The sequence below is a fragment of the Pseudonaja textilis genome, chromosome 4 (genome assembly GCF_049901715.1).
Source record: "Pseudonaja textilis isolate UNSWEBS1 chromosome 4, rPseTex1.2, whole genome shotgun sequence".
Taxonomy (NCBI): Eukaryota; Metazoa; Chordata; class Lepidosauria; order Squamata; family Elapidae; genus Pseudonaja; species Pseudonaja textilis.
The window spans coordinates 67840999-67901946 of NC_141993.1; the positions used below are offsets into that span (position 1 = coordinate 67840999).

The window sequence follows — 60948 nt, forward strand, 5'->3', positions numbered from 1 at the left end:
ATATCATTGAAATAACCAGAGATGGCCCAGGGTACAAATACAATGACGGCTCTGTGGCCCCAAAATTTTGTAGAGTTGCTTGCAAAAATGAGTCCAGCAAATGCATATTCATTCATACAATAAACGCCATTGCAAAAACCAATCCCAACCACAGAAAACTTCGCTCAAGACCAGACTTATCCATACTGCAAAGAATCTGCTCCTGTGAACTCCACAATGAACTCAAAAGGCATCTTGACAATGGAGAGAAGGATCTCTACATTGACTACTGTGCAGATTGTATCAAAAGTAAGTTACACAACCCACAACTCCACATCCAACCCTACCTCATCCAACCCACCATCACACAAAACTAGGTACTCACGCCCCTAACTACCTCAATTCCAACTACAACTGGCCTTAAATGCAAGCTACTCAATGCAAGAAGCCTTGTGAATAAAATACCTGAATTTCTCCACTTACTAAATATGGCTAAATTCGACATCATATTTGTCTGTGAAACATGGCTCAATGCATCTCTCCCTGACTCCATTACCACAGTAAGAGACTATCATGTTTACCGATCAATTAATGAAATCTGTAGAGGAGGTGGTGTTGCTATCTTCTATAAAAAGTCCTTACATCAAAAAAACATCCAAGTTACCCAAGAGCTTGCTCTTCCTGAGACCATCGTCTGTGAACTATCCTTAAATATCACATTTTGATTCTTACTATGTACAGAGCCCCTGATTATGACATCGAACATGTGAACAAGCTAAATTCACTACTAACATGGGCAACATCCTGCCCACACACTTTTATCTTTCTTGGTGACTTCAATCTACCTCACATTAATTGGACCCTAAACGAATGTAAAACTGAACCCATAGATGCAATGCTGTAACAAACCTGGGACTGGAACAACTAGTAACCAACAATACTAGACTTAACAACTGCCTCGACCTCATCTTCTGCAATAGTTTGAAGTCAATTTACGGAATAAAAATTAAAGAACCCTTTTCCAACAGTGACCACAACATGATTTACTTTTGTCTCAACATACATCCACACAAAAATCATCACAACGATGTGATCCCCAACTATAACTTCAAAAAAGGCAACTATGATCTTATAGATAATGATCTCTCATCCCTTGATTGGCAATTTCTATTCACTGAATGCAATACTGTTGAAGACCATTACAACATATTTTTACTTGAAGTCAAAAGAGTCATCAAACTATATGTACCAATAACAACTCCAAAAACCAGAAAAAACAAATTACCCAAAACAATAAGGAAGCTTCAATCCAAAAAGAAATCACTTTGGCAAAAAAACAAATCTGGTCATATTGCCAACTTCAAAAGCTGATACAAAAATTTATGCCACCAGATAAAAACTGAATGCACCAATTATCACATTAAACAAGAAGAAAACCTTCTACTCACCCGTGCTTTCTGCAATTTTGTAAACAACAAACTAAAAGAATCAAGGTCCATCCCACCCCTGAAAGGACCTATTGGTAAACAGTGCAATGATGACATCATTAAAGCCAACCTCTTTAACACATTCTTTGGCTCAGTATTTGTAAACAGCAATGGATCATGCCCAGTATTTCGTAGTCGAACCACAGACAACTACAATGATCTAATACATATCAATTTTACAGAATACAATGTTGAAAAAGCACTACGCAATCTAAAACCATCTCCATCGATTGGACCAGACGGAATATGTGCCTACTTCTTAAAAAAGCTATCCACTGCCATAGCTGAACCTCTAAGCATAATCTTTGAAAAATCTTTCAGGACCAGTTCCTTGCCAAAACTATGGTCACAAGCCACGGTCATCCCCATCTTCAAAAAGGGACACCCCAGCCTAGTTGAAAATTACAGACCAATCTCTTTATGCTGCGTCACCTGTAAAGTCATGGAATCAATTATTAACCAATCCATTATCCTTCACTTAGAGACAAACAACCTACTCTCTAATAAACAATTTGGATTAAAAAAAAACTATCCTGCAATCTGCAACTCTTACACTGCAAAAACATATGGACTACAAAACTCAATCAGGGCAAAGCAATAGACGCGATCTACATAGACTTCTGTAAAGCCTTTGATTCAGTGGTACACAACAAACTACTCCTAAAACTAAAATCTTACCAACCAACTCTTTTCATACTCTACATAAATGACCTCTGTGATCATATCAAGAGCAACTGCATTCTCTTCGCTGGTGATATAAAGCTATTCAACACCACAGACAATACTGCTACCCTTCAAAAAGACCTCAACTATGTATCAGAATGGTCCGACAAATGGCAACTTCAAATCTCAACAAACAAATGCTCTGTCTTACATATTGGCAAAAAAAAAAATTGGAAAATAAAATACAGGCTGAACAGTCAAGACCTTGTTGATGATCCAAACTCTGTCAAGGACCTTGGAGTACTCATCTCTAATGATCTAAGTGCTAGAGCCCACTGTAACTACATAGCCAAAAAGGCATTAAGAATTGTTAACCTAATCTTATGTAGCTTTTTCTCTGGTAATATTACACTAATAACTAGAGCATACAAAACATTTGCTAGACAAATACTCGAATACAGCTCATCAGTCTGGAACCCACATTATGTATCTGATATTAACAGAGTTGAGAAAGTTCAGAAATATTTCACAAGAAGAGTTCTTCACTCCTCTACTCGTTGCAGAATACCTTATGCCACCAGACTCGAAATTCTAGACCTAGAAAACCTAGAACTACACCGCCTTCAATCCGATCTAAGTATAGTATATAAAATCATACATTGCAATATCCTACCTGTCAATGAATACTTCAGCTTCAACCATAACAACACAAGAGCAAACAATAGATACAAACTCAAGGTTAATCGCACCAAATTTGATTGCAGGAAATACGACTTCAGCAACAGAGTGATCAATGTCTGGAATACTCTACCTGACTCTGTGGTTTCTTCCCCAAACCCCAAAAACTTTAGACTGTCTGCTATTGACCTCACCCCTTTCCTAAGAGGTCTGTAGGGTGCATGCATAAGTGCACCAACGTGCCTACTGCCCCTGTCCTATTGTTTCTTTTATTTTTCTTATATGTATCCATGTATTCATAACTATGTTTTTACTTACACCTATTATCTTGTAAGCAATTGAAAAACCAAATAAAATAAAAATAAAATAAATAAAAGTGTGTGTCTCACTTCCACTATTTAAGTTAAGCATGTGTTGCATTTTAAAGCCAGTTAATGAACTGTGCCTTTATTGCTCCTTTAAGGACAATTCAAATTCTCCTTCTGAACAAAATTGGTCAGATGTATACCCAAGCAAACATCGACTAGGTCAAATTGTACACTGTGTCCTCAGCAAGTTTCAACAAACTTGAAAGACAAGGAATTGTTTTCTTAAGCAATCTAATTTGAGACTTCAGAAATAGAGAGTGAGAGTAAGTGAGTGAGTGAGAGAAAGCTGTGAGTGCATGATGGTGCTTGGGCAATATTGATGGAAGTCAAAACAGATTATCTAAACTTGTAGTTTAAATAGGCAGACTACATATTTAGATGCTTTTCCAAATAAAGTATGAACTTAAGGAACTATTTATCAAATACCAGGACTGGAGGAGAATCATGAGCACACTTGTCCAATATTTTTATACTCTCAGTTTTACCAGGAAAAAGAATGACATGGACATCTGGCAGGAATGTTTCAGTTACCTTCAGCTTGACAACTGCTATACAAAAACTGTATTTGACCTACACATGTAGGAGCTGGAATCTTCAGGCTGAAAGAGAGGGACGGATACACAGAGAGAGAGGGGGGGGAGGACACACATACTTGTACAGAGGTTTATGGTGCACCACATGAGTTTTTTATATAAAAGCATTCAACTTATCCTATTATCTGCCACTACCATTTCTACCAAAGTATTTTATTTCGGACAACTAAGCTTCCCCAGAAACCAATCAAAATTGAACTTTCATGTAATATGTCTGTAAAATATTCCTTAGGAAATTTGCAATTTCCATTGACCGTTTCAGAATTAAGAAAAGCGAGTGGGCATGTCATCACTTCTTTCTTTTTCCTTAGTCTTCTTGGTTTAAAATTTTCCTAGGAATTGCTGCCGCTAAACATATATGGTGCCCTCAGATGATCTTTGGGCTATAAAAATAACACTTTTGCCTCCTCTTTGATATGCTGTTATTGCCCACACATGGAGTGAGTAATAATTGCTAGTTTCTGAATACAAGAAACTTATTACTACTAAAATAAAAGGCCAAAAACGCAATTGTGTATTTTAATAGTTGCATAGAAGAAGGAAAATTGTATTAAGCTACACGGTAATCTTCTACATCTTGGATGGTCTTTAAGTTTGAAGGATATACATCATTTATATTAGAAACTTTCTAACTAGAATTTGATGAAAAAAATAAACATAATTAAAACATTCTAAATCCAGGATTTTTTTTTCACAGCCAAAAATGAACAGAAGTCAAATCCTTCCACACAAAGTTCTATTTTTGAATGCCCCAATTTCAAAAGTTTTAAGGGCAGCAATATAATGTGAAGAGAAGAATTACTGACTTTCTATTGCTATTAAATGGTAATCAGAAATTCTTGCTGATATACTTCAAATTTTCTGAATTCTGTAATTAAATCCTCAGCTAGCTTCTATTCCTATCCCAGTCCTATGTTATAAACATTCTCCATTCTGTTATCTGAAGAAAATATAATGTCAATTTTCTCAGAGCTTCATTCATCTTCCGAAATAAACATTGATTTTAAATGTATACCCTAGTATTGCTAGTTGAAAAGTATTCTGGAAGCCACACATACATAATATTTGCTACATATACATAACATTTCCTCCAGTATCAAGACATATTTAAAATCAGGGTTGTTTTTTTCAGAAAAATATACTTGACACCTTAAAGCAGCATAAATGCATACTAAATAAAGCAGCCTGATATCAATTGTTAGAAAGTACTATTTTTGTTAGTTACTACACAGGACCACCATTTCTTACCATGCCCCATATCCCAGCTGCAACAGCAAATGAATGACACAAGCATGGGATACAGATGTTATTCTTGGCTTTCTGGAATCCTTACCAAAACTCTAATGCTACTTGCTCAGCTTTAACAAAGAGAGATCAGGCAGTACAATCTGCAAGTTTAGGGCATGCTGTACATTTTCCAGGTCAATTTTATTCATTGTGAGGATATTGAAAGATACTCTTGGGACACGAAGAAGGAAAAGAATGTAATTACTAATGCATCTGTTACTAAAGCTGTTTCGTGAAGTTATGCAGCCATGAATCTGCTTTTACATTTAAACCACCCTGAACACTTGAATAATCTATAGTAGTTATAAGCTGATGTTTCTGATCCTCTTTATCAATTCCCCTTTGAAGCCACATTGTCTTTGACTTAAAAGAAGCATGTTGGCTATGGCTAATGTATCAAACACAAATTACAGTGTAAGAATGTTGCCAGGTTAGAGTTAGAATTAGAATGGGATTTTAGGGGGGTTATATTTTTTATTCTATACTGTATAAGATTTTAGCCTGATGCTAAAATTATTTGGAATACCACGCATTGCAAGTATTAGATCCAAAGGATGACAACTTGTTCTACTACTGCAACTTTCCTCACATTGTGTGCTTCATTGGCATTAATAAAAAAGTTTAGTAATATAAACAGACCTTAAAATTCCATGTACTGTTCTGACAGTAATCTTGCTTTTGAATCTAAATAATAAACTTGCATCAGTCCCAGATACATAGGTAGTTATTGATTCTACCATAAACTACTGCTTCATAGTTAATTGATTTAGGGATTATACCTAATTCTTCAGGATCAGTATTTCTAATTGTTGTATACATCTTAGTATGTTGTATCTGTTACGTTAGATACATGTAAATATAGTCCATTTTATATTACAAAGGCTCTAGTACTAAGAGGCAACTCAATGTAGAAAAAAAATCAATCCATATTATTCTATTCTATTCTATTCTTTATATTGATTTTGTGACAAGCCTAGAAAAATGGTATCAGGTTGTATCCAGTATATTTTGCTATAAATCCCAGTTAGAATGGTAAAAAGCTACTGAATTCCAAATAGAACATTATTTACTATAGTGCAAATGAAAAATAATAATTGCTGTGCTAGAACATTAGGAGAGAGGAGGATACAATCCAAATTCCATATTGTATATAATAAAGTAAACAAAACTCATGCCAGACTTCTCTCCTCCCTGTCTGGACCAGAAAGAGTTCAGAGTCTCTCAGAGTTCTGGTTAATAATATTTATTAGAAGAAAGGTTAAGCTTGTCACACAAGAATTCTAGCTGATACTCTACACTCAAATAAGAAACTTAGATAAATGTAGTCTAAGAAGGTGACATTCTAGTCCATTGCTCATCGTTTTTACATAAAGGAGAAGAAATGTGTTTCTTTTGTGAAGGTAGGGAATCTTTATTAGCTGATTGTTTTGCTATTAACCTACTTTTCACAGTGCAAAGTGTATCTCACAAATGATAACAAACAAGGTTGCAAATTTTCAAGTTCTGCTGTTTTCCAGAACTTTTCTCAGATAAGGTATTGCAAAAAGCAGCAGTGATCAATAAGCAGTATCTTTGTTCATCCTGTTTCTGAAAACAGTAGGGTAGAACTTGAGGTCACTTGCATGCAAAGCATATATACTAGGGAGCAATCACTCTGCCACAGATATAAGTAAATGTCCAAAGCATTTTTTCAACTTTAAAGAAATACAAACTTTCCTGTGTGAGGAAAAAAAGGGTTTTTAAAATGTATGACTCAGCACTACCAATTAAAACATATTGTGTAGTTAATTTTTCTCTTTAATAAGGAGGGTTGGGGAGTTACATATAAATGGAAAGAAAAAATGTGGAAAAAATAATGAACAAATTTGGCAGTGGATTTTGTGGAAGATTATATTTTAGGGCACAAGATGAAATGAATTGTCAGTTTGTTTGTAAATTCATATGATAACTCATAGCTTTTAAATATGTATTCCTATCACACTTTTTTCAATTATGATGTTTTCCATTTCATCCAGAATTCAACTGAAACAGTTCCAGACATCCAGACTTTCCACTGCTTAACTCTGCGTTCTTATAAGCATGACATTCTTCACTATATTACACTTTAGTTCAGATAGTGTTAATCTTGACCAGATACCTCTTAGATGTTTCAGTACACAATTAACCTAATATCATTGGACTATTTTGGAAATATTAATATACATTATGAAGTTTGCATTATGGTTTGAGGAAAGGGGGGGGGGAGAAAAAAAGGGGGGGGAGAAAAAGAGGAGGAAAAAAAAAAAAAGGGGGGAAAGAGAAAAAAAAGAAGGAAAAAGAATGAGGAAAAAAAGAAAAAAAGAAAAAGGGAGGGAGAAAAAATAAGAAAAAAAAAAAAAAAAGAAAAAAAAAAGAAAAAAAAAAATAGAGAAAAAAAGAGAGGGGGAAAAAAAAGAATGGAAAAAAAGGGGGGGGAAAAAAAAAGAAAAAAAAAAAAAAAAAAAAGAGTTTTAAATTAAAAGGGAAAGGGGGGGTTTTTTAAAGTAAAGGGGGGGGGTGGAGAGGAATTTATGAAAAAAAAAATTTAATTTTTTTTTAATTTTTAAAAAAAAAAGAAAAATTTTTTTTTTTTTTTTTTTTTTTTATTTTGGATGAACCGACAAAAGGTAGTAACTTCTTTTATATTTGTTGAACAGATGATTTTGTAAACTATTTTTAAAGAAAACAAATCTCACTTTCCAAATTTAAACCCTAGTAAAGTGAAAAAATATAGCTTAAATGGAAGATTCACACAACATAAGCAGAATGCCAGCTAAGATGCCATCTGAATAGATGACTGACACAAATGTTATCTATCTTGAACTACTAAACTATTAATGGCAGTCTTTTAAGTTAACAGTCCTGAATTGATAATTAGATCCTTCTGATAGCATTTTAATAGGATCTTTCTGAGATTGTTTTTGATTTTTTACTATCCACATTCTAATTTTTCCTTTAGTCATTTCAGACTAATGCTGCTGGCTTCTCCTGCACTGAATTTAAATCAAGATATTGTTTCATATAATCTTCACACAGCTTCACCATGGGTAGATAAGTAAATAGTTTATTGTCTGCTTTGAAATTTACTGAATGGCTTAGGCCAATTGTTGTTTGTCATCTTAATCTACATACCACTGGAATCTCACTTAAGCATAAAAATAAATTATAAACTTCAGTGGAATTTAATTTACTGTGTAGTTCAGTCTGCATATGTTTACATCCAACTGGCATGGGATTACAGTGTTAAAATATTGCTTTTCACTATGTAAATTGATAAATATATTGAATAAATGTTTCAATTCAATTGATATTATGTAGTGGCCATAAATTATCACACCAAGAATCCCATACCCAGTTAACCTTCAGTGCATCCTGTAGGGTCTATAGAACAGCGGTCACCAACCTTTTGGATCTCAGGGACCACCAAACTCATAATTTTAAATCCCAGGGACCACTAATATGAATTTTGACTGATGGTGGCTTGCTGATGTTGGTGGGAGAGAGAAAGAGAGAGAGGGAGGGAGGGAGGGAGAGAGAGAGAGAGAGAGAGAGAGAGAGAGAGAGAGAGAGAGAGAGAAAGATCTGATCTAACCTATACACACACAGAGAGGCAGGGGTGGGATTTCTTAAAAACCAGTTCTGTGGGCATGGCCTAATTTGTGGGTATGGCTTGGTGGTCATGTGACTGGCTGGGCAAGGCTTGTATGTAAATATGAATTTTTTATAAAAATTGAGCAACTTTTACCCAAAATCAGGCAAAGCAGGCAGGCATATTGAGTTGCTCACAGAATCACAGATTCATTTAGAGATCTGTGTTCCTGCCATTGGCTAGCTGAGTCTGCATTGCTTCAGTCCTAAGGAAAAGCAGAGCCAAATATCTAAAGATTAGCCAGAAAGCAAGAAATCCAATGATTTCCTGCTTTCTAGCTAATCTAATCTCCCAGCACAGCAGAACAGCTGATGGTTGGAAAAAGGAAAAATAGCGACATATCAGGCAAGTTTGCCAGGTAAGGAGTGAGTGGGTGGGGAGGAAGGGCCATGTGGATGGTGCAGTCTTGTGTTCCTGCGCAGCCTGGATTAATCGCTTTGGGGAGTGCTCTGGGGGTGACCTTTCTCTATGAACCATCAAAATTTTCTCGCGGACCACCAGTGGGTTCCACCGGTTGGCGCCTACTGCTATAGAATATGATTTAGTCAACATCTGACAGTTATATCCTGGTATCCTACTAAAGGTCTTTGCTTCTCTACTTTTCCTGGCATCCCAGAGGTTTCTAAATAAGCCATATTAAAGGATTAGCTAAAATCCTCAATTTTAGTTTAGAAACAAAATCCACAATATCATTGCCTAAGAAATTATTTGTAAACACTGTTAAGAGAGCAGCAGAGATCAAATATGGAAAGAGAAATTTAACATTCGTTTCTTCACCATTGTCCTCCCACTTGTGCTGAAAATTTAAGATATATGCATATTTTAGACAGTACTATGCATTGATTCAGAACTTTCCCAGATTAATTATTCAGCTCAACAAATATATAATACATTATTGCAGTATTCATTCTAATACTTAAGACTTCCACAATTACTAAGGTGGATTTAACAGAAAAAAGGGGTTTTCCCTTAGCTTTAGAAAATCTATCTATGAACTACAGCTGAGAGTGGAACTAAAAGTATTTTCCTATTTTCTCACTTTGTGGCAACATGATTCTGTTCAACTTGCTAAGGTGTATATTTAGAACTTGAGAGATATTTATATTCTAACCATGTGAATATTCCTCCAGCATCAGATAAGAGAACAGTCACATCACCTGTTCATACATGAGCCCTGAGTAAAGACAAGGAAAGTTTCTGTCTTAAGAGATTCTAAAGAAGGAAAGCAAGTCTGAGATTTCTGTAACTTTATTTTATCTTCTTTCTTGGTAAAGAATGTCTGGAAGAATTTTACTTTCTGTGGAGTTGGAGGAACCAAGACATTATGATGAAAGTCTGCTATTGTTTTTTTATATAATAATTTTTATTAAAATGCTATCTAGTTTCCAACTCTGTGCTTATGTAATTCTTGCTGCTGTTAGTATACATATATTATGATATATTTAATTTCTTTCTTAAACATTCCTCTAATTATCCCTAAAAGAAACATTTCAGGCTTGTTCTATTTGGAGACTGGTAATTTCTAGCAACCATTTCCTTATTTAATCCAATATTTTCTTGCTTTTTAGGGCAGTACTATTACATCAGATAGTCCAAGATGCATAAATTTAAGTTTATGCCAAGATCACCAAACAGTCCCAGAGTAATTTCTTCACTAATCTTTCTTTTATCTTGATGTTCTGTATTTATACTTTCTACTTTCCAGGGTTTCTATTTTATTGTAACAAAGTTTCTTTTATTTTGAATCAAATTCCACTTTTAAAAGAGCCAGGCATTTTTTTTAGAGTCACACAAATTTTCCTTTACCACTAGGTGGCACTCTCGGTTATATCCAAATTCTGCCCTTCCCCCCCCTCCTCCATTTTCCCTTCTCTATTTAGGGCTTTTAAATGTCAAATTTCCAGTAAGTCCAAATATCACTTACTGGTTTTTTTTTTTTGACACATTCAAGTTCAGCTTTAATTATGCCCATTTAGTGCCAAAACCATATATTTATCCAATTTGAACAGTTATTTTCTTCTGGCTTCCTGCTTTCAAAGTTCAAAGCCACTTTCAGCTGTCAATTCCCCCCGATACACACACACTTTCTCTTGTCGCCGCTGTTACTATCTTCCTTAAAAATTTCTTAGAATCTTAATTCTGTGGTACCTTTATGTCCAGATATTGTGCTTGGTTAGCCCAGTTTTCACACTATCCTCTTCTTCACCACTCCAGCACAATATTAGACCCGGTTAGCTCTTCCTCTTCAGGGTGGCCATATTTGACCACCGCTACAACCCATCTTTGGAGGGGAGTATGCCTAGCCAGGGAGGGTAGATGCAGCTCCCCTCGACTCAGCTGGTGGTCTCCCCCTTCTTCACCACCCCTACAGGGTGGTTCTGGAACCTAAAGCAGATGCTCGGGGCCCTCTGATGAGAGAGAGCACGGATTGAAGCCATGCACGATTGTGGTCTCCGGTCCATCAGCAAGGGAGGCACCACCGGAAATCCCAGTAATATAATTCTTTCATCCATACTAAATTTAACATACAACTGGTCTCACACACCTTTAATTATATAGACATCATTCTTTGATCTTAAATGTCAGGAGAAAATCAGGAAAGAAGCATTGTTTGTTAAGTGAGATTTAGTGGTAGTCTATGTTGGAAGCTGAAAGAATAACTAATGCTATGCAAAACATTTTTAAAGTATTTTTTTCAAGCATTTCCATTGAGAAAAAACTGGTTTTAAAAAATATATTTTCAAAGAAGAAAACATCTATGAAACTCTCATTAATCAGATCACTGACTTGAATTATAGGATGGCTAGATAAGGTTAAAGAGTCCCCTCTTTCAATGGTTTGACTGGCATTCTTGAAAAATGTTCCATCTTGAACCCTCCATAATTTCTTAAAGAGAAAAAAGAGCTTGGACTTTCCATACTTTCAGATGGAGTTATTTTGGGGCTGAGGAGTTATTCATTCAGGAAAACTGGATGCTCCCTAACCATTCTTTTATATACCGTGAGTTGCCACTTCCTCTTTAGGCAGGAGAGGATGATTGACAGAAATCTTGTTGGCTCAGTCTCTGGTCACTCATTGAATCTGTCCAATCAATTCCAGTGTGTCCCAGCTGCTTTTAGCTTGGTAACATATAGGCCATCTAGTCTTTCATTCCATAAAGTAAGAGACACGCAACTACCTTATAATTATGCATATTTATTCTTGTCATTTTAATTATCAAAATAAGGAGTTGAAAAACAGGTTCCATGAGACACAGTGCTCATTATATTATTTTATCTAGATTACTCAGACTTTTTAATTTTATTTGTCTATAAGGCGAGCAAATAAGACATACTATCAAATTAATCCGTGAAAACAACATTGTTTTTCATACTGAGTATGATGGATTTGAAAAATCCTATAGTGAATCATTAAAGGCCATATTTGTATCCTACTACAGGATCAATAAAGTCTTCCAGAAAAAAAAATGTAATTTCTCATCTCCTGCCAATATTTAATTACAATGCATGATACACATTTATGTATAAGTTATCCAGAAATGTTTCTACTACTCTTTAAGTTGGACTAAACTGGACATCACCAGGGATTCTATTTGATCCGGAAACTGGAACGCTGAGGACTAAGTATGAATCTTTATGAAAAACAGAAATTTCATGCTGCATCAGTGATTGGACTATTCTTTTTCTCCTGCTTAGTTTGAAAGAGCTTATCCTTATTCATTTAGAATATTGTGTTAAGCCATGGTTTCTTAATCATGGTTTGTTTGCTAAGTCATGAGGGCTGGATGTCAACTCTGAAGTGAACCTGGTTGAATCCATCTTTTGCTGGCCCATAGTTGCCACAAACTCTGAAAGGGGGAAGGGAGGGGGAAGTAGATAGTCTGGTAACAGCCCCCCCAAAAGGTTTTCTTGTGGGAACCAAGGTCATCCTAACAGGTGGTAGTTGAAGGAAGAAAGGAGTGACCAAGCAGCCTGCCAGCTACTTATATTGGACAATATGACTGGTGACATTTAGGGAGGGAACTATTTGTTCTTTTAATTAGTCTAAAAACCACAGGAACTTTTAGAGTTGGTTTTCACGGGCTATGCTGATGTGATGTATCCAATAAACATGTTCTTTGAGGAATCTACCTGCCTCATAGTTTTGCTTTTGGCAGATGCATTACTTGAAACGCTGACACTGGGTTCATAAAGTATGCCAAGGGATACATTATGTTTTACAAAATATTGTATTTGGTTTATAGACAGCTATGCTAAACCCAAATAAAATCACATTTTAGCTTAGTTGATGAATGGCCATTGAATGACCATTGTTTATGTATTTTGTTACTGTGGGAAAGACAACTGTAACTATTTTGCACTTTTATTTATGTTTCTTATTCATGATGAATTTTGATTCTGACTGATAACATTAAGCTGTAGCTTTCCATCTATGTGGCTCTTCAACACCCTAAAATAATACCTTAATTGGGGGGGAGGGTACCATGAACAAAACTGATGATTTTACTAGTGTTTATGTTGGGCAAGAAATAAACATGTCATTTACTTCTAATAATTAAATTTAATATATTCATATTGGACTTGCAATTGACCACTGTGGTCTTGCACAAGCAAAATAAGAAACAGAGTCCAGAATGACTCTGACAATGCTTTCTGTTCATCTGCACGAGGCTGACCTTCTCCCCTCCTTAAATTGTGACATGCTTCTTAGTTGCTCTCAGTCCTTAGCATGGTTAGGCAATATTTGAGCATGAAACAATTTGGACAGGATAAATCATATCTATACAATTTTCTAATATTTCTTTAGAAATAATTATTCATTTATAATATCTTGGCTGCCTTATAAAACTTTTTCTTTGTCCCTGCATTTCCTTAGATGGCATTTTTCCTTTACAGTAATGATTTAATGGGCCAATCTCTGGAAACACTCTGGTGGTCTCAGTGACAGAAATATACAAATGTAAAATAATCAAGTTTGGCCAGACCTAGTCAAAGAGTCTTCCTTACCAACTTTCTCTTCTTAAGCTGATAATCGCCTAAATCATTGGTTATATGTTATATAATTTAAAAGGCTGAATTTGCCAAGTATTTTTTTTAAAAAGAAAACATACTAAAATGAGTTGATGGGTAGATGGGTGAAGGAAACAGAAAAGGATTTGGTTGAATTTAAATATTTATATTTTCTTTTCCCAAGTCCATCCATCTTAGCAAACAGAAAATTGTAATGCTTAAAAATCTAAAAACAATGATGTTGTATGAAAATATTACAGAATTAATATTGTTTTCAAAAATTCCAGAGTCATGGAACATGAATAAAAATATCAAAATAAGGGACACCAATGAAAAGGCATTTGAAGTAAATAGGTTTTCAGTGTTGTATTAAATAATACATCTAAGAAGGCCAGTTGTAAGTTATTAGGAAACACCAAAAGGTAGGGAACAGAGAACCAGTGTAGTGTAATAATTAAATTCAGATTCTAGTCTTCCCTTAGTTGTGGAAGCCAACTGGGTGACCTTTGTCCAGTTACACCCTCTCAGCCCAAATTAGTGTCAGCCTCTGTGACAATCCTGTTACATCATAAATTGATAGCTTTGCTTACGAGCTAGGTGAGTGCTCTATTAAACAAGCTGACCCTCCAACTATGTGGGACAAATGCTAAAAAAACCAACAATAACCTTGTGGTCAGGGGCACTACTGTGACACTAATCTTAGTGCCTAATAAGCTCACTGAAATAAAATGATGGGACAAAAGCAAATAATTTAAATGCTCAGTGAAAAATATATAGGCCTTTTCTAAAAATATTAACTGAAGTTGTTTATTGAAAATTGAAAATAATAGAACATGTATTTGATTCAATTTTTAAAAAATGCATACACATTATCCTTCAAGTTCCTGGGCCTAACATATTACTGGAAGACAACTTTCTTAATTTTTGTTAAGACACTTATTTAACTTATGGACTGTTCCACATCCTAGCAAATCCATTATTTTTGTGTTTAACGTTCAGACTGAAAAGCAATGCTCTGTGTGAAATGCAGAACACTATGCTAATCTGTCTTGGCGAACCTTCCCATTTATGGGCCCTAACAAAGCAGAACTCTAATAAAGCACTGCCAGGCTATTTCAATCACGTACATGCACATTTTCCCTCTCTAAACACAAAACTATTTTGTTTGATTTATGTTTTTCATACATTATTTTAAAATACCCTTATTCCTAGTGTATAAAAATATACAAACACTATCACAGAGCTGAATTCATTTTAACTACTCATAACTATTATGATACTGTGTATATTTCTAATAAACAATGCATGTCTGTGATTATTTTTTTTTTTAATATAAGATCTCTGGCCAACATTTGAACAGGTCCTTTTAGTTATGTCTTTAACAGCAATTTGATAAAGTGTTGGCCTAAACACTAGGAGCATGAGTACCAGAAAACTGTCCCACCTTGGCATGAAAGCTGGCTGGATAACTTTGCGCCAGTCACTCTCTCTCAGTCCAATCCACCTCGCAGAAGAGGTTCTGGGGAAAATAAGAGGAAGAAGTACCATATATATTCACCAACTTGGGTTAATTATACAATAATAAGGGAAGGGTAATAAAAGGTTTACTCTAGTCTTGTTACACAGGAAAATATAATGTTATGCTAATAGAATTCTATATAAAGAACGGTCTATGCATTACTAAAGTCTTCTCTTTAAAATGATAGCCATCTTGTGAACAGGTAAGCCATCCCACTAGCATGGCTTGGCCCAAGTTGATTGGTATATGCAGAATTATTTCCATTTTCTGGCAGAGCTATTATGCTTTTGACAGTTCCTAGATAGGAAGAAAGGTTCAGATAGGAAGGTTCAGCTGCAGGATCTCTATCAAATCGTGCGTAGTTCACAAAAAGCAAGGTTCACATCATTATAGTTGTGCTTTTAAAGTTGTAGCAACGTTTCGGCAGAATCTCATCTGCCATCAACAGGCTTCTGTAAAGTGTTTGTCTGTGAGTCAGGCTTTCACAGCCGTTTCTGTGTTAAATTGGGGGCTAGCCTACTGCTGTGCCAGAATGGTTTTTTCTTCATCCTGATTGGTTGGGAGTCTTGGCCTGTGTTTATTGGTCTTGGAATTTGCTGTGTTCTGCTTGATTGGTGTTTCTAATATCTTCTGTTTGGGGGCTTTTTTTGTCTTGATTGGCTGTCAACATTGTGTTCCTGTATTGGAGGCTTTTAGTGCAGCTTGGCTCTGAGTAAATGGACAGCTATCATTTATTAGGAAGCTAGGTTTCATCTGGGTGCCTGGTTGGGGTGTGTTTGAGCTGGAGGTATCAGGGGGGATCTGTTTGTGCCCAGGTGTTTGCCTGGCTTTGTTTGTGAGTGCAGGATATATATATATATATATATATATATATATATATATATATATATATATATATATATATATATATATATTTATATTTTCTTAAGTTTTCGAGGTACTTACATGTATGGTATTCAGCCTTGTTTGGGTATTTTCCCACGTCATTATAGTTGTGCTTTTAAAGTTGTAGCAACGTTTCGGCAGAATCTATAATGACGTGGGAAAATATCTGAACAAAACTAAATACCCCCTCCCTCCACCCCACACACACACGTGTCAGAATAACTACAGACCTGATAATAAAAGGGAAGAGGCTTAGGGTAGCTAGATGCCAAATGAGAATAAAGTTCATTTGCTTTTAATTACTATGTAAAAGGATGAACAGGTGCAGCTTGCCATATTTTAGGATAAGATGGGTAAGTCATTTAATTTCCTGCTCTCTGCACTCTGTTTGTCTGTGTTACCATGTATGCCAAATTACTTGTAAATCTTTAAGGTGATTCATGGTTCATTTGGAACTGATTTATTTTGGACATTTCCCCAATATTTTAAATTCAGTGTATCTCTAATAATGGGACTGTAGTATGACAGGTCTGTCAAGACTCTGGGAAAACAAATAAATTCAATCTTTATTATGTTCATAGATCAGCCTGCTGGTAAGCTACAGTACAACCATCTGCACATCTCTAGCCTCGGGGCCAGATATGTATCCATTAAGACCAACTTAAGAAGCTGATTAATAGTAGAATCCTCTAAAAGCCAATTATACATATTAAAAGAAGAAACGTAGGGTTCAGTTTAGAGTTGGCCTACATGACTGAAGATCAACGTTTTGAGTAGCAGAACAAGAATAGAACAAAAAAACAGGTTTAATAGAATAATAGACATCGCAGAAGAATGTGGTCTTGTCCTTGAATATATTTCAGTGCTGAATGAATGAGAATGAATTCCTCTCATGAGGTCATGAAACCTTGCAAAATTTGAATGATTTGCTCAATATCTTATGACATTTTAGTACTCTTAATTTTGTTCATTATGTATATTTAAACATTATGTATATTTAAAATTAAATTTGGATTCCTGTGGATGACATCTATAAGTCATATGTGCCATGGTGTCTGCTGTTGCCATGTTACTGACTAGTGTACTTTATGATAGTCTTTTAAAAGCTTTGGTAACAATGTAGCAATCTTAATGTTGGAAAATGTTGGAAGATACTGGTCAAAATATTTTTTGTTGATATTTGAACCCACTGATTTGGATTAATCATAGTTTTATTTACTATGTGCTAAACGCAATATAGACCTTGAATTAAACCATGGAAATGATAATCTATCTCAATCAGTTATAACATCTTAACATAAGAGAGCTCTAAATGAGAAGATTAATTATAGTTTAAGCTTTAAACATTTAAAGTGTCAGGTAAAACTTTATTTATTTAAAGCAACCTCATAGGAATCCATAAAAAGCAGTCGTGTTTTTTAATTATTATTTTATAGTTCCAAATGTAATCCTGGCATGGGTCTATTCTATACAACAAGAAAAACCCTTAGACACAACATGTCTAGTTTAATACTTGATAGAACCAAATAACCATGGCCCAATAATGGAGCCAAGAGCACGTGTTCATGAATCATTAGCTAATGGGTATGCCCATAAGCAGAGCCTGAGTGTCAGCAGCATAAATTTGTCCCAGTATCTTTGTCGAATTCTCAACCATTATAACTATTGACTATAAAAACATGTAAGGACAAAATAAGAAAGATCCAGAATAGTATGAACAGCAGTATTCTGAACAGAAATGAAATTGTAAAAAGATGTCTTATGAACCCAGCCAACAGGTTGCTACAATAATTCAAGCAGGACACAACCAGGGCATGAACCAAAATCTTGGCTGTCTCAGTAGTGAGACACTGGTGGATTCTATAAATGGTCATTAAAAGGAAATAGTAGGTTTTCACATTTTTAATAAAAAGATTTTAAGGACAATCTATCACTAGTGTATACTGTTTGGTGCCTAACAATTGGCAAGACAAGCAACTTGAAACTCCAATGAAAATAGGAAGGGATAATAAGATTAATGTAGAACACAGTAATCTTTGTTTATTCATCTTCGGTTTAAGACGGGGAACACATCCAATCTGAAGTCCTGCCTAGGCAGATGAAAAGACATACAATATCATCCTGAATAAACACAGATAAATAGATCTAAAAGTCACCATCTATACTATATTTTTAACTTTGAAATGAAATCAGAGAATATATAGAATGTATAAGAAATCCAATGCTGAGCCCTGAGAAACTCACTGACAGTAGGACTAAGAATTTACTTTTTGAGAAAGATAAGATTGCAATTATTGAAATGTCATACTTGTCAAGGGAACTCCATTGTTACAGTAAAATATTTGGTGGTCAAAGGTGTAAAAAACAACAAATAGCTTCAATAGCAGTAGTAATAATGATTTACCTCGACCTCTGTCAGGTTAATATGAGCCAATGTGGACTCCATAGAGCAGGGGTGTCAAACTCACGTCATCAGGGTGGCGTCACGTGACATATCGGGACTTTTTTCTCCTTTGCCAAACTGGGCAGGTATGGGTCCAGCACATGACGCATCTGGCCCACGGGCCATGAGTTTGACACCCCTGCCATAGAGTTTCCTGCATGAAAACATAATTGGAGTGGGTGCCAGAGATACTGGTATAAAGGTGAAGCAAGATCTGAGAACTATTATTTCAAGAACATTATATTAAAAAAGGGAAGGGGGAGCAATGGGTGAAAGTTAAAATGAACACAAGGATCAAACTAAGGCTTTTTAACAAATGGCAAATATAAGCTTGTCTTTCGGACCCAGGAAAATCCTAATCCTTTTTTTTGATGCAAATTCAGTTAACATGGTCAGATCAGGTTGAAGAATGTTTTTTAAAAGTACATAGGTGCTAGGTCATAATATGGCTTTATAGTTTATTTATTTATTTATGTAGTCAAGCGATTATAAAATAACAGGTATAAGTATAAACATAATTATGAATACATGAAATGGATACATATAAGAAAAATAAAAGAAACAATAGGACAGGGACGGTAGGCACATTGGTGCGCTTATGCACACCCCCTACAGACCTCTTAGGAAAGGGGTGAGGTCAATAGTAGACAGTCTAAGGTTAAAGTTTTTGGGGTTTGGGGAAGAAACCACAGAGTCAGGTAGAGTATTCCAGACATTGACCACTCTGTTGCTGAAGTCGTATTTCCTGCAATCAAATTTGGTGCGGTTTACCTTGAGTTTGTATCTATTGTTTGCTCTTGTATTGTTATGGTTGAAGCTGAAATATTCATTGACAGGTAGTACATTGCAATGTATAATTTTATATACTATACTTAGATTGGACTGAAGCAAACATTTTAGGCTGCACTCATTGAAAGTCAATACAGAGGCCAAGCATAGGTGAAATGTGCTCTTAACAAAACATGCCATATAACCAGGTTGCTGTATACTGAATCAATTACAACTTCTACATGATATTCAAATGTAATATCATGTGTAGTCCATTGCAGTAATGCAACCAATGATGCAGACATGATTTAACTGCAGTGAGGTTAGAAAATAGAACAGCAGCATATACTGTATTGGCTATTTTAATTATTTATTTATATATATATATATATATATATATATATATATATATATATATATATATATATATATATATATATACACACACACACACACACACACACACACACACACACACACACACACATAGTATTCAGCTTTGTTTGGGTATTTTCCCACGTCATTATAGTTGTGCTTTTAAAGTTGTAGCGTTTGGCAGAATCTCATCTGCCATCATCAGGCTTCTGTATGGTGTTCATCTGTGGATACAGAATACAGAAGCCTGATGATGGCAGATGAGATTCTGCCAAATGTTGCTACAACTTTAAAAGCACAACTATAATGACGTGGGAAAATACCCGAACAAAGCTGAATACCATACATGTAAGTACCCGTGAAAGCTTAAGAAAACAAATATATATATATCTATATTCATTAAAGCTTTTTAAACAGATGATAAAAATTATCATTAAATGGATTTAAACTAATACCACAAATAAGGAGAAAAAAGAAAAAAGCAAGAAAGCAAAGAGAAAGCAAAATATATAAGGAAAGAAAAAATCCTGCCTAATTATCAAAGCCATAAATCACAATTCATTTTGATGGAAAAATCCCATAAGAGGTTTCAAGTCAGTAATAAATGTAGATAGCATCTTTTCTGTAATCAAAGTTAGTTTATCTGTCTCAGCAAGATGTCAGTTTCACCAACCATTCTTCCATAGTGGATAATGCTGAATTTTTCCATCTCTCTGCATATAACATTGCTGCAGATTAAATTGTACATACACCCCAAAGCCCTTTTCTGAGAGACAAGCAGTTAAGAAGTGTGAAAAAATATTTCAAAGATGAAATAATCTTTGTATCTTACAACAGATAACACTAGTGCTAAGAAAAGGGTGATAATCTTAAATTTGAACATTTGGGAAGTGAGTCAAATTGTGGTCATCTGGTAGTTCCCATCAACTTTAATTCCTTTAAAATCACTAGTAATTTGCACATTGAGATAGCAGCTTGGTCTTTAAAAAAAAAACCCAAACAAACTCATCTAATAAACCAAAAGGTAGTATGTGCCCTTTCAGATCCTAAAACACCTCTCCCAATATACTTTACCATTGATTGCTGGGTTACAGGTGGCTGTGCATTGAAATTTACCACACATTTGGAAGGATAGAATGAATGGCCAAGGCTCTGTCCTAAACACTTTCATTTGTTTCACCAAAACAAATTGCACTTGATCCCTTGGGTTACAATTGCATAGGCAAGTATCCTGAACTGTTAATTTGGCTCTCAAAATCTTTTTAAAAAACACGTAGCAAACATCTATTCAATGGGAGAGCAAACTGTAGAGCTTCTTGTCCAGGATTGTCTGAACAGCCAAAATCCAGACAGCTCTGTGTCACCATCTAGCGGTTGCCTGGATTTTGGCAGCCCAGAATCTGTTGCCTGGGGGATCTTTAGTCAAAAGCATACACCAAAACAAGGTAGTGCCCCGTATGACAAGGCATGTCTTACTTAAGGCTGCCAAATCCTGGGAAACACCACGTGGCAGAAAAAAAAAAAACTTTCCTAAAGTTGGGGATGTCTTGCCCACTAGTTTTCTGGCCGTTTCCCCCATACTGGGCCACTAAAGCTGGGTGAAATAGTGTGGGAAATAAAGCAAAGATTAGAAGTGAAATCCGTTGTGGAAGAGGGTAAACATTTAACTTTAATGGGGATTCAAACCAGTTAAAAACCCAGCAGACTCATAAATATAGTCCTGGCAGCAAGGGAAGCACTTTCCACATTAGAAAACCCTCGAGGCAGGCTATAAAAGTTATAGTATAACTTAGCCGGGTGTGTCACATCCTAAAAGATAAAAGTGCCACAAGCGGGGCAGATAAAACTTCTACGTGAAGTACAAGCAGGGACGTTAAATAAAGGCACCACATCGTTCCTACCCTCGCTTTACCACCAAACACCCCCCCCCCCGGGGGAAGATACTAAGTCTGCTGACAGAGAGAGAAGGCGAGGCGGAGCCAGTGGAATATTCCAAACGGTTAACATGACGATCGCGAAGGGGAGGGGTTTTGCCTCAGCGAAGTCACCCTCCCCTCCCTCCGTCTCGCCCGCCCCTTTCTCGGCCGGATGAAATTTCTCACCCGCTCGAGTTGGAGAGGGGCGCGTCCTCTGGCGCTGATGTCAGCGCGCGCCCCTGCGTGGGGGGCGGAGACAAGCGAGGCTGCTGCAGTAGCAGAGCCCTGCTCGTTCCCAGCCTGCCCCGCGGCTCCATTTGAGCCCCATCTTGAGCGAGGGGAGTGAGCAGTTTGAAATTCAGCTCCTTCGGCGGCGCAGAGGAACGGAGCGTGCGCGGCGCTTTTCAGAAAAGGGGGAAAGGAGCCCGGCCGCTCCGCCTCGCTGCCACCTGGCTCTGCAGTCGGGGAAACTGCTTTGGCGGCACGGAGCAAGCGACCCCGCCGCGTCTAGGAGGCCCGCCCGCCTGAGGGGGCCGCTGTGACCGGACTCGTTCTCGTCCCCTCTTTTCTCTCCTCCCCAGAAGATGATGCGTCTGGTGCTGATCTCCAGGTAGAGCGGGGAGGCAGGGCGGCCTGCGCCTCAGGGACGCCTCGCCGGCTGCCGCCGCCGCCGCCGCCCCTCTCCGAAAGCTTGCGGACGGATCAGCGGCGTTGGCCCGCCTTGGGAATCCCGGGTCTGGCCGGAAGCCCGGCAGCGGAGCGGCTTGAGTGATAGCGCCACCCCGGCCGCGCAACCCGAGAACGGCTGTGAAAGGAACCTCAGCTGCCAAAGGGGACAGCGGAACTCGCGGAGAGGCGAGAGGAGGAGGAGGAGGAGGAGGTGGCGGCACCGCCGCCGCCTGCCCGCCAAGGCGCCCGCCGCTTTACTCAAGGGGAGGAAGAGGAGGAGCTCGGCCACCGCCCCCCTTCCCTTTTTGCCTCGTCTCCAACCCCAGGCCTGGTGACCGCCTGCTGAGCCCGGACTGCGTCGGGAGGCCGGAGGAATGTGCGAGACGGCCAGCGACTGCGCCGTAGAGAGAACGTGATCTCCTCCTCCTCCTCCTCGTCCTCGCTACGCCCGGCCAGGCTCGTGTGGTGGCCAGCTCGGACCCCTTTCAAGGTCCTCACCTAGTTTTCGTCGACTCCGGCGAGGGCAGGTGGGCGGAACCCGCGTCTCTCTCGCGAAGGAACCATGTCCAAGATGCCGGCCAAGAAAAAAAGCTGTTTCCAGATCACAAGTGTGACGACGGCCCAGGTGGCTAGCAGCATCACGGAGGACACCGAGAGTTTGGACGACCCGGATGAATCCCGCACCGAGGATGTTTCATCAGAGATTTTCGATGTGTCCCGTGCTACCGACTATGGACCTGAAGATGTGTGTGAGCGCAGCTCCTCTGAGGAAACTCTCAACAATGTGGGTGATGCTGAGACTCCAGGGACAGTCTCTCCCAATTTGCTTCTGGATGGCCAAGTTGCTGCTGCTGCTGTTGCTGCAGCTTCTGGAGGGATACAGCCGCCGCCTTCTCCTGCTGTGCCTGTTGCCAATGGAGGAGCGGTTCCCAGGAGCACTGTGATGCCTTCAGCGACTGCCAGCCAAGCCTGCTCAGTAGCGACAGGAGGCAGCAGTGTGCAACCAGCTGCTGGTCCGCCAGCCATGCCTCTAACAGCTGCTGCCGCATGCAGTTCTCGCTTCAGAGTGATCAAGCTAGACCATGGTACTGGAGAGCCGTTTAGACGGGGACGATGGACGTGTATGGAATACTATGATCGGGACTCGGATGGTGGGACTGTGTTAGCCAGGACTGGTGATTGCATTAGACACAACAGTACTTTCGAACAAGTTGTTCAAGATAGGGACAGTGGCTTAGGTGCTACTGGTAGTTCGTTGATTGTCTCAGGTGTGGCAACTTCTGTGCATGGCCCTGACTCCTTAGCTGACAGTTCTGTTACTGCTGTTTCACAGTTACTCCAGCCAGAGAAAATAAACCAGCCCTCTCCACAGCAGCCTAATTTTGTTATTGGCCAGCAGCCTCACAGTAATGCTCAGCCAATCTATTCAGGAGCCACAGTAGCAGGCCAGCAGGTGATGGGGCCTCTGTTGCAGACACAGGTAAATGCACAGAGCATGGGGCCAGCTGGGCCTAATGGGAAAGGCTTACCATCTACGAATGTAGCAATAGCTCAGCCAGGTTTGCCTATGCCACAACAGCAAGCAAATGTACCAGTGGCACAGACTCAGCAGTTTGCTTACTCTCAGTCACAGATGACACCAGTACACATGGTGTCAGCCCAGACTCCTGGTCAGCCAGATTACATTCAGCATATGACAGTAATGCAGTCTCAAGGAACTACACAACAGGCTGCTTCTGGCTCAGTCACAGGCACTGGAGCTTCCAGTCTTCCAGCAGCACAGGTAGTTGGTCAGAATCCTCCACCTCTAGCACCAGTGATGGGAGTTGCTTCACCAGCAGGCGAAACAATAGGACAGGGATCTGGGCTAATGCAGGGTGGCCTGACAACTCCACTTCAGACTGTAATTTCTCAACCAGGAGGTGTGGTACAGCAAGGCATTGGACATGCAGGGGCTGTTCAACAGAAATCCATGACTCAGCAGCAAATGGGTGGAAGCAGTCAAGTGGCTGGTACTCCACACAGTATAGTCTCCGGAGTTCAGAATGTGCCTGTAGCTGTACCTGGTACTACTGTGCCTAATGTGTCTACAACTTCTGTTACTATGCCAAATGCCTCTGTTACTTTAGTCCAATCTCAGCTGACCAGCCATACAACTGTCAGTAGAAGTTCCAGTGTTGTCCAGCAACATATTGGCCTTCCATTAATGCAAGGCACAAGCAGCGTACCTACGAATATACCACAATCTAACATTGGACAATTTCAGACACAGCCTTTAGGCCAGATTGATGATACTAGAAGAAAATCTGAACCCCTACCTCAACCACCACTTTCTCTTGTTGCTGAAAACAAACTTCATGTGAAGCCACCTATTCCGGACAGTTTAACAAACCCTCTTAATTTACCTGCAACTACTCCTATGAACAGTCTTGCCAGCACTGTCTTTGGCATATCTATTCCTGTTGATGGTGATGAAGACAGGTATTTATTTTTTATATTTTCTAAATGGACTGTATTGTTGGAAACACATTTTACTGGAATGTTTATTGAGTTTAAATACATGTTAAATCTCTTTCAAGGTACTTGCTGATAAGATAGGCAAGTAGGATAAATTTTAACCTCTCTGGTTCATTACTAAACTATGTTGCAAAACTATGTGGAAAACTTCATAAGGAAGATCTTAAGGAAATGAGATCATAGACATTAAATAAAAAAGATAAACTTCTATTCTGCTGAAAAGAGTTACAGTAACTCTTGAATCTATCAAGTACATTTGGTAACTTGAAAAGTAATACTTTATTTCATTTTTCTGTAGCATGAACTAGAAATAATTAAATTTAGCCTTATTAGCTGGACTGTCGACTTATTCTACCAAATAACTAATTATATATTTTCACAAATTTCATAAAAAGTAGTTTTTAAGTGAAAGAAAACATGAGGAAATAAATATAGTCTGGAATATATACCTTCCAGGAGTTCTATTGTAAATCTGCAGATATTAAACAAAAAGTACTACTTAGGAAAAAAGAGATCATAGAGGTAAAGAAGGGTCCACATTGACTTGCTTTTTTAATGGAACCTTTATTATTGTTACAGGTATGTGTGTATTTCATAAGGAACATAAAATCTTAACACACTATTCTTTCTTAAAGGATGTTTGCTGAAATGCATGCTACACTTAAGTTGAATGGGATTGGCTTCCTGAAAAGAAATTGCTTAGGATTGCAATTTTTGGAAAAAAAAAACCCAATAACAATACGTTCTTGTTTGAAATAAGTTGTACCAGACCTTTCCTAGGTTTTGGAGTTTCATAGATAAAATATTTCTTAATGATTTCTTTGAACAAAGTACCAAATTTGGAAATGTAGAGCTCCCTCATTTGTTGAAGTATCAAAATGCTTTAAGGAAATACAATTCAGTAAGACTTTTATATGTAAAAGGTGTAATCACAAAAGTAAAGTAAGGGAATAAAAAGTTCATATTAAAAAAAGGATATGCAGAAAATTCTGGTCTTTTCTGTGAAGCTGAATGTTCTTAATTAAGACTGGTTCTGACACAGCTTTATAAAAGTTAATGTAAGGAAACCTAAAAATGTAGAGCAAGAAATAGTTTATATCTAAATTTGCAATTCTAAAATTCACCTTGGAGATATTTTCCAAGATTTCTCAGTTAATATATATAGGCTTACTCTGTTGGTTTTTCTTCAAAAATATACAATAAATTCCTCTAAAATATTTATTTCAACTTTCAATCATGTAGAATTGTGATCTATACCAGGATATTCTGTTCCATTTAAGTTGAAAGCATGATATAAAAATTATCCACTTGGAGAAATAACAAACTAATATATGTATGAAATCTTATTGTCGACAAATCTACTCACTTTTAAATGCAACAAGAAGTTTTCTCATTACAGCAATTGACAGTTCATCATTATCAATTGAATATTACATATATAATTCATGATTGCTATGATTTATTAAAGATAAACCATCCAATAATAGAGGCATGCATCTTTATATTATTATTATGTATCTTTATTCTAACTTCTGGTCTTATTTCCATAACTTGAAGTCAATAAAAGATAAATCTCATAGCAACTTTGCTACTAATACCCATAAGGTTTAAGTGTTAATGGATTAATTATGTCTCAATATAAAATGGTTTAATATATGTGTAGGATAATTCCAAGCAAGTTTCACTAAAATTTTCAGACCATCGTAAGCTTGCAATCTTGATTTTCCAGTTGGATTGTGCCTGTTAAAGTCCCATGTTCACGGTATCCTTGAATAATATATGTTTAATACCTATTTTTGAACTGATTTCATTTCATTGTCTGATTATTCTTATAGTATAATTCATTCAGTCACAAATAATCAGTAGTCATGTGTATAACCAAATGAAAATGATATTGCAGTTTTACACTGCCCTCATCTCAAAACTGACAGTATGATAATATGTACGTAATGTTCAAACATAATGTCTTTCTCTTCCCTCCTTTCTATGATAGAATTTCCACAACAGCAGAAGGATGATTTTTGTGTGGGAAAGCAAGAAATAAATTGTAAAAAATAGGGTGAAGTGTATTTTATAATTAAAAGAGATAGCATTAGCCTGGTTTAAAATTTATATGGTTACTGTAACTTAAGATTCTTCCAGTTAATTGGTTTCCATCGAAAATGACAGTCTGGGATGCTCAGGAAAAACTTGTTATTTTTAGCAGGTAGTTACTTATTTCTGTGTACTTATGTTATATTGCTTAGCTACTATTCCAGGTAAATTTTGAGGCAAAGTAGTTCTAAAATAAATCAGCATTGTAATCAAAATATCAGGTTTTTAATCTATCCTATTAAAGTAAAATACTACTACAAATCAATGCCCAGAATTAGTTCTGAAACAATTTGTTGGTATTACAATACTGTTTATTTGGTGTGGGGTTTTTTTTTGAAAAATTTGGGATAGGTTGGAATTTCTTGTTTAATATGAATGATTTAAAAGCACATATTCTTTTGCTAACATTGTTTTGTTACTTGGTAAAGTTTATTACAGTTTTATGTGATTTTGTACCCTGTTATTATCATGATTGTTTAAAACGACATTGGAAATGTATTTTCTCATTGATGGTCTTCAGAATTCTGAGTGGGTCTGATATTCATCAGCAGAAAAATTACACAATCATTGGATTCATAAAATATTCTAAGTAATATAATTGCTTAGTTATGGCTTAGTGTCATGTGAACAGAGGAAACTTTGTTCAACAGATTATGACAGTATAATTGAATCTTAACATTCAGTTAATTTATCACAGTATATAGTTTTGAATTGGTAGTATGCAAACATTCTAAATCTGAAAACATAGTTGAAAAGTAAATTGATCTGCTTGCTCCAAAGCTGACATAATTTTTCTACTTTGTTTTAATAAATGTCCTCTGGGATCTATCAAATTAATAAATATATGAAGCTACATTTTTACTTTTTAAATTAGTAAATGCTTTATGAAATGCATTCAAATAAAAACAGTGTTAAATAAATTAGTATATATTAGATTGCTAAACTTATATTTTTTTAGATCCACAGACTTTTTAAGAAATATAATAAGCTCACTATTATACTTTGGCTTTTGTGAAAACGTATTTTAAACTCTCCTTTTTCAATTGGTGGATACATGGTATAATAAACACCATAGACTGAATAGAAAGATTTAGTTATCAGTATGAACTGTATGGGCTACAACCCAGAATTTTGAAAATTTCTTCACAACTACCTTTGTGTTATATTTAAAAATGTATTTGTATAGTGTCCAAATTTGTGATACAATATTATAAACTAACCTTTTGAGGCTTTTTTCTTCATAGAAGAAAAACTTAAGTTAGCTTTAACATTGATGATGGTCTCTTGATCCATTGTTGGTAGCATTTTATAATGCTATATAATGCTAATTCTATTTGAAGGCTAGATTTAAAAAGATGGTACAAACTGAAAATAGTAGGCTCTAGGCTTTACTCGCATCCTGTTATTATTGATTTCCCCTTCCCAGTTGTTTCTTGAGCTTGCTAACAGGTATAACCATCAGGTTTTCATTCTCAACCCAGTTCAAGGCTTATGTGAATCCTTTGAGATTGACTGTAGTTCTATATAATTAACTGCATGGAATAACAACAGATTTTCTTACACATTCATCAAAATATATGAGTGTTAAAGTCATTCCAATACTTTCTAACTCTATTACATTCATAAGATACACAGAACATGCTGTAACTAGCTTTTGATATTTTACATTATTAAACAGGATGGTCTAAATGTTCTGGAATTGGAACCTCACTTCTTGGGATATAGTTAAAGGAGAAACTGAATGCAAGGAATAGCCCTAAATTGTCCTAAATTTTAGTGGCAGTTACCTGGCATATTATTAAACTTGTATAATTATCTTTCTAGAATAGGTGTGTCTAGGCCACGTGGCCCTTGACAGCTATTAATGCTAGCCCAAGATAATAAAAAATACAAATAAAAAAGTTTGTTATTTATGTACATTAACTGTATTATATATTTGATTTATATGCAGCCCAAGGCAGCAAGTCAAAAGATTGGATAACCGTGTTCTAGACTTTTTAAAAATAATTTTAAAATTATTTTATTAAAACTCTTCCACTTATTTATTAGAATAACAGGATCTTGCCAAGTTCAGATACATACATCAAGTCTTTTGTTTAGCAAAAATAGTAATTTTTAATATCAGTGACACATATATCCGCTCTCTATTAAACAGTTATATTAAGTATTTTGATTATTGATATATACTTAATATTTTTCATAAAGGATTTTAAAAAAATGTTAGTAGTTTGTCCTAATACTGTTTCATTAGATAAGCAAATTTCCCTTTTTCTATTATGCAGTGATTTTTTTGGCATTGAGTTACAGAGCTAGATTGAGCTTGGTATTTATCTCTAAATAACTTGCTATAATTGATCAGAGAATAAGTTATCTTGCTCTTTATACCCATGAAGGGATTCCATGAAATAAATATGAGCTTCACATTGGCTTGTAAGTGTCCTAATAGACTTATTGCACTGACTAATGAAAAATGGGTTCTCTATTATTTTTATGTTCATTTATTTGAGCCTGTAGTTGGGGATGACTAAATTAGAATCACCCCAAATGAAAAATAAATTTAGAATATATTGAGATTGGAGCAGAGAAATGACATGGCATTGAAAAGGCAATGACGAATGTAGGTCAAATATCAGCAAATGAAATAAAGGAAAAAGTATAATCTTTATATAGTTCCATTTCTGAAGTAGCTTGCTTAAGTCCAATAAAATTCAGTTCACAAGAAGTCTCCTTTTATTTATTCTATAACTAGACCGGGATAATTTGGAGGTAAGCCATTTATTTAGTTTTTCCAGATGATGCTTTATCTTCCAACAGAATAACAAGCTTTCATGATCTGTTCCAGGAGAATAGGATATCATACCCTATCTATCTTATTTCACTAATTTATGATATGGGAAGCTTTTATAAACTCCTGCACTTCAGTTTTTGTATCTCTCTTCAGCTCTCTACCTTTGAATTTAAAAAAATCAAAATTCATAATTATATTTTATCCTGAAATTGATGGATAGATGGGAGAAAGAGCCAACATGGCAAACTTGTTTAATATTTTCATCACACAACAACCAACCCTGTAAGGTAGGTTGCACTGAGAGAGTGACTAGTCCAAAGTCTCTCTCAATTTTCATGCCTAAGGGAGGTCTAGAACTCAATGTTCTTATCATGTTCTATATAGTTAGTAGGAAAAATTCCAGTCTCAAGTTTGCTGAATAAATGTATTTCACTACCTACATTAGCAGGCATGCAGGTTCTATGTTTTAAATATGACATTTTAATGATAAGAAAGAAAACATGTAAGTGGACATTCAGAGTTTATCCCATTTTTACTTTTCCAACATAACTACCCTATTTTGAACATTTAGAGATCACTGCAATTAGAGAAGAAAATCATTAAAATTATTTCCTTCAGATTAACAATAATTTAGAATAAGAATTATTAGTTTTGTAAGTATTTTGTATCTAAATTGATCCATAGAACTGATGTTAGATAACAGTTTAATAGGTCAAATATTAGGTTTAGCTCTAACCTCTAAAAACAAAAGGAGATATACATTCCAACTTTACCAGATCTCGCAGGAAACTTCCATGTGTGAATCTCATACTTGCCAATCAATTGGAGAAATAGAGAAATGAAACATTCATTGCCAAGTCATCTAGAACTTCAGATGTGAAAACTATAGCCTTACATTTTTTTGCCATGAAAGTTCTAACCAACATTTGAGACATAAGAATACTGAAGACTTTTCACACTATTTTATCCTTTTAAAACTTGACTGATATAAGGCTGCAACAACAATAAGCTAGTGTTTCTTAGTAGATTTTTAGAAAAGTGGAAAGAAATCAATGGCATCTTAATTGATTTAGAAAGTAAATGCTTGATTCAGAACAGTAAAACCAACTCTTGAATATTTTTCTATTTTAATCCAAATAGAGAAGGCATATTGAAACAATAGGCAGGCCAAGTTTTCTGTATGGAAAATATTTCTAATGTTCTACTAGAGCTACTATCATCCTTCATGTATGCAAGATTTCTTTTATTGAAATTTGAAAGACTTTGTTGTTACTTTCTTTTCAATAAAATGTTTTCATAGGATTATTCAGAGGAGAAATCCCTTTTCCAAATTAAATGGGGCAATAATATCTGGCATCTTAAATTACGATTTCAAAAAAATAAATAATTTGGTAAAGAATCTGCTTCTTTGATTACGGATTCCAGATTTGCAGGAAGTTAGAAATGTGGAAAAATACTATGGGACAACATTATTTTAGCTCATATAATCTAGTTGTTGCAACTGTAGTTTTTGACTGTGAAGCAACTGTGGTTGCTGTGTAGAACAGAAAGTTGCCTAGGGCAACTTTACCATCATGGAAGAAGTGTACACTTCATATCCCCCTTTCCCATATCAGAACAGATGATGATACATATAGTTTGAGAACATCCTCTCAGGAAATTGCAAGACACCTTGGATAGTCTCATCATAGCCACACCAGAAGCAATTAGATGATTTGCTTTCTTAAATATCGACCTGTAGCATCTATCTTACTGTGACTATGGTGATATACAGTATTATGGTGATTTTATTATGGTTGTACTTTAATATTTTAATATAGATATAATGTGTGTATATTGGTATAGGTACACACACATACACTTGGTGTGGTGGCCTAGTAATGAAGATGCTTATTTCCCACTCAGAAGGTTGAAAGTTCAATCCTAGATAGTGGCAGATGTTTTTATCTCAGGGTGCAAAAAGAAAATAGTTACTGCGTGGAGTCAGGAAGGGCATTTGGCCATTGAATGCTCCGCTCCATCCAGTTGCCCCCAACTCTATCCTGAATTAAGGGATTACAGGGTTGTAAAAGTTGTGTGTGTGTGTGTCCATATGTATATATTGCTGATGCATTATTTAAGCTTATATTTGTCTCTGTGTATGATGTGTTTTATTAATGTTGTATATCAGTGATTGCATGATCTCTGTAGTAGATGCTACACACTCAATACATTAATGATAAATAAACTCAGATAATCTCTTAGGCCACTAATAAGATAAAATTGGAAAAAGTATTTTAGAGGAAAAGTAGTAGATATAACAATACTGAGATATTGTTTGCTATACATGTTAGGTGAATTTGAAATGATATAAAATATATAACGAAAGACAAAATGCAATGAACAAATATTTTATACTGCAAATGCATAGTATAGTATATTGTGCCAGCTTCTGTTCAGTTACAGATTTATTGAAACCTATTATTTGACTGGGTGCCAGTGCTACTGGTATATGGTAGACCTAGCTAAGAAACCAATGCTATATAGGTTTAAAACTACTGTTAAGAGCCATGATGGCGCAGTGGTTAGAATGTGGTTACATGCTAACTTTGCTCACTTCCAGGAGTTCAATTCTGACCAGCTCAAGGTTGACTCAGCCTTCCATCCTTCCGAGTCACTAAAATGAGGAGCCAGATTGTTGGGGGCAATATGCTGACTCTGTAAACCACTTAGAGAGGGCTCTAAAGCACTGTGAAGTGGTATATAAAAGTCTAAGCACTATAGCTATTAGAACAACTATAGTAACAGAATCTTACAAGTCTCAATGTGCTTTCTTCCTCACTTTTTTTTGTGGGATTTAAAGAGGGACCTATCTGAAGTGTTTTCTTACATTTGGTTTTTTTTTAATGGGTTCAAGCTGCATTTGTTTGATTGTTGCTGTGGTAACACATCTTCCCACTATCCTTCAGGCCATTCTCTCTGCCTTCTACATCACTTCTTTTGTCAGCCTCAGTCCTCTTCCCAGAATTTCCAGAGTCAGACCATGGAAGGAAAATGCAGGTGTCCTGTTCCCTTCTCTGCCAGCAGTTCCTCCAGATCACTTAACAAATTACGTTATCATTTGTGCCCTGAGGGGTGAATCCCTTCCCCTTCGTGTTGCAAGCCTGTTCTTCATCTTCCTGTTCTGGTAATTGTTCCCTCCCCTTTCCATTTTTACATCATGAATATAAATACAACCAACCTATTTATCTGTACTATGGCCCCCTACAAGAAGTGAGACTTTGTCCCATTCTTGTAATGGAAGATAATTCATGTGAACAGCATTTCCCTGGGCATTTGCATACCAGTTATGGAACATTTGAATCTATCACAGCCCCCCTGCAATCTCTCTTATTTGGGTAGCTGATCCAGTGGATCAGGTATTTTAAAAGTTTGCCCTTGTGTTAGAGTCCAAAATAGCCTCCACTTCATACTCTTCTCCATCTACCAGTATGAGCAAAGCTGGAATCATCCTAATATGCATAGGGTAGGTGGTGCGCCTCTCATAATCAAAGACTGGTGGAAAACAGAATCTTCATTGATACTAATACATCAGTGGTCACAAGTTTAGCTGGAAAGGGACCAATAAACCTCAAGTCAAGTTTCTTTGAAGATCAGGGAGATAGCAAAAAAATCTGTAGAAAGCTGCGCCAAACTAGCCCCCTCTTACCTGCATGTCTGTGATCCATGTGTATGCTGTATTTGCCAACTCTAGTTGCTCCTTATAGTAAATTCAGTATGAAAGTGATCTTGTTACAATCTTTGAGAAACTCTGCTATGTTACCAGCTATAAATAGTTCACATTTGAGATGGAAAAGTCAGGAATCAGTCCTGGTCTCCTTTAGATTTTTCTGGCAAGTTCCCATGAAAATGCAGAAATACTGGTTGTGCTACAGGCTGCTGCAGGTTGAGATAAATTCTGTCCAAATGTTGTGTTATCTGCATTGTGGCATTTTGTGAATTGGTTATTTATATATCCACTTACTGCTGATGTTCCAACAATGCTGCAATGTGTGGTGCTTTGCTGATAGTAGTGGTGTACCTTAAGAAAATAGGAATACAGAGATCTGCTGCCTCTCTAGAAAAGAGTAAGAGACTTTCAAGATTTGATCCCAGCCCAGTAAGGTAGACCAAACTAGGAAACTAATGCCATATAGGTCTAAATCTACTTTTATTAGAATAGCCATAGTAATAGAATTTTGCAAATGCTTCTCTCCTCCGTCACGTTTATCTTCATTTGAATTAGGAAATGGTCTGTCTGATGGGTTTTCTTATGTTTATTTCTTGGAATGGGCTCAAGCCATGCTTGCCTGATCATTGCCTTGGTAATGTATCTTTCCACTGTCTTTCAGAGTCATTCTCTATGCCTTTTTTGGCAGGGGTGTATAATATTTGTGTGTAATTATATGCTATGTATTTTAAAAATCATAACAAATTTACTGTATTTGATTAGGTAGATAAAAGATAATGTAAAGACACTTGCCTTTTTCACAAATAGCCCTTTGGAGCAGTAGTAAACTGATGGGGACAGAATTGTCCCAAATTGGGAAGATACCTCTTGTTTGACTGTAATAGAACTTTACAATGGCCCTTGGAGAGATTATGGATAATTGAGTCATCCATTCTGAGCAACTCCATATTTCCTACAGTGAAGATACATTTGTGGGTTAAAAGAGTGAACAAAGATTCCTTGAATAAACTTCCTTTGGTTCATAGTACTTGGACATATTTTTGTTAAAAAAATATTTCCATATCCTTGAGGCAATAACTTTTTACTGTGCTACTGGAATATTAACTTTATTTTCAAGTCTCCTGTATCTTTTGTCCTTTAGCATTCTGTTCCTTGGTGTTTATCTTACTCAGTTGCAAGACACTCTACTTCAAAAAGTTAGCCACTTGAAGTAGATTTTCTTTAGAATTGTAATCTATTTAAATAATTGTTGATAAAACTATGGAGTCATGAAACTGTTCAACTATATGAAGCGATGAATCTAAATAGCTTAAATCATAATTCCAAAGAACACATTGGTGCATATATCTTAGTCATGCTAAAGTATAGATTATGTTCTATGCTTTTATATGTTTTAATTATTTAAGGGTAAATGTATGCTAGGCAGATACTGTGTAAATACACTGCTCAAAAAAAATAAAGGGAACACAAAAATAAGACATCCTAGATCTGAATGAATGAAATATTCTTATTAAATACATTGTTCATTACATAGTTGAACATGCTGACAACAAAATCACACAAAAATTATCAATGGAAATCAAATTTAGCAACCCATGGATATCTGGATTTGGAGTTACGCTCAAAATTAAAGTGGAAAAAAACACTACAGGCTGATCCAACTTTGATGTAATGTCCTTAAAACAAGTCAAAATGAGGCTCAGTAGTGTGTGTGGTCTCCACATGCCTGTATGACCTCCCTACAATGCCTGGGCATGCTCCTGCTGAGGTGGCGGATGGTCTCCTGAGGGATCTCCTACCACACCTGGACTAAAGCATCCCCCAACTCCTGGACAGTCTGTGGTGCAACGTGGCGTTGGTGGATGGAGCGAGACATGATGTCCCAGATGTGCTCAGTTGGATTCAGGTCTGGGGAACAGGCGGGCCAGTCCATAGCATCAATGCCTTCGTCTTGCAGGAACTGCTGACACACTCCAGCCACATGAGGTCTAGCATTGTCATGCATTAGGAGGAACCCAGGGCCAACCGCACCAGCACATGGTCTCACAAGGGGTTTGAGGATCTCATCTCGGTAGCTAATGGCAGTCAGGCTACCTCTGGCGAGCACATAGGGGGCTGTGCGGCCCCCTAAAGAAATGCCACCCCACACCATTACTGACCCACTGCCAAACCGGTCATGCTGGAGGATGTTGCAGGCAGCAGAACGTTCTCCATGGCGTCTCCAGACCCTGTCACATCTGTCACGTGCTCAGTGTGAACCTGCTTTAATCTGTGAAGAGCACAGGGTGCCAGTAGTGAATTTGCCAATCTTGGTGTTCTCTGGCAAATGCCAAACGTCCTGCACAATGTTGGGCTGTAAGCCCAACCCCCACTTGTGGACGTCGGGCACTCATACCACCCTCATGGAGTCCGTTCTGACCATTTGAGCAGCCACATGCACATTTGTGGCCCTCTGGAGGTCATTTTGCAGGACTCTGGCAGTGCTCCCCCTGTCCCTCCTTGCACAAAGGCGGAGGTAGCGGTCCTGATGCTGGGTTGTTGCCCTCCTACAGCCTCCTCCACGTCTCCTGATGTACTGGCCTGTCTCCTGGTAGCGCCTTCGTGCTCTGGACACTACGCTGACAAACACAACAAACTTTCTTGCCACAGCTCGCATTGATGTGCCATCCTGGATGAGCTGCACTATCTGAGCCACTTGTGTGGGTTGTAGATTCCGTCTCATGCTACCACTAGAGTGAAAACACTGCCAGCATTCAAAAGTGACCAAACCATCAGCCAGAAAGCATAGGAACTGAGAAGTGGTCTGTGGTCACCACCTGCAGAACCACTCCTTTATTGGGGATGTCTTGCTAACTGCCTATGCTTTCCACCTGTTGTCTATTCCATTTGCACAACAGCATGTGAAATTGATTGTCAATCAGTGTTGCTACCTAAGTGGACAGTTTGATTTCACAGAAGTGTGATTGACTTGGAGTTACATTGTGTTGTTTAAGTGTTCCCTTTATTTTTTTGAGCAGTGTATCTGAATGAAATATTTTAATGTGTTGGACTGAACTTATTGCTCAGTTGAATACTTAGTTGAATACTCCAATTAAACTGTTTTAGAAATTTAAAAAAATTAGATTTATTCTATACTTTAAAATGTCTCCTCTTTCCCACAAAATATAATGTAAGAATACTACATCAATACAAAATGTTCCGATTCGTTTCTTTTAAAAAAAAACAGTGTCTCTGTATGAAAATATGTACCATAATGTTATACAGTTTTTGTTAATTGTTTAGTTTCATAAGTGTTTTACTATATTTACACAGTGAAGTTTTCTTCTTGTTAAGAAGCTTTAGTGTCTTGGTTAATTTTAGCAATGTGCAACTAAGGCATACAGTACTACAGATCTTAATTATTCTATAATGCTTGTTTGAAGTAACCCTAATTTATTTTCTGTGTTTAATATTTTTATTAATCAAATTTAGCTTTCTCTTAATCTAATATTACCTAACCCAGACTTTATCAGAATCTGTTGATAAGGTTAACTTATAAATTTTACCTTCTCAAACCAATAATATTTATTGATTATGTAGAACAGACATATCCAGCCCACAGCCCACAGGCTGCATGCAATCCTGGACAGCTGCTGGTAATAATGCAGCCCCACTAGATTGTAAACTTTTACCATTATTATGAAATTTATATACAGTACGTTAATTATATATTCACTCAAAGCAGTTCAGGCACATTAAAAGGATATCCATAATGTAGAATAATAATACTGTAGATGAGAGAGTGAGGAAACATTTTTAATCTGAATTAATTCATTAAATACACACATGCTAACTAGATACTGCATCATTCTCTCCATTTTTAAATCACCACTGCAGTTATCTAGGAAAACTGCTAATGATTCTGTTGCAAATTAGTGTTTCCTGAGAAAATACATATGTAGTTCTTGTTAATAAAAATGGTAACATTGCATTATATGACATAAATTGCATTTGTCAGATTTATAATGGTTTCTATTTTGTATTTGGTTTGTATGATAACTATCTTGAATTTTGAATGTAATAGTTCCTTAGGTATAGCTTGGCATTAAATTTTTATGTCAACATTCAACTATAATAATGAAATTATGATTTAGTCCCAGCAAGCCCTCGGGTTCTTGTGCGTGTTTCCTTTCTGTTTTACATGAACTGCATTTAGCATGCTAACCCTAAAGTATAATTTATTTATTTATTATTTGATTTGATTTATATTGCCGCCTATTCGCCCATGACGACTCGAGGTGGCTTACACAATGTAAAATCATATTTAAAACAAATAAAAATAAAAACAATAAGAACTAACAAAAAGAATCAAATAAATTAGTATAAAGTACAATAGAACAAAATTTGGGAAAACAAAAAACAATTCCCGCACCCCGACAACAGCGGATCACACTAGCCATTTGATGGGTTCCATCCCTCTCTGGGTTCCCCAGGCCCGCTGGCAAAACCAGGTCTTCAGTGCCTTTCGGAACAGTATTAATGAGGGGGCCATTCTAATCTCTGGGGAAATGATATTCCAGAGAGACGGAGCCACCACAGAAAACGCCCTTCTTCTAGGTCCCACCAGGTGTATCTCCCTCAGGAGTGGGACCTGTAGCATTCCCTGCCTCCTCGCTCTAATGGGTTGGGTAAATGTAACTGGCAAGAGATGTTTCCTCAGATAACCCAGACCCAAGCCATGAAGGGCTTTAAAGGTGACAACCAGCACCTTGAATTGCACCCGGAAGCAAATTGGCAATCAATGAAGCTACTGCAGGAGAGGTGATACATGTGCACACCGGGGTCTGCATAAAACCATGCGGGTCGCTGCATTTTGCACCAACTGGACCTTCTGGATGCTGTTCAAGGGCAGCCCCGTATAGAAAGTGTTGCAATCAAGATGGGAAGTGACCAGGGCGTGAGTGACTGTGAGTAGGGACCACTGATCCAGGAAAGGGCATAACTGGTGCACTACCCATAGTTGCGCAAAGGCCCTCCTGGCCACGACCGCCGCCTCTTCGAACAGGAGTCATGAGTCCAGGAAAACCCCTAGATTACGCACAGGGTCTGTTTGGGGTAGTGCCACCCCATCCAAGACTAAAGGTAATTCTCCCTGAACCAACGAACCCCAGACCCAGAGCCACTCGGTCTTGCAAGGCTTTAGTTTCAACCCGTTGCTTCCCATCCAGCCCCTAACAGCCTCCAGGCATGCGAGAGGGAGGACACAGCAACACTTAACTCACCACAGGCAGAGACATACAGCTGAGTATCATCAGCATATTGGTGATACCTCAGTCCATGGTGATGGATGATCTCACCCAGCGGTTTCATGTAAATGTTGAACAGGAGTGGAGAGAGTACCAAGCCCTGTGGAACCCCGTAAATAATGACGGAAATAAATTAACTTCACAATTTATAGACAGAAATTTTCATTTTCCACAAACCATGGCTATCAGTAGTACCAATTTGATGATTCTAGAGGCTTGGAAATTGAAAATAGAGAGTTCTCAACCAATTTTTTGCAATGTAATATAATTTTAATAATATATTGGCCTATTGAAAATTTGGCTATGAGAAACAATTCTTTTATCTGTGTGATTTTTCAGAAGTAAGTTAGGATATTTTTTTAAGATTGCAGCTGAAAAAATAGATTTCCCTTATCGGATAGTAAATGGTTAAGAAAAGAGTTCCTTGTCCTGGCTCCATGAAGTACAGATATTATAAGAATTACTGATAAAACATTTTTGCTGTTTACTTGAAAATTGTTTCAGATTTTGGCCAAACCCATCATTCTGCAAGCTGAAATGCATAAAAAATTAATGCCTAAATAGTTATATTCTTGCCTTTCTAATACAGTGATGTCCTGTTTTTGTGATCAAAGTTCTGCGAAGGATGTATTGCCTGTCATCTTTATCTGCAGCTAGAGGAAATTTATTCCTAATCCAGTTTGTGTATTTAGAAGCATGGAATTTTTTCCTGTGCTATCTCATTTTTGCTCACAGAACATCAGTTGATTCAATAATCACAGTTTAGAACGTCTTTTTTTTAAACTTCCCTTTTTTTAAGCCTGAGGTTGATAATTTGAGAAAATTGCTTATTGGGAAATGTGTAGGTGGTTTTTCTTCCAGGTAATCACACATGAATAACTTGCTTGGCAAATATGAACTGTTTTATGTTTGGATTCCCATTCCTCTGTGTGCCTTTAAATTCATTATTTTGAAGTTGTGGAAATTACCCTGTTCATGTATCTATAGCAGAGTCTGTCTTTGGGACCCATACTATCAGTGCAAAGTGATAACAGACAACCCTTCATTCAGAAGATAGTGCCATTTAAATATCAGGGCTAGGTGAATCATAAAAGCTGTCATTGTATTCTGCTTGTAAGCATCTCGATGCATTTGATTGACACATTTTGAAAACGATGTAAGGAACAAGATTCTCTTTAATATCCAAGAAGAATATTTTGTACACACTTTGTTGCTCTTTTATCTATTACATATCTGCTAAGCTTTGAACCTAGCTTATCAAAATGTTTAAACCAGAACACATAATTTTACTCAAAAAGATTGTTCATTTTCAATCTTGTTTCATTTCCTGGCTCTCATAGGAATCCTTCAACTACTTTCTACCAAGTGTTTCATTCGAACAAGTTACAGGAATCAAAGAACCTCTGGGATAGGTATGAATATTTGAGTATGGAAAGCATACGTGCTTAAGTATGCATGAAGAGCTTTGCACTGTGCAAGTTTCTCGTCATCAAATAATATGTTCGTTTTAGTATCTTCTTCCTGTTCCTTGTTTATTTGCCAGGTAGGGGAATTAAAGTATCCCAAAATTTCTTAGTTATATAACTTGTCTTTTGGGCCATGTGGAATCTTGCTCCATTTCATATATAACAAGGTTTTTCTGGGAGAAGAGTATTTTTAAATTAGATGATAATTGATATTAAAATGAGGATTTCTATCAGTTGTAGCTATCAACAGTTCAGACTTAATGTTTGAAAACTATCAGTAATAAAAATGGCCTGACTAAAGTATTTTGAAAAGAAATCAAAATCTTTTAAATTTCAGAGTTAAGAGCAGTAAATATGGGATCTATATTGATTGGACAAAATAACAATTATAACATGTATCTACAAATTGAGTCATGGATAAATTAAAGCATTAAAAGAGAATTCAATTACAGCCAGGCAATTGGCGAGAAACTGCAACAAATTCAACTTTGAGGATATCACTTGTCAAAGTTGTGTTACTAATTCAACAGCTGCAATTCGCTTTCTCACAATATTAGCAGATTCCAATATTAAAAGTTTGGAATCTTGGCTTTTCAGGCTTATGGTGTTCTTGTCTGTTTTATATTTTCTACTGCTAATTGAACATTAAGCATCATTGTTTGTTTGCATTTGTGGTATTGAAGCAAAGAAAACTGAATGGCTTTTCTTAAAGCTTGCTCAATTCACATGCTTGCTGATTTAAAAATTTTAGAGAACACATTTTAGATTAAAAATACAGTAATTAAAATCACAATAATCAAATAACTCATATTTAAAACAGATACAAAAGAGCTTATAAAGCCATTGTTTTCAGTATTGAGATTGAGATCCTCAAGTACCCTTAATAGCTTATTTTCACATTTGGGGGTTTCAACATGCCATAAGATAAAGAAAAAAAAGATAATACTGTGGTTTTGTGTGTTGAGTCTCAGATCTACTAGCTCCAGGAAGACAATAAGCACTATAGGGATCAAAGAGGAATCTAGTAATATTCATCTCACTGATTCAGTTTTGCAAGCAAAATGAAAGTGGGCATGGCTGATAGAAGCTTGATTCAATTTCTGATATTCTACCACAAATAGAAAAAAGAAATTGTCAGTGTATTTAAAAAAGCCAAACAATATAATAGGAGATTGGAGGAAGAACATATAACCAAAGTAGGATACAAGGAAGAGATCCAAAATGTGGAGATAGTATCGGAAAGATTAAAGCTTGGGATGTGCTAAGGTCACAAATGTCCAAAGGGAAAGAAAGAACCTTCCTGAGTGTGTCAGAAACAAAAAGAAAAGCAAATAGGATGTAGAATTGTTGTGGGGAAGAGGAATGGAGTAATAATAGATGAGAATACACAATACCATAATTATTTTCAATGCTTTTTCTTTGAAAGGAAATAAACCCCTGCTTGGCTATTGTGCCACTAATGCAAGGAGGAAACTACAACATAAGCTAGGCAAGATGAGGGTAAAGGAACACTTACCCACTTTAAATGGACTCAAATATCAAGGGCTAGATGAGTTACATCCTGGACTATTGAGGTGATTACATTAACTTTGAATAATTGTTGAGAACTCCTAAAGATCTAGCAAGAACTCAGAACACTGGAAGAAAGCAAATGTCTCTGTAAGGAAAAAAATAAACTGAGTTCCTAGGAGGGCTACCAAGATGGTAAGGCAATTGGAAACTTAAGTTCTAAGGAACTATTAACGCTGCTTTCAAACTATGGAATAAATTGTCTGTTAAAGTTAGAGTACTGTCTCTGATTAGCAAATTTTGCACTGAGCAAGTAGTTGGTCTAGATATCCTTTCCAATTCTGTGATAATGTTGGAATAAATGGAACTGGTTGAAGGCTGATTCATACTTACCAGGGGTGGGTTTCTACCGGTTCTGTCCACTTCTGGAGAACCAGTAGCTCTGAAGAGCAGCAGACATAGAACCGGTTCTATGTCTGCTGATGTTTTTGCCCACTCACCCACCCGGGCTCTTACCTGACTTTTATTTTCTGATTTTTTCAACTTCAGCTGCTGTGCAAGGCACAGCTGCATTTTAAAAAGCAGGGAAAAGGGGCTTTTTGAAAGGCTGCTTCTCTGCACGCAGCATGCTGATGACGATTTACAGGCACACGCAGGGAAGCACATCGTAAATCACCGAACCTCATAAATGACCGAACTGGTAGTTAACCCTGTCGGATCCCACCCCTGATACTTATGCTCTATAGCAGGTTCTTTCAAAACTTGTGCAGAATTCATTTCAGCATTTCCTTATATTCAGATCTTGTTTTGCTCAGCTGAGACAACTTTAGTATCTCAAATAGCTCTTGGAGAGTGCCAAGAACTCAGGAAAGCCTCAGATTTCATGGAGCAATTGAGTCTTTTTAATAAACTTTCATGGGAATTTTTTTCTCTTTCACATGGGAGATGGACATTATTTATATATTGCTATGTACGGTGTATGATATGTTTATTGCTATGCATATGATATTCTAAGATATGGATCAGGTTCCTTTAATCTGAAATTTGATAAATGTAGAAATATGGATGTGACGGTTAAGGGGGAGAAATCGACCATAGACTATAGCTTACTTATTAAATGCTGTTTTTTTTTCCCCAGACATTTCTGTTCATACTATTTTGTAATTTATGGCTCGAGTGCAAATGTTGCATTTTGTTGATAGGCTCCTTCAATTCATAAAGACACTGGTGGAATGGAGAAAGAACAACTTTTCCTCTCCCATCACTGGTATGGCCTCTGTGTCCTTTCAACTCTACTGTGGAAGGGTTGGGAATCTAACCACGTGGAGCTTTTAAGGAAAGAGTTTCAACCAAACAAGACTTTTTGAGGGAATGCAGCTGAATCAGTGACACCGGAAGCAAACTCCTCTGAATCTAATTTATTGACTTTTGAATCTAACTACATTGACACTGTAGTGTAGTGGATATATCCGTAACTCAGAATTATGTGATAATTTTATTTATCAAATTTATACACCACCTATTTCATCTAAGGGAAACATTCTAGTGGGAGAGAAGTTCCCTGACAATGGGCTCCAGCACAAGTCAAAAAGCTGGGAAGACTAAAATTCTGGTCCCAGTGACCAACCCAGATTAGATCCTGACTCTGGTTGGTTTACATATAAAAACATATAGTCATACAAAAGAGATAAAGATTAAAGTTAGAAAAACAGGAATAAAAACAAGTTTAAAAAGAGGAGGGGGTGTTCTCATGCATGTCACTCTTTCTTTCTTTCTTTTTTTGTATTTTCGATTTATCAACATTTCTCTCTTGACCCCCATGCCAGTTGTCAAAGCCAGGCCTTGACATTCTTCCAGAAGATCAGCAGAGTGGGAGCCCACCACAACTTTAGTGCCAAAATATTTTATCTAAGTAACATTGATTCACAAGTATATCCAGATGCTTCATATTAAAGCAATCCTAAGGAATACAAAATCTAGAGGTAAATTTAGGGGTTCTCTAAATTTATGAGACCATGATTCCTTAGCATTATAAATGAATTTGTGAACTCATCTGAAAATAATGACGTTATCTACCATATTGGAGATGACCAGTTGGCAAAACCAGTTGCTGATCACATTGTGACTCTTAAAGGCATATGATTTTGACAGATCACTATACTCCTGAGTTTAGCCATGTCTAAAAATTCATTCCTGGATCCTTGGGCAGAAGAAACCTCTTTCTTACCTACAGTATTCTAAATTATTGTTTTAAAAATTAAACCTCATGTTCAGGTGAAAGCTTCCTTTGGGAAGACACCATGTTTTCCTTACCACTTGAACACTTGTTGCTAGGTGCATTAACCTCAGGAGCCTTTCACTACTTTAATTACTCAGAAAAAGAGATTGTAGAATAGCTTTAAAAAGGACACACCAGGGAGCAATCAAACTGCTGCTTGGCCTAGTATATTTTTGCTGCTTGGCGTAGTATATTCTGACTTTGTGATAGATGCAAGAAAATGGGAAGTAAAGTCTGCCCATTGGTATTGACAATTCTGTTTAGTTACAGCTCTCTTCTTTGTAATGACCCATATTGTGTGTTGAAAATGCTGCCTCTAGAATTCTGAACCAGTGGCCATTTCCAATCTCAGTACATCTGACATAGTGGACATAGTGATTTGACTCTGCAGTTCATTCAGTTTGTATTTAGAAATGAACTGCTCTGATTTGTACTTTCTGAACCACTTTAAATTCTGAACTCCTCTAAATTAGAATGTAGTATTTAACAAATGTTCTAGAATGTTTGTGTGCACTAGCATGATCTGTCTCAGATGTGTTCACTTAGTAATACAAATGTTTTATTGGCAGTAACAATTCTAAAAATAAGACTGTAAAATGTCTCTTTCAAAGAAAGTTTATTATCAGTTAATATCTTACATCAATTTACCATGTTAACCTTTATTATTTACCATTGATACTTTCATTCAGACTCATTTTTTTAAAACTTTTGTTCATCTGCTTTTCCATCTCACCGAATAGTTGGATGATTATTAGATAGTACTTAAGGGTGTATGAGTAATTGAGTAAATGAATTTAATATTTGATTTAAAAGATTTGATGTTCAGTTTAATAAAATATTTAACTATAAAATTACTAAACTTTGTTAACTACTTTAACTTTGGCAAAAATGGTCTGACAATGGTAGATATGGTTTGCCAAGTATCAACCCAATATAGTCAAGCATTTTACCATAACTATAAAATACTTTCTCTGAATATTTTTAGGGTAAAAACAGTAGGAGTGAAAATGGAAAGTAGTGTAATTGATTTTTAGTTCAGTAGAAATATTTCTTCTTCTTTCTTTCCGTGTCTCCAAGCAAATTTTTCTAAACAAACTCTATGAGAAATGAGACACAGACAGAACCAGTACTTCTTCAAAGATTGTTATAGGGACAATATGAATGTGAGAAAAATTCAACAGCAGACTACCTATATTAGTGTCAACAAGCCTCTGCTTTATCTACATATGAAAGGAAAGCTGCAATGGAGAGCTCAGACTAAATCTGCTAAAGTCTTCAAAGTTACAAACTGCCTTTTGATCTAAACATTTGATTCAGTACATCAAAGATTCTATCCAAATAACTTACAATCATACATTAAATTGCATTTGAATCTTGCAGTGATATCTATCTGTCTGTCTATCTATCTATCTATCTAGTCTATCATGTCTATGTAGAGTTAATGTGTTCAGTTGTCCACCTAATAGTGCTATTGGATGTAGTGTTTTGCCGTTTGATTCTTAAGTATTCCAGATGGTTGTTTCAAAAGAATCATGGAACAGTCCAGAAATATGAAAGTTTCTATAGTTATTTGATAAAAAAAAAAAAACCTTACATATCTGTAGAAAGAAGGTAGATAAATTTGTGGGGGTGAGAGGGGGGAATGAAAAATATCTCTGCTTCTCCAGCTTCAGATTATGTATCATTTCATTAAGCAATGGTTGAAAGGTGAAACAAAAAAAGTGTGTGTGTGTGTGTGTGTTAAAATGTCCTAATGAAGTTTATTAGTCATAGTACATGTTTAGAAAGCCAGCAATAGAAATAAATTAGCCAATTCTCCAGATGAGCTGTTCAGAACATCCAGGCATGGGAGGTCCTTCTGTGTCTCGTCCAATAGGCTGAGCTGAATTCTGAGGACACCCCTCCTTAGTGATATATAGAGATTGTTTCGAGAGAAAAGCACACTTTTATTTTGTTCCACTCTTTACAAATGTGTGCATTATTCCACCACTATTCCAGTCAGTCTTGAATTTGAGTTACTCTTTTCCTAGATGATAGAAATATGTTGTAAAATATATGCTCTTGTGTGTCCACATATACAGTGTGTTACAACATTTAAATTCCACTCCTTTGTAAGTTCTATAAGTGGCCTCAAAAAATACTTATGACCTTATATAAGAAAAAAAGAGCGGGTGGGGGGGAAGAATGGCTGGAGTACAGACACTGAAGTGAATTTCATTTTTTAGATAGAAATTTATGCTTTCTGTAGTCCACAGTAAAACAAATGCACAAATTAAGTATGTGTTAAAAGTGCAATGAATATTTTACAATATTAGATTTCTCCATGCAAATGTTAAGTTACAATAGAAAATACCAAACTATGGAATAAATAGCACAGGAAGTAATATAATGCCACTGAATAATTTAAATGTATAAGCCCTTAAAATATTGGAAGAATTCTTGCCTAATATCATGTAAGAGTCACAACTATTCTAAGTGGGCTTAAGAAGTGTGACTATTTTACCTGCACTCTCTCCCTCCTATCTCTGAAGAATACATCTCCCTATATTGGTTGTTTATTATACCAGTTTATGGCCACATGCAATTTTTAAGAAAAAATAACATAAAAAGAGACAAAAAGTACAATTAAAAATAATCATTTTAAGCAACCAATTTTTGAATATATGTGTAAACTAGTATAAAACTGCAAACTAGACCAGGCCTCCTAAACACCAACAGAATAAGATTGCTTTAAATGATTCTCTGAAATTCAAGAGGGAAAGCATGAATCTGATATTAAGAGGCAGCTGAAAGAAAAAGTGGGTCTTCTGGCTCCAGCCCCCTTAGCTGTAAATTTTTTCTTAGGAAGATATGATTCCAAAGGTTATTGAGAGCGAAGCCATGTATGGCTTTATATATAAGCATCAGCAGTTTGAATGCTATTGTTAACCAGTGTGCATCACAAAACAGGTGGCAGGTGCTTTACAAACCAATTTTAGTTTCCCAGTGTTCTTCAAAGAAAGCCCCCAATATAATGCCTTGCAGTGATTAAACCTAAAGGTTAATTTATAAGCCACTGTTGGGAAAAAATCTTGATTCATAAAGGACAATACTTGGCACATCAATCAACACTGAGCAAAAGATAGTTTGGCTATGCCTTTTACCTGCAGTTTCAGAGGAGCTGAATCCCCTCCCCAGTTGTAGGCATGCTCCTTTAGAGGGAGTGTGACCTTAATCAAGAGCTATCCAGCTGAGGGAGAGTCAAATCTAGCAGTGACAAGCTGCAGTATGGTGTTGCAAGAATCTACTCTGATCTTGATATCCAAATCTTCAATTATTACCTTCAAGCTCTATGTCAGGATTACTGCAGCATACCTAACTCAGTGAGGGATGTCAATGTATATTTATCAGCATATTGATATTTCACCCCAAACTGATGCACAATATCTCCCAGCAGGTTCATATAACAGTTTTCCACAGGGAGTGTAATCCTATCCTAGGCTTTGTAGGAATCATCATCTCAGATTATTTTTCATCATCTAATCCAGGAGTAATCAACCTTTTTATACCTAGCTCCCACTTTTGTATCTCTGTTAGTAGTAAAGTTTTCTCTAACCGCCCACCAGTTTCACAGTAATGGTGATTTATAAAGTAGGGGACAAAACCCTTACCGCCCCCCATGAAAACTGGAACGCCCACTAGTGGGCAGTAGGGACCAGGTTGATTACCACTGATCTAATCCTTCAAAACACCCAGGTATCAGATAAAGATCCCCCCCCCCCCCAACTGCATCTCTGGCTTGGTTTATGTATAACCAGGCATCATCAAGAGCTTGATCAGCTCTTATCCCAAACTAAAACATGGTTTATTTTAGTTAGTTTTATATAGATGTTAAATGGCAAGGGGGAAAACTGAATCTTGTACCATCCCAAAATAGAGAAGTCAAGGGCTCAATTACTTATCTCGCATAACTACTGACTAGAAACTGATTAGAATCACATACTTAATAAAGAGTAGAACCTTCACAAAACAATGCATGCGGTCCAGAATGCTACCTGATTCCCAAAAGTTTAATAGGACTATACTTGGTCCATTTTAAAATACTGCATATTAATATTTCATAACATAAGTAAATGCAGTTATATTCCTATATTCCTAAGTAATGTTTTAATGCAACCATCAAAAACAACCTGAAAAGGGCATTTACAAATATGTTTCACGTATTATAGATTTGTAAAATCTGCACTTGATTAAATGCACCAACTATTGCTTTTTAGTAATAAAAATGAAAGAATGAAATGAAAGAACCTTAAAAATTAAAGATATTTTTTTGGATGTTGTACAAGTGTAAAATTAGAATGATGACTGCTTTATAAATACTTACCAACATAAAATATTAAGCATTTCCTTTTTAAAGGAGTGAGTGAAAACCTCTTAATTGTAAAATATGTTTCCATTATTGATTGTTTTTGACAGAAATAAAATGAACATTTTGCTTTCATGCCTGTTTTGAAAAACTTGCTAAAAGTCCACATTTTAACAAGAATCTTAAATGAAGGCTGATATATTTCATTTTAATTTATGCTGTTAAATAATGAATATATAGTACATTTCTATTCTGTTTCACCAAGGAATTTTGAGGTGGATCCCAATTGCAGTATAAATAGAGAAAATTTAAATACTACATATGATAGAAAGGGAGAAACAATGGAAAATAAGTTTACAATAAAGTAATGTTGGTAATTATTTTCATGTACTATCCTAGTGGTGAAAATTAAATTGGAATTGCTATATTCCTGTCTGTATGGAATGCATGTTAATTGACATACCTTTTCATGTTGAACATTTATATTTAGTATTTGTGTAGATTCATGCAGAGCAGCTGTACTCACTCAGAGAAAGAACAAAAAAAGTTATTCAAGTATTAAATATACTGTGATGAAAGTTCTTACTGATGTTTTAATCATATCAGTCTTATATCATTTATCTTTATGTGCTGTATGTTTCTTATGGACCTGAGAAATTTGGAGGTGATTACACAAATTTTCAGCAAGCATAAATAAAAAGCACAATTGTATATTTCTGTTTTAGATACATTGTTTTAGCAGTCCGATGTTTTTTTAATATTTCTTAAACTTTTTGGGGGGGAGGGGGAATGGAATTAATTTTCATATGTGCCAACTCACAACTCAGCAACAGCTCCCAGAAACCTGATTAATCACAATTTGACAATGCTCTTACTAATACAGTGAAGAAAGTCAGGAAAAGTCAAATCTTTTGAGGATAATTTCATTTATTTATGGAGTGTTTTAATTATTACAGTGGTTATTGTTCTTGTTTAATAATGCCAATACTTTGTCATAGGAAACATTGTAGTATACATACATATACAAAAGAACAAAGTATTAATACTTGAAGTTATATACTAATGCAGATTATTTTTCTTATTAAAATAAACTATGGAGATCCTAAAATTTTGGTAGATTTTGCACTATATATTGTTTATTTAAAGTCATTTATTATAATAATAATTTAAAATGAAATCAGTATGGAAGGAAGTTTTTTTAATATACAGTTGAAAGCACTGAATTTGTCTTATTTTTATGCTGGATTATAAAAACATGAATAATTACATGTAAATTAAGTTCCCTCGTCAATAATAGATTAAAAAAATGAAAAATAGATGTAACTTTCTAGTAGTGAATGCAGAATACTTTGCTGAAAAATATGCCAAATACAGTTGGTTTTTTTCTGTAGTAAAGTTATTAAATGTATTAAAAATCTAAACTATGTGGAGATGACATTTTGATCAGCATGGCACAGGATAACATAAACATAATTAGCACTTGCTAGAACTGAAACTGGGTTCTTGTATAGTGTAAAATGTCTGCTTGAAATGATGGTATGGAAGTACCTCCAAAAGTACAGCATGAACCAAAGGCTAAAGTGTTGGACCATGGTAATCAAGCCAAACTATCTTTTGTGGGTATTCTACAATGAAGTGGAACTCTCCCAACAATCAGTTTTATGTCATTTTATTGTAAAAGAATTGGCTTATTTTTTGCCACTAAGGTGCTTTTAATATTTCTATACTGATCAAAATGTCACTTTCAAACACACAGTGGTCGACTTGGTTATGATTATGAACTATTTCAGTTGCATATTAATGTGCTCAAATATGGGAGCTCATAACAGCCAATAGGATGAGGGCAGTATTTCTTTTCTTATACTCTCAGGAGGTCTGTGCTCAGTTTCAACAAGGGCCAGAAACTGGCATAAATATCTTGGGCCCAAACTATCATGAACTAGTTATGTCTACGTTCTATTGAAAATATTAATATTCTCAGTTCCCATTGATTTTGATGAGATCTAAATATGTCTCACTTTCTCTGGGATACAATGCCTATGATTTGAAGATACCACACTTCCTCATTCCTGAGCATATGGAATTAATACTTGCCAATCTTAGAGGTTTGTAATGATCACTAAAATATAGAAGAACATTGAATGCAAAGTGCTGTAAAAGTGCTGACTTGTGGAACTATAATGGAAGTCTTTGCTTTTCCATCACTTTTGCTGAACAGCATTTCAGTGAACTCAAAGCTCACATGTGACTTTTCTTTTAAACAGTGCATCTGGTGGGAGTGTTGTAGCCATTGATAACAAAATAGAACAGGCAATGGTAAGTAAGGAACTTATTTATTTATTTATTTATTTATTAAACTTATCTGCCAGTCAATTTTATTTTGCCTACAATGTTGATCATATAGTGTATATGTTTTAGCTATAGCTATATGTTTTAGAATTTTTTATCTGTCCTAAATTCTTCATAGTTAAAGAACAATAATCACAAAAGAATAGCATAGTACAGCACAGATTATGATTTGCTCTAGTTTTCTGGCTATCTGCACTTTATTCTTTAGCAATTCTATGATGAGCAAAATAGTACTAATGCTGAAATAATTTGGAGCTTTTGTAGAACTTTTAGCAATAAAACTGCCAATTCTAATACTTACTTGCTGCTCTATAATTAATATTCAAATTCTGAATATTTTAACTGGGCAAATACAGTTTAAATTCTGTGGCAGAATTAATGTTATTGCAGTCATCTAAAACATTGTGGTGTTAAAACTATTGAAATCCTGTCTAAAATTGCTTAATTTGTTAGTCATATTATTAGTAAGGATATTATTTGTATTTAAATACAATAGTTACTTTGAAAATATAATGCATTTAACAATTTGGTTTGTGAACTTATAAATTATATTTGTTACTGTTCAAATTATTATGGATATTGTTTCTTCATTTATTTGTTTATGTAGCTACCCATTTCATATATGTGACATACATGGCATACAGTGAAAAGGTTAAAAACAAATGAAATATATAATATAAAATAAAAACACATGACACCTGAACTTAATAAAATAACCATCCACAAAGCCAAGAGACGGGCTCTATCACACTTCCGGGCCCAGACCTTGCACAAAACCAAGGTTTTAAGACTTTATGAAAGGCTAGCAATGTCACAACTAACTCAAGTGATTGTTCCACTTGCACCATAGCAGAAAATGATCTCTTCCTGGGCCATTCCAGCTCTCACTGATTAGCCGATGACACTCCTAGAGCATTTCCCTCCTGCCAGACTTGGTGAGACAAGTAGAAACAATTGGGAAGAGAAAATAAATAGCTCAGTCCCACTTCATAAGGCCTTAAAGGTAAATATCAACACCTTGAATTGCACCTGGAAGCACACTGGAAACTAGTAGTGTCACATGTGCTGAAAAACCAATGCCATTAATTGGTCTGGGCTGCTGCATTCTGCACCAGCTAAATCTTCAGAGGCTAAATTCTTTCATTTGTTAGTCAGCTCTTTAGTAATTATATTTATATAAAATACAAAAAATTAAATGTTTCTCTTGACAGCCAGGTTGTACGGAAAATAAATACATAAAAAGATGTATAGTATACTTTTCTCTATTTGCACTACAAAGTAGTAGGAACCAAAGTAACCTTTCATTCTGAAGAATAATAGGCTCCAATGGAATAAGGGCCTAATTGAAATCATGGCATATTTTCTTAAAAAGACATCCATATACAGTGGAACCTTGGGTCGCGACCGTAATCCATTCCAGGACTATGGTTGCAACCTGATTTTCATGGACTGCACGTGCGCGGAAGGGGAAATCCGCATGGAAAGGGAATCTGCCACGGCCGGGTTTGTTCACCACCTGATTTTTGAATCATAGCCCGATTCAAAAATTGTTGGTCGGAACCTGATTTTCCACTGTACTTTAAATTTTATTCTTCTTCCTATTGTAATTATCTGCATGTTGCTAAATTTAAAAAAGTTATATTGTAACTTTGAACAGTTGCTAAGTGACCTGTGGACCACCTGTAAAAAGCCAGCAACTTATGCTACATATATAACATTAATTTATTATTTTCATTTCTTCAAAAGTAAACCTGAGGAATTTAATTCAGATCAAGACTCAATGAAGAGTTTCCATTCATATCCATGGAGACATTAACTATTAGCAAAATGCATAGGCTTATGTTTTCAGAGATATCGTAACTTCTCACTATGGATTCTATCCCAGTCATGAGCTATGATTCCTTTTGAGTAAAATATTTAGTATAATATGTAGCTAGTTTACAGTTTGTTTTTTCCTTAACTATTTTTTCCTTAACTATTTTACTTTATATATTTAGCAGTATTATTCATAAGTGATATGTGTATATGTGTAGTTTAAGATATTTTGATATTTTTATTTTACTTATTTAAGCTCATAGTGGAGTTTTATGCAAGTATTTGGAGTTAAATAACAGCTTGATGTGGAGTTTTCTAATTATTTGATTTGCCTTTACAGGATCTGGTGAAAAGCCATTTGATGTATGCAGTCAGAGAAGAAGTGGAAGTACTGAAGGAACAAATAAAAGAATTAGTTGAAAGAAACTCTTTACTTGAACGGGAAAATGCACTGTTAAAATCTCTTTCAAACAATGATCAGTTATCACAACTTTCAACCCAACAGGCCAATCCAAGTAGCACTTCTCAACAGCAAACAGTGATAGCACAGCCTCCACAGCCAGCGCAACCTCCACAGCAGCCGAATGTCTCCTCAGCATAAAGCTTTCTTGCCTCATTAAGAACTGAAAGCAATCTGTCCTTGTGTGCCACTGGTCTTCTTTCCACTTTATATGAAAGCAGGTAGCCATGCTTCAGTTGTGTGTTTTGGCCTTTTCAGTATTAGACAATCATTCTGCAAGCGCTTTCCCTCACTGAGATGTCATACAACACAGTTGGTGTCCAATTATGCCATCAGTGCACAAGGGAAAATGTAGAAGGAGTTATAATGCAAAAATCTGCATTTGTTTGATGCACATGAGTGGAGGTCTTTAAGAGCTTTAGTAAGGCTCTTCAAGGTTTCCATTACTCATGGATTACTTCGAGCCTTGCATTTTCAAATAGTAACAACTCATCTTTAGAGCCACTGTTCTTTCAATGACAAGTAACATTTGCCTACATTAGTTTCATTTATTTGTTTTATTTATTACAGGGCTGCTATTCATAATGTACATGAACAATGTCACAGAACTTTTAATTTTTTAAAAAAATAAATGTAAGTATCAGTAAAACTTGATAGACAGGATTGAGTTTAATAGAAAAAAATGTTTAGGCAATAATTGAACAAAAGAATCCTGGCCTATTTCTAACACTAATGGCAATTTACCTTTTGGTATTTATTTTCAGTAGTTAAGATCCAGCTTGAATGTAAATTTTTGTATAGTGTAAGTATGAAGACCATAGTGCATCTGTACAGGTAGTCGCCAGTCATTGTGATATAATAATTGATGGGCTATTTTGATGAAGAAAACTTTGCTCATTTCTGTTTCTACTTTCTAATAGAAAAATTGCCATGATTCCTCTGCTTTTTGACATTTCGTATGATTTTTTGGGGTGGGTGGGTGGGAATAAAAAGCTGTGAAATTGTTCAACCTACTTTGTAACCAAAGAAGCAAAGCTGTGTAATTGAGTTTTTATTTTATAATGCACATTCTTTATGTATTTTTATTTAGTGTTCTCATTCACATTTTTCTTTGCTGTCTAGCATGGATCTGCATGACCTATAATCTTTGAACCACTTTCGTACCTCATGTTTTATCCAGCACTCTTATTGTGATATGTAATAGTCTGTGAACAATGTCAAATTTAAAAAAAGAAAGAACAGCTAGTGTGGTGGAGCTAAGCTGGTGTGTTATGCACTAGTTTTAAAAAATGAAGTGAGCCATCTTTTGTTCATTTAAAATGGTGTTTTGAATTTCGTATGCAGAAAACGTTTTGTTACATTGCAGATTTTAATGTATTTAATAAATGCAACATGCAGATTAAGTGCAGTGTATACTGAGTATTTAAATTAAAATGTACATTTCATAAATACAGTTTCAAGAGACCATTTGTGTATACTAACGTAGTAGTATGTCAGAAGTTGATGTACAATATATTTTAACACTTTCTGAAATTAAACTGCAGTTTTGTTGAAAGGTCTGGCTGTAAATATATTCAGAAGATCCCTAGGTTAGTGTTTTAGAGAAATATTTAAGCTTCTATCCATACATGCTACTTCTCTGACACTGATTATAGTATATAGGTATATTAGATTTTAAAGAATAGGTTGCACACCAATTATTAAACTTTGAATAAACTTCATTCTAATAGAAATCTGCAATGGAAAGGGTTTTAACATATTTTTATTTTATTTTTTAAATTTCTACACCGTCCATCTCACCTAAGTGACATATCAAAGCCCATGAGACACTGCTTATTTCTCTAGGTGTATAAAACCTAAATAAGTAGGCCATGATTATGATTACTAATCAGAATATAACCTGTTACTTAGTCGTACATTAGACTTGTGAAGCACCAACATTGCACTGGTTTATTTTTGGGCTCTGAGGAAAACAGGAAGTCTTTGCTTATTACCATTCATTTAGCGATTGTTCAAAGTTACAACAGCAAAAAAGGTGACTTACAACTGGTCTTCATCCAACTACTGGCATCCCCATTGTCAGATGATAAGAATTCAGGTGCTTGGCAAGCAACAGGTATTTGTGACGGTTATAGCATCCTAGGGTCACATGATTGCCATTTGCTATTTTCCTAGCTGGCTTCCACTAAGCAAAGTAAATGGGGAAAGTTGAAGTGACTTAACAACCATAGGAGTCACTTAATAACTGCCTTGCTTAGCAAGATAAATTCTGATCGAGGACTCAATTGTGGTTGTAAATTGAGGATCACCTGTAGCAAGTTCTGGATTCTACTCTGCATATTTTAGAAAGTTTGGAGGAATTATGTAATACTGCCTTCATCTGCTCCAGTTCTATACTGTACTATCCCTTCTTATCTTTGTCCATGATGTGAACACTCCGAATAAAGCATTAAGCTGCACTCACTTATTTTCTAAAAGGATTCTATAATACTGAAGGAGTACTAGAAGTATAGGTAAAAGACTCCTTTTGTGCAGCAGAAAACTTCTGATTTTGCATCTTTTTACTGTATAAAGTTAGGTGTAGCAGGGAAACTAGTGACTAACACAAGAATTGGTGTCCCTTCTAGGGGATCCCAAATAGCTTAAAAATAAGGTTATGCATAATAAAAGCAACAAGCACATTTTTTAAAAAAATGGATCCAAATACATACTTCGATACAGATGATCTGAAAGATTAATGTTCAGATGAAGCCAGAACTTTTCCTTTTAGGATAAACAATTAGAAAAAAGCCATGGAAAATTATTTCAATGTATGATCACATCAGTGAAAATACTGCATGCACAGAGATGGAAACATTCAATACTACCCATTATGGAGGAATGGCTGGTGAAATTGACAGATTTTGCTGACAATAAATTAATTTTGATTAGGGAAAAGGCATTTATTGCTGACTGGAAGCTCTTGGAAGCTTTTATGCATTTTTTTGCATAAAAATGAAAAACTGAACTCGACATGGTTTTTATGATTAGGTTAGATTATAGAAATAAGAGTAATATGTAATTTTAGAAAGAGGTTAAAATATATTTGTACTTACTACTGTGAAGAATACTGTATCAAAGCCATTTCCTTACACTTTGTTCTTTCTTTTCTAGTTTCCTTAATTTTTCCGTTTTCTCAGTTTCTGCTTTTTCTTTAATTTCTTTTTTCTTTCTTACTTTTTTAGTTTGGGTTAGCTTTTATTGTCTCGCTTAAAAGTTTTAATAAAATTACATATGAGAAAACAAAAACAAGGAATTAACTATTTACAAAATGGCTTGGGCATCATTAGTGCTCAACTGCACATTGGAACGCTTGGATCTGGAAACAAATCACTCACCAGTATACTAATAATGTAAAAGTAGCTAAATTTGCTGCTTCAAACCAGCAGATGAAGTTTTGTGCTTTGGACCAATTGAAACTTTCATTGTCTTCAAAGGCAGCCCAACATAGATCATGTTGTGATAATTCCACTGAGAGGTGACAAGGCATGAGTTAACTGTGGTCAGGACTATCCTCATGCAGATAGTCCTGCAAATAGTCACCAGCTGTTGCTGGGTGATGTTCCTCTTGGTCACATTTTCTACCTGCTTCTCCAACAGAAACTGCAAAAATGACGCTCCAAATTATGGATCTGCATCTTTAGAGGAGTGAGCTAAAACTAGAGTCAGATTTGTCACTGGTAAATAAAATTGCTGTCCTATAAGGATCCAGTCTGAGTTTGTTTTGATCATCGAGACAGTGAGTCAGATTTCCACAAATATTCCCATGCAGCTCAGCCTGGGATGATAGATACTATATTATTTGCTAACAGCCTACTGATAATTGACTGCATTCTACAAATGATTGTGTGGCATGAAGACGTCTGAGCCCCGCAATATCCTATACTGGAGCAGCTATCAGATCAAATCAGCTATTCTTCATTTACCATCATCGCAGTGGCTGAAATTGCCCATTACAAAAGCAGCAAAACCAGAACAAACAGTTCCTCCAATCCAAAATTCTTCAGAAGGGTATCAGTATCAAAATCTACAAAGGTAGATCCTAATAGGGCTCAGAGGTGTGTACATTTTCAACCAGTCCCCATCAGAGAGATTAATACTATTTCAACTTTACCTGAAATCCAGCTGTAAAAATCAGAAAATGCAAGGACTCTCTGATACTGAGGTCTCACCACTTTTTCCAATAGCTTCCCCAAGAATGGAAGGCTGGATGATAATCACTGCTACTTTCAAGATTAATTACCTTCCTTTCAAAGAAGCATAAAGCATCTCCAACCCTCAGCCTCACAAATCATCATGGAACTTGGATCCACTATGTTAGCTGAGGGACCCTGTGGACCCTACTTACTTTAAAGAGATCACAATTTCTGAGTACATGGATGTTACTCACACTAATTTACTGAATGTTATTTTCAAATTACTTTTATTTAAATTAATTTGCAATATGATTTTTAAATAGTGTAATTTTAAAACAGTGCCATCTTTCTTATAACATGCAGATGTCAATGTAAATAACATTCAGATACTGGGGGGAAAACTACATTTTGGAGGTTTTCCTTAATCTATCCATCTATTTATCTATCCATCCATCCATCCATCCATCCATCCATCCATCCATCCATCCATCCATCCATCTATCTATCCATCAATCATCTATATCAGTCAAATTCAAGGCTGGATCTGGTCCTTAGATCTGGCCTGCGGGGCCACCCTGGAAACAGTGAGGGAGTGCCTCTGCCAGCAAAAATAGGCTCCGAGCTCCATTTCTGGCTTCAACAGCCTCTGCAACCCTCTGCCAGCAAAAACAGAGCTCGGGAGCCTGTTTTCACTGGCAGAGCACTCGGACTGCCACAGGCGCCCCCGACATCAAGCAGGTCACACCCCCTATGGCCACACTTACCACAGCTCAACCCTGATGCGGCCCTCAGTGAAATAGAGTTTGACACCCCGGTTATATATTATCTAATCCAATTGTATGCCATCAATTTCATCACTAGTTATGTGGCTGTGGGTACCTTATCTGTATAGAAGATTAAAAAAGGAAATAATCATAACAGAAAAGCTTCTGTAGGTCAAGGGCATTGTTGAAATTTACAACAAGATATATGCTGAAATGAACAAACATGACAGCATGAAGCAATAGGTACCAAGGTTTAAAATACCCAATTCTTTATTTTTATATTTGACTTAATCTCTTGACACAGATTTGGCAATGATACAAGTAACCTCCAATTTTTCCTTTCAGGCAAAACAGAAAGAGATTTCTGGCAAAAAAAACCAGTGGTGGGATTCAAATTTTTTTACTACCGGTTTTGGTCATAACCTGCTGAATCCCACCTCTGAAAGAGACCCATCTACTCCCAATAAAATACAAAACATTGCAACTTGAATAAAATTCTAACTGAATATGTATAACCAAATGTCTCATAAAAACTCAGAATAAATGCTTAAATTGTTTCTTCTTACTTGGCATTTCTGGGACTCTTCAGATGGTGGAAACCTTTCCCTTTCCCTTTTTTTTTTAAAACTACATCACTACTTTATTTCCTCAGAGTCCATAAAAGCATTGCTTATAGCAACCAACAAAATAAGATGCTTCAATCCATCAAGAGTTCAAACTGAGTTCAAATTCCGGAATATTCACATTTCACAGTCAACTGCTTATGGTAGCCAGATTAATCCCTCCAGATGTTGTATGCTTGGGTCCCATTTGTTTTTATGCCAGCTGCTATCATATCATCCAACAGCAAAGGGAAAATGGTACTTCCGTTAACCAGAATTAAAAGGCAGCTGGCAATGTCTATCTCTATAGAAACCAGAAGTTATGAATATGAAGTTATGGTTTATGTAAATCTCAGCTTAACAGTCTTATTTTAAATGTCTTGGTTATCTGAGACCCAAATAGTACAAAGAAACAGGCATTTCTAGCTTTGACTTCCCATTGCTCCAGGTCTATCAAGTTTTTGGAACAGTACTTTTTTCCCATGGGGTCTTTTTGATTCATTTGAATTTTGTTATGTGAAAAAAAAAGATATGACCTACATCCCATAAATCTATCTGTTGCATATTTCAGAGCTCTTTTCCAAAATGTCTATAAGTATACTGATATAAAGGTAAGGAGCTTCAGAAAAGAAGAAATCTGAGAACCAATGTGATTTAGTGATTAGAGTATTAAATCAGACATCCAGTTTCAAATTCATAGTCATGAATTCAAAGTCATGAAAAACTTTTATTATCAGTCAAACTACCCTGTTTCACAAATTGTTAGAGGAATGAAATTAAGGAATATACAGTATTTTAATCTCTAGGTGAATAAATGGATATAAAAGTGGGGGAGGGAGGGAAGGAGGGGAATTTTTTTAAAAAAAACTTGGCTCAATAAGGTTTTCTTTTATCATATTCTTGCTTGGAGTGCTATATAGCAGGGGTCTCCAATCTTGGCAACTTTAAAACTTGTGGACTTCAACTCCCAGAGTTGAAGTCCACAAGTTTTAAAGTTGCCAAGATTGGAGACCCCTGCTATATACTTACCAGAGTTAAACAATTTTGTACCTGAAGTATACAGTGAGCTTTTACAATTTGTACTGCAGGACCAGAACAAAAATTAAAATTTATTCAATCGTTAAATAGTTAATGGTTATTTATCAAGCCACATTAAAATAAGAATTCAGCAAGAGTTTTATGGAAGAGCTATGAGAGTTTCAGCAAGAATTTGAGCAACCACAGATGGTGTGGTGGATTTTTATTCACCTATGTGAATAGATGAGCCCAACTATGGTATTTCCAAAGCCTGAGTGATACCTTATGTCAGCTGAAAATTCTCGAGTAACAACTCAGTTTATGGGGTTAGCATGCTTTAGTAGACAATGCTGAACTTTTTATTTCTACTTTGAGGAAAAGTCGCTCCCATACTCTTCTGTGGATTGCTATGCTTATATTTTGGGTTAACGATTAATCTATGTGAAACCTGCTTTCCGAAATATGTCTAGCCAAGATAGCTTTAAACCATGATTTAAAACTGACTAGCAAATCATAACAAGCTTGATTAAATTTATCTCATCAGATTAAACAAACAAAGAAACAAAGAATTCATTTCCAAGACAGGACACACCTCATCTTTAAGGTCAAGAATATTATACAGCAGCTGTGCTAGACCTTTTCTTTTCCTTTTTTAAAAAGTTGGATTGGTTATTATTGAAAACTTCAATGTGTTCCCCAAAAGATTAATGTTTAAATAAATCAAATGAAGAATAATCCCAAGTATCTAAGGAATTCCCAGAGCATCATAGGGCTTTTTTGAGACTTCTTTGCTTTTTTTGATCCCCTTTTAAACACGAAGCTTCTCCCAAATACCTTCTCCTTTGCACCAATCTAATGTCACTCTAACCCCTCCTGAAGACCAAGTGGAAAGTTCTGAGTTCTTGCACTGGGTCCAATAAACATGGGAACGGAACGGAACGGAGGATAAAGGACCTCAAGAATTAAAATTAGCTCAGAATTTCCATCTCAACCCAGAAACATTTTAAAATCTTTCTCTGGTTGAATCTAATTAATGAAAGGAGGCAGGGTGGGGTGGGGGGATGCCTTTGTTTGTTTATATATGTCGTTGCTAGTCTTTTGTGCTATATGAGCCAGTTCCCTATCACTGCAAAGTCCCTTCTTTGTTTTCGGTGTGACAGCACCAGCTTAGTCAATCAACTGCTGCAGGCAGTGTTTGCATCACATGATAGCTGGTAACAAAGAAAACAAAACCTTTTGAACATGGGGTGGGGGGTGTGAGAGGTTTTTCAGCACTCCAAATGCATGCAGAGGAGCCATGCCAGCTGTCCTTGCATCTAAGTCTGCTCACCAGCTTCTCTTTGAAGTATGATTTAGGATGAGGTAGGTGCCTGCACACGCAAAAAATAAATAAATAAAAATGCTAAAGCAACCTCAAATAACTGGACACACAGAGTTTAGTAAAAACACGGTGTCCCAAGTGAAACACG

The 60948-nt window shown here is 36.2% G+C and overlaps 1 protein-coding gene and 1 pseudogene across 2 annotated transcripts; one reads left to right on the plus strand and one right to left on the minus strand.

The window, feature by feature from the left end:
- The first annotated feature begins 21880 nt into the window (after positions 1-21880).
- On the plus strand, positions 21881-54324 carry TSC22D2 (TSC22 domain family member 2). Of its 2 annotated transcripts, XM_026701606.2 has the most exons (4): positions 21881-24787; positions 40040-40111; positions 50562-50613; positions 52802-54324. In XM_026701606.2, the coding sequence occupies exons 1-4, from the start codon at positions 22869-22871 to the stop codon at positions 53060-53062; spliced, it is 2304 nt and encodes a 767-aa protein (XP_026557391.1). In that variant the 5' UTR covers positions 21881-22868; the 3' UTR covers positions 53063-54324. The 2 variants fall into 2 exon arrangements, with proteins under 2 accessions (XP_026557391.1, XP_026557392.1); XM_026701607.2 differs by lacking the exon at positions 40040-40111 and having other exon boundaries at positions 21885-24787.
- On the minus strand, positions 37841-39709 carry LOC148125876 (uncharacterized; annotated as a pseudogene).
- Positions 54325-60948: the final 6624 nt, after the last annotated feature.

Excerpts from the sequence above, each read along its gene's own strand:
- TSC22D2 (XM_026701606.2), top strand. The coding sequence starts at position 22,869 with ATGTCCAAGATGCCGGCCAAGAAAAAAAGCTGTTTCCAGATCACAAGT. Across the intron at positions 24,788-40,039 it reads GTTGATGGTGATGAAGACAG|GAATCCTTCAACTACTTTCT; the intron begins GTATTTATTTTT and ends TGGCTCTCATAG. Across the intron at positions 40,112-50,561 it reads TCAAAGAACCTCTGGGATAG|TGCATCTGGTGGGAGTGTTG; the intron begins GTATGAATATTT and ends TCTTTTAAACAG.